Source organism: Chlamydotis macqueenii, chromosome 11, assembly GCF_036417535.1.
Source record: "Chlamydotis macqueenii isolate bChlMac1 chromosome 11, bChlMac1.mat, whole genome shotgun sequence".
Classification (NCBI taxonomy): domain Eukaryota; kingdom Metazoa; phylum Chordata; class Aves; order Otidiformes; family Otididae; genus Chlamydotis; species Chlamydotis macqueenii.
This window is the reverse complement of record NC_141566.1, coordinates 1529375-1597579: the sequence shown is the minus strand read 5'-3', so window position 1 is coordinate 1597579 and position 68205 is coordinate 1529375. Positions and strand designations below refer to the sequence as shown.

The window sequence follows — 68205 nt, the reverse complement described above, 5'->3', positions numbered from 1 at the left end:
CAAATTTTGGAGAAACTTGAGGGCAGAGATGGAACTCTGCAGGCAGTTTTGGGCAGCGGGGAGAGCTGAGCCCGCGTTTGGTGGCCGCACGCCTCACCGGGATGCTCAGGGGGCACCGGGATCGACCGAGGAGCCTCTGCCACGGAAGAGGCTGCAACAGACCAGAGAGCAGCAGCGAGGTCCCCCTCCAGCTTCCCAAATCCCCTCCCGCAGTGGCTTTTAGCCCCGGGGGGAAACACAGACAAGGACAGCCGCCCTCCCGCAACCCCCTCCCCGAGCCCGGCCCAAACCCAGCGGCGGGACCCCCGCCCCCGGCTCCAGGAGCACCTTCCCCGGCACAAGGGACCCCGTTACCTCCGCAGAACGGCCCGGAGATGGGTCCGTACCGGTCAGCACCGGCCCCCGCCGCTCTCCGCGCCGCCGCTCCGCTCTGCGCGCGCGGCCCTGGCGCCGCCATTTTATGGCCGGGAGAGCGGCGAGCGCCCGCCCCCGCCCCGCCTCTCCCCCCGCCTTCCCCCCCGCCCCGGTCACCGCACCGGCCGGGAAGCTCCGTGCCGGGGGTGTGGTGGGGGGGGGCGTCCGGGGAGTGGCCCCTTCCCATCCGGCAAAGCAGAGTTTGGGTTCTAACGGCGGCACCCAGCCGGGAAAAGGCGGCCGGTCCCGGGGGGGGAACAGGGGGGCTGCCCGCCACGCACCCCCGGCCCAGGGGAGAAAGTTAAAATTGGGAGGAAGTGCTTGGAAATTATAGAAGCGAATGACAAAAAATGCCCCCAAACTAAAAAAAAAAAAATAAAATAGGAGAAATAGAAAAAAAAAAAAGGAAGGGGAAATAGGGAATGTTTTTAACATTGTAACTTTTTTAAGCTCAAAATTTAATTTCACCTGCAAATGCTGTATAACTTAAGAGAAAAAGGCGTTGAGATCTTGGAGAGTGAAATTCCTCCTCATCAGACTTGTGTGAAATGATTACAGCCGGGTGTCAGATCTGACCAAAATTCTGGCTGGATGGAGGGAGGGATGGATGATGGATGGATGGGTGGATGGATGGATGGATGGATGGATGGGTGGATGGACAGATGAGTGGATGGATGGACACATGGATGGACGGATGAACGGGTGGATGGACAGATGAGTGGATGGATAGATGGATGATGGATGGACGGGTGGATAGATGATGGATGGATGAATGGACGGATGGATGATGGAGGTTGCTTTGCTCAGCAGGTAGTAAAAACTTCTGTGAAAATGACTTGTGGGCAAGTTTAGTCACCATGAGGCTGTTTGATTGGCAGAGTTGGGTAAGAGTGAAATCCAGTGGAGGCCAGATCCAACGTGACTGCAAACTCATTGAAAAATTCCTGGTGAATTTTCAGCTCTGTCGGGCTACAACTCTAACTCTGGAAGTAACGCTGCTGCCTTCAACAGACCTTCCCGTCTAAGTGAAAATGCACACTGCTTCAGCGCTTCGTCCTCCGCAGTACCAAGACCCAAACTGGTGCAAATATTTTCATGAGCTGAGATGGAAAGCGTCCAGACCACTGCTGACACGTCTTGAGGCAACTTGAAGCGTGCTCTCCAGAGAGATGGAAGTTTGGCACTGTAAAAGCAATAAGGGGGTCTGGAAACTCAGAAGAAGTTGCTAAGAGGTTTTATAAACCAGCTTTTACAAATGTTTCCAAAAAAGAACGAAACAAGAATTTGGGTCCTTCTCTTTTATCAGTCGCAAGAGTGGAACATGATTCATCTGTGTCCTAAGAGAGGGAAGGAACGGGCTTGATGTGTGTTTGTTTGTGTCCACTCTGTTATTACACAGAACGTGGTCTGGTGATTGCAAGGAAGGCGCTGGCATGGCTTCCTGGCTCCTATTTCCAGCTCTCCGTGTTTTCGGAGCTTGGACATCATTCACTTGACCTCGTGGTGCCTTGACCTCCTCATCCACAGACTGGGGGGTCCTGCCCGCTCTGCAGTCACCCTGAGCATTGCTAAAATCCCCATTGCGTGGCTCCAAAACTCTTGGAAAGGTCTCTAAGTGTGTATTTTTAAGGGCTGAAAGGACTCTAAACCGAAAATAAACACAATTTTTTCCATTGCCTAATTTTTTTTTCTCAGCTAAAAAAGAAATAAAAACAATAAATCAGTTATGCGCCCTGCTCTGATGACGATCTTGTGATGCATCATGTTGCAGGGATGTTGTCGCAGAGAACCGACGCTGCTACATCTGCTTGATCGGTTTCTTATCTAGAGATAACAAGGAGAAATGCGCGTTGAGGGAGGGATATTTATTAGAGGAAAAATCCCGTATTTCACCTACGTCAGAAGGGCCCAGCACGCAGAGGTTCAGACTCCACTCTGCCGCTGTTATGGTTCTCAAGTGAGGGCTAAATGCGGGAATCTCTCATCCGTAAACAAAGTGGAGCTACTCCTAAAAAGGCAGCAGAAGCTCTCGGTGCAAGGCTCTTGTGGGGCACCCCTGCCTCGGTCAGAGGGGGTCTCACCCCAGAGTCACCGGTCCTGCGCGGGCTCCTAGGTGCCCGAAAATCAGCAGCAAACCCCCACCGGCATCGCTGAGCCGTACTTTTGTCTCTCTTCCTTCACCTCCCTTCTCCGGGAGCCGCACGGGTCAGGCGGTGGGCACAGACCCCGTGCGCACGTGAGGTTAAATCGAAGTGGCGATCCTTCCCGGCTCTGCCCGCAACGCCCCTCCGCTCTGCCTGCTGAGGACTTGCTGGGTCCAAACGAGCGGCCTGGAAACTCCAGCCGTTGCCAGCTGCTGTAAAAAGTGGTTGATCTGCTTCCGCGCCGTGAGGAGCTCAGGTGGCTTTGCAGCGCTGGGAGCACAGCGCAAGCGGCCGCGTACGTCTAACCCCGCCTGTCCCGGTCCCGTCTGAGACTTCAGGCTGGCATTTCAATAATTTACTTACGCATCTTATCTTTCCCATTTTTAGCAGCATCTGCCAACCTGTGCTACTGTGGTTGTGTCCGTTCTGTGACAGATAGGTTTGGACACGGAAGGAAAAAGGCTGTGCTTAATGGTGCGCTTTAATTGGCTTTTCATTAGGAAAGCTCAGGTGTCTCTGCAGCGAAGTGCAGTTGGAAACCAACAGAAAGATGAGGACTAGGCTGCAAACCCTTCCCAAAGCATGGGAGCTGCTGGGGATCAAGGTTTTGGTTTGGTGTCACCACTACAGGAGGGTTTTTTGGATCCTCTCGAGCAGCGATGAAACCGGCGTCGTCACTACTGACTTCAGGGGTGATGGAAATTCTGTGTCGGAGACGCGTCTCCGTCCTGTGCTGTGTTTGCTAGCCGTCACAGGAACACGCGTATCCACTGATCTCATCTCACCATCTGGAGTCAGGAACTGGTTGGCCACTTTCAAACTGCATCAGAGATGTCGCACGCAGACTTTTCTTCACGACCTCCTTCAAGCTGGTGAATTAAAATCGTGGCGTAGGACCGCAAACACCACTGCGTTTCAGGGGAGCGCTGTCAGAGCAAAGCCCAGCGGGGAAGGATGCTGGAGTGGAGAAAAGAGGGGTCAGGAGCAGCCTGGCCACAGGAGAAGCATCTTCTGAAAAGCACGCCTGAGCAAGCGGGACGCCGGTATGCTAAGCACTGCCAAGGCTTCTCTGCCATCGCTCTGGAGGATTTTGCACCCCCGAGTGAATGCCCCGGACCGAATTCCGCCCTCAGTGACCCGGCCAGTCCCACCTTGTGCTGCAGCAGCAGACACAGCCCTTGCCTTATCGCAGCATCGCTCTCCGGTAGGCGCCTGGGTACCCTCTGCAAAAGCAAACATCCTGCTCGCTGTGTTTCTAGGATGCCAATCGCTTAGACAGCGAGCTGGAAACAACCTGGGCTATAAAACTTCCCGTGTACCCTTAGATTTTCATGCACAGAGGTGCATTTAGCTGCTATCCAGTAAGACCCAAGCTTGCCTCACGCAGCAGAGCGACGTGACGAGAAGAAGAGGACCTCAGGTCTAAACCGAGGTGGATGGCGGGCGGGCTGCGGAGGAACCTCTGTCAGCCGCGTCGCGGACGGTCTGTTCCTCGGGCTGTGCCAGCGCGGTGCCCCGGGGTGGAGATGCCATCTGGCTCGGCGGAGCAGCCAGCTTGAGGACGGTGCTGGTGGAAGCGCGGGGGGATAGGATGCCTGGTTTAAAGCCAGCGTTTTTTGCAAGCCTGACTAGCAGGCTGCTCAGTGCATCCCAGCTTGGGGCTGGGGCTGGGTAAGATGGGGGAACACAGGTTAAACCAAGCTGCTTCCGGCTTAGTCATGTTTCTAGTACTTCTACTCGTGCCAAAGATGAGAAAAAAAAATTCTGTATGCTCAACACGATACGAGGACACCCTTCGAGCCACAAAAGGACAAGAGGAGAATTTCCAGCACAGCTTGGTTTCAGCCTGCGGTGCAGAGGAAGCAGCTCAAGCCCTGATCTTTATTTCCAGAGTAATTTTCTTTTCTATCCCACTACAGTAAATTTTTCAAAGGCACCTATTCCCCAGGCAGCCAAAGTGAGACTGCGTTCATGTGGGGCTGTGTTTCCCATTGCTCAGCAACAACAGATGGCGTCAGATTTTAAGCCCGGCTCTACCTTAGGTCCCAGAGTAGGAGCCTCCTTCCCCAAAGTTTCCACAAATCGACATTTCCCATGATGGCCCAGCCGGCCAGGTGAAGGTTTCCACACTTGGGGAGTGGTGCAAGAGGGACACGAGGTGTAAGTGGAACAGAGCGCAGGACAGGCTGCTGGTGGCTGGTGGGACCCGTTAAACCACACCGCCTTCAAGATGGAAGCCGAGAATAAGGCACCTTTCCGCCAGTATAATTGCAGCAGGGTATATCTTGTATTCACAGAAGCAGTTTGGTTTTTAACGTAGTGAGAGCGGCACAAAAAGCGGGTATTTGCTCTTTTTCCAGGAGTTTTACTGGGCATCACGGTGGGTTTGCTGGGGGAGGCTCTCCTGGCCATGGAACGCAGCTCCGTGAACTCCCACTTTTTTCTGATCCATTTCTGGACACGAGTGCTGAAGCGGCAGCCGAGTTTTTTTTGGTGTTATTTGCAGCTGATGAGGGCTTCGTAAAACCTCGGTCCCGGTTTCCAGCAGCGGCTCGTTTCAAGCAAGGTCGGTGTGATCTGTGCGTTTCAGGAGGACAGGCGCAAGCTCCTCTGGAGCTGGCCCCAGATTTCCTTACCGCTGCTCTGGTGACCACGGGGTTTCCCGGAGGATGCGCAGGAGGAGGATAACGGAGGCCTGGATCCAGCTCCTGCGGTACAACAGAGGGGAATACAGGGGCAGGGAGCAAACCCGCTGAAGTAAAGTGGGCCAGTTCCTCTGTGGTTCCCAGTCGACAGTAAAACTCAATTCTTATATTCCCAGTTTCACCTATGTGGCAAATCTCTCCCTCTCCCCCCTCCTAGATATCATTTAATCTAATTAATCTAAGTATCTGTACAATCTATCAGCAAAAGATATCTTAATAGCTAGCTAAACGTGCTGAACGAATAGACAGTTATTAGTATTCGTTATATTTAGCACCGTCTCGCTGTGCCGGAGCTGTGAAAAAGAGCGGGAGCTCTCTCCCCGTTTATAACTCCGGTTGGATCAAACCCTTATCGCATCTCTGCACGTGCCATACAGAGCTCCGGCCGCTGTGAGATCCGGGCAGGGACACACGCACACAAAAAAAGACAAGAAACGGCTTGAGCGAGCCAGGTTGGTTTTTTTTTCCTTTATTTTCTTCTTTATCCTCCTTTTAAAATTATTCTCGCGGTACCACACAGCCAAAGACAGATGAAAACCTCTCGTCTCCCAGCCTTTCCGCTCCCGTGCTTCAGCCCCTGGACAATGCTTCCTCCTATAGGCTGCTGGGTTAATTTCCAGCATTAATTTTCAGTGTGGAAGGTAACGATGCTGCCTGCAGCGCAGCGCAGCGCGGGCTACCGCCGTCCAGTTGGTGTAACGCCCGAAAGGCCGAGGGAAAGGATAAATCTAACGCAGCTTCGACAGCACGGCCCGTCGTAGCGCAGTTACACCGGCGGTGCGGTGACGGGGAAATAAATAATGGCGGGCAGAGCTTGGCTGGATCCTCCCGGCGGCGGCCTCGGGAGCGGCTGAGCCCCGCTCCGCACTCTCCGGGCGCTGGAGCCGGGCTCCGGGGTGGCTCCGTGGCCCGGGGTCGGCTTCTCGTTTTGCAGCGTTTTGCCTTGAGGGTTGGGGAGGTGGGCAGGGGACGGGTCTGGGCGTGACGGGGACGTTGCATTTGCCGTCCCCTTTGGGAGCGAGACGCACTGTCCCCCGTGAATCCTCCGGACGTGCAGCTCCCCGCTGACAAGAGGGCGAGGATGGGGCCAAGCCACCAGCTTTCCTCTCCGGGGGAGCTGGGCCGCGGAGGAGCTGCGGTTGCTCTCCTGCCCTCCCACCCTGAGCACCGGCAGAGAGCACAGGGGGTGCAAGGGTCACAGCTCTGTCCCCAGGGTGGTTTCCACCTTGAAACCTCACAGCGCGCTTCAAGGGATGAGTCGAGGAGCCTTGTTTTCCAGGGCACAGATCCCCTCTGCAAGCCTGGGTACGGGAGACGGTGAAGAACACAGAGCCTCGCCTCGCCCAAGCCCAATCTCTGTTTTAATTCGCCTTTTCCCACCCAAACACTAACTTACACCCTTAGCGAAATGCCACTAAAGAGCTGTTTTACAAACAGATTTCACTAGAACTGGAAAAAAACCCCAAAGCCATCCACTGAAAACCGGAAAGCGTTTGTTTCCGGCATCTCCTGACTCCTTGCCGTCGTGTTCCCACAGAGAGTGCGGTGACAGCAACGGCCGTGCTCCCGCTGGAACAGGCGACTCGGCCTTTGCTCCCACGTTACCGGCTGGAAGAGCTCAGCTGCCCCACCCTGCCGTGCCATGAGCTTCAATCGTCGCCGGGAGCGATGCCATGGCAAGGCTAGGCAACCCGCACGCTGGCGGCGCTGGGAAAATCCGCTGCAGATAACGGTGACGTTCAACGTTTTCCAGCCAAAAAATGCCAAAGAGTTTTTGAAACACAGGTCAGGAACCTCTCTTATCCTTGCAAACTAGAAAGAGGGGTCACAGACCAAGCGAATTCCCGAAGATCCCATGTGCACCGGCTCAGGAGATGGACACCAAAGCCAGCAGCATCTCTCCTGCATCTGCAACATGCTCGCTCCCCAGCCCCGGCTGGAAAGAATATTTTGTCTTTTTCTTACGACTTCCCTCCTTCTGACCGTGGAAAGTGTAATTCGGGCAGAAGCAGGTTGACACTCTCAAGATTTAAGGGAGTTTGAGGCGCAACACGCTTGATCGCACCCCTCTCCAGAGGAAGGAACGCCTCAGGCGCTGGGCCAAAAGCACCACAGCTATGAAGGCCATAAAACTGTGGCTAAGGAAGCATGAAAAAATGCTGAATGGACGTAAAATCGGAGGCAGGAATTTGAAGCAGCTCACCGTACCCTGCAGCACGCCTGGCTGTAACGTACGGCTTCACCCTTTAGCCGAGGATTCAGAAACGCTGCAGCTCGGCGCTGAGCAGAAGCTGAGATGCGTTGCAGATTTTCCGTGCACAGTCCTTGGTGTGACCCTCGGTAGACCTTGGCTCTTTACGAGTACCTGAGCCTTGGTCACACCCAAACTGCCAGGGGGCCAGCCGTGGGAGGGTGCCAGGTGCTGCTTTTGAGCAGTTCGTCTACTTTGAGCCCAAGTCAGCTTCGCCAGGGAGATGTCCCTCAGAACTGCTGCTCTGGCAAAAAAGTTCTGCTGTCCGTGACTCAGTATTTTCTTGGAAAGTTCCCAGCCACCTCAGAAAATGGACCGGGGCCATCACCTGAGCACAGGACTCTCCTCCTCCCCTCATCCTTTACCCTTCATTGCCTCTTCTCCCACAAAGCTCATCCCTCGCTGCCGATAGAGCCTTGCCACCGCGCCCGACCCACGGCGATGCCGACGGCAGCGACCACATTTAGGCAGCAAGGATGGAGGGGCCATCCCGCTGTGGGGTGACACGGTTTGTGGCCCTCCAGCGCTGCGCGGACCTGCTGTCAGCAAATGGCAGCCCGGCTCCTGTCAAAGCCTAATGCCGGCTTAACAAACAGAAGGTGAACGCTACGGATGAAACGCTGAATATTTCATGCGGATGGTAAGCAATGAAACTCGCTTTCCCATGAAGTAGTTTTAAGGTAGACGTGATCTTTTAGTGCAGCTGCTGTGCAAAAGGAGCGATTGCTCAGCTGGGAAACAGCCTGGGTCACGGCTGGAGTGTTGGCATCGTCTGCTCCACTTCCACGCTCCCGTCCGGCCACGCGAAGAAGAGAAACGGCCATCCCTAAAACACAGCAGGAATAGGAAGGGGTTTTGCAAAAAGGAGCCAGCAGTGAAGGACATGTGTTAGGACATGTCCCTGGGGTCCCACCACTGACCCCTCTGCTGCTGTCATCATTAACGTGGCATCAGGATGGAGCAGGCGTAGCTCCCGGGTCCCTGGGCAGCAGCGCGCAGGATCTGCCCCGAACGCTCCGACTGAAACCTACGAGCGGCCAACAGCTGGGCTCCATGCTTATTCCAGGGATAACGCCAGGGAAAGCGGTTGCAATGTGGCAAAGGAAGGACCAATGCAAACCCGCGTGGGAGGGATGTCCACGTGGAGCTGGGAAGCTGGGCGGTCAGTGGGGCTGGTGCCCTCCGTCACCCAGAAATGGTCCTGAGGGCACCACCCAGCTGGAGGCATCCCAGAATACTCGACCTGCATGGATTAGAAGTGGGGTTTTAATGGCAGGAAAAACCTCAGGTGCTGTCGTGGTCCCTTAAAGCACAGTTGTGCCTTGGCCCATCCTGCCGTCACCAAAAACCCCTGGAGAAGCCTGGGTGCGTGGTCCCCACCGCGTCCCCAGCTGAGCTCCAGTTTAAGCTCCCGGGTGCAATGCCTCTCAGGCGCGATGCTCTCCGGAGCGTGTTTTGCTCCCTTAGTGTTACACTCATTCATGTAAGGTTAAGAACTGGCTGGTTTTTCCTGCCGAAGACAGCTGCCACAACGTGGGGAAGATGACGCGGGCTTGCAGACCGATGATGGAAGCATCCTTGAGGCAGAAGCTGCCCGGAGAAACAGAAAGTTCAGCTTTAAATCCTGCTTGTTTGCAACAGCGCGTGGAAAGGGCATTCTGGCTCTCATTTTGCTGGATGCAGAGCGAGTTGAGCACACGATTGCCCCGTAATCGCCATTCCCTTGGATCGACTCGGTGTATTGTTTGTGTTAACTCGAGGGGAAAGAAAAAAAGAAAAAGAAAAATGAGTCCATAAACTAAAGACGGGCGTGTTTGTCCTGCTGCCAGCGGCAATCTATAGCAGTGATACAGCGCTCCGTGCTGGAGATAAATCAGGAGGAGAGAGAAGACAGCGAGGGCTTGCAGGGAAATAAGGCCCAGGAGCTAACAGGGATGCTGCGAGGGCTGGGAGCAGGCAGAGCCTTCTGGCGTCTCCTCTAGCGGGATCTCCACCACGGCTGGCTCTCCGCAAGCATCCCCGAAAAACACGCACGGCCAGGGAGGATGGGGATGTGCAGCCCTTTCACCCTTCAATGACTTGAGGGTCCACTCAAGAACCCACCGGGGTCTGCTCGCACGGAAAGGTGAAGGTCCCTTTGGCAGCCCCCTGAGCATCCGGGATGGGGCCAGGGCTGATCCGCCGGGCAGCCCAGGGGATTGGCCTCATCCAGGACAGAAGTTCCCAAATTCCGCAGCTTCCCCGCATCCCTGTGTGTGTTTCCTTTCTGGCTGCTAAGCAAGAAACCTGGAGAAATCGAAAATCATCTCCTGGAAACGTTCCAGGCCAGGCTGGCCGGGGCTCTGAGCAACCTGATCCGGCTGGAGATGTCCCTGCTCCTTGCAGGGGGTTGGGCTGGGTGGGCTTGAACGCTCCCTTCCCACCCAAACCGTTCCATGATTCTATGATTCTAACACGGGGCACAAAACACCTCCCCATGACAAACCAGTGCCTCGCTTGGCCTGATGTACTTTCTCTGTCGGCAGCAAACGCTGGGTGCTGTACTACCGCCGCGGTGCTCGACTTCCCCGCGCCAGCCCAGTCCGTCCATAGACGTGATCTTCCAGGGAAGAGCCTGCCCACGCCCAGCGCACGGCCGCGGTCCCAGCCCTCCTGGGTTACCTTGAGGGATGCTCGGACCGGGTTTTGTAAACCGTGAGACGTCTCTTGGTGTCTTTCAACGCTTCGCCTCTTCCTTCGCAGAGTGGCCTTTTGTTCCCAAGCCGCAGGGCTGAGTGCTGCTGCCACATCGACCGACAAATAACGTCCGGAGATTTTACGGGATACAGAACAGAACAAATGGCCTCTCCTAAAATATTTTCTTTCTTTCATAAATCTTGATTATGCTGCTATATCCCTTCTAGACACATGAAACTGCTCTGAACCCAGCTAAAAATGCTGGTTTGGCGGTTTCTGGTTTTTTTTTTTTTTTTTTCCTTTAATCCCACATGTCATTCCTCTGTGGGAAAGGGCAAAGCTGCTCCAGGCACACGGGACGTTTGCAGGGCCAGCCCAGGGCAGAGCAGCTGGCTCTGCTTTTCTGGGTCCGGACACCCACGTCGAGCAGTGCCTGCGGCCAACTCCGTCATCTCAGGGAGCGGAGACGGAGAAAGAGGAGACACGGCCGTGCCTCACGCCTCGTCTCTTCCGATGCCGGATGGAGAGAGAAGCTAGTTCATGACCTGATTTCCTATTGCTAGCTGGCTGCAGGCTATTACTCGGCGGCGTGTTGCAGTCTGCAAGGAGGCCACCATGAGTGTGGGCCTCCTTACAGTCCCGGTCCTCATCCCGTGTCTGGAGAGATCAGCAGAAAGACGTGGAAGAGTCACAGGGTTCGTCAGCTGGAGAACGCCAGATGAAGTCAATGGCAGCCTTTGTGCTGACCCCAGTTTGGGCTCTTGGAGCAACGTTCTCTCTCAGAGCTTTCTGCAGCGTGGTTTCACCCAGCAGAGCCTGGGAGAGGTCGTTTCTCACTCTTTCTATTTGTTTTACCGGTTTCACCCCAGAAAACGGAGAGAAGGCATTCCCGGATGCGGAACGCAGCCTATGGCCAGCTGGGCACAGCTGTGAATGGGGAGGGAAGGGGGGCGAGGTCAGCCTTCTCCTTGATCCGGCTCCAGCACGCTGCCCACGTTTACCCTGGTGCTCAGGAAGGCAAACAGAGCTGGAGACAAGCAGCCACCTTGATTTACCAGGGAGATACGAGCGTGTGAGCGGAGCAAGAGAGGGTCTTCATGAAAAATGAAAGAAGAGCAGGCGGGTGGAAAAAGCAGTGAAGATGAAACTCCGTGAGTTATCTGGGGCATGTAAGAAAGCCATCAGCCCAGCAAAAATGTGAGAAGAGAGCATGGGAGGTGAAACCAGTGGGGGGAAAACAAGGCGCAATGTTTTATTAATCACACTGGTTTATGTTTAAACAGCCTCGTCCTACTAAGAAGATGGATGGACGCACGCACGCCTGTCTGTACGATGTAGTCACCGCAGGTTGGGGGTCTTCTTGCATCTGCCTTGCCCTGTCACCGTTATCTCAGCCTTGGCTTACTGGGGAAAATCCCAGTTTGCCCGTCCTAAAACATTCCCCGTTCTTCTGTGGCGTAACTGGGCTCCAGCCACCCCTCCCGGTACGGGGCAGCAGCCGTGCGCCGAGTGGGTGCATCCCACGCTGCCGCTGCTGCAAGGCAAAGGGGATTTTTTTTTCCTCTGGATGCAGCAAGGAGGCTGAAGAAAATCCACGGCAGGAGCAAGGAGAAGGATTGGGACCCTCTGTCCACGCGTATCTGGCCATGGAATGGTCCAGAGCAGGTCCTTCTGAGAAGTTGCCTGGTTTTTTTTTAGGGGCAATGGCAGGAGCGGTCCATGAAAGATGGAAATGGTCAGGTGCTCTGGGAACGCAGGCTGCTTAAGCACCAAAAATAAGATTTGACATCGAATGATGACTACAAGTCCCTGCAGCAGAAAATTAAACAGCTTCAATTCTCTGCCGTGCCCTGTGGCAAAACCAGCTTTCTGCTCTCTGTGTGGGAAGGAGGAGAAAAGCAAACCACGGCAGATGCTAACCTCGGCCGGGGAACGGCAGTCGACACGCAAACCGCTCATGGTTCTCATTGCTCCGGCCTGAACGCTAAAATAATCAAGTTATTGCCGCATTTGGGATTGGATGGGAAAATCAATGCAAGGCACGCCGTATTTCCACACTTGTATTTCCCTTTTCTTCATTATCTCATTTGTACATGTAATTCCCTAATTTCCCTTGGCGTGGCAGCTGTTAAAAACACGCCTGGATTTTTAGAAGTAATTCATTAGGGTGACGAGCTCGTGGCGACTGAGATGGGTCGGCCGTTTGCATCACTCCTTCAGCTGCTCCGTCCTGTTCGCTGATGCTTTTTCAGGGTCCGCGTGGTATTTTTTCTTCCCCAGCCTTCAGAAAGCCAGCTGTCCCCTCCGCTGGGAAGAAAAGCTTTGGTTCCTCTGTGAGGCTCACAGGACACGATCCCGGGGAGCGACCTACCTGGGCGCCGGCGCCTGAGCCCCCGGTGCGACAGAGGAGCTTCCCGCCAGCAGACGAGCCAGAAATCCTACAGTAACGCCTGCTTTCCTGTTTTATCCCGGAATCTGGCTTTTAGCCAAGCAGGATGGTCTTAAAAAACGGGGAATCGGGGCTCGTGTGCCAGGCTGGCGTTGAGGATGGGTGATTCCCCTGACGCCAGGGAGGTGTTTCCCCCCATGCCCTCCCCGTAACGCCCATGAACAACAATGAAGGCATGCACAGCTGCCTGGAAGAGAAGAAAGCCTGCTCGGTGAGCGAGGAGAGGTTGAGAAGGCCGAGTTTATGGAAATAACGTGAAAACTGGAACGGAAGCCCTGGCGCAGCATCTTTACAGTCGTGCGGTAAACGACACTGCGTTAATGCAGCCCTGCTGCGCGGCGCGGTCGTATTTTTTTTCTCTTCCGTGACGCTTACTCCAGCTAATCTTCCCTCCAGAGCGCACATACTGTCCTCGAAGCTCTCCAATTAAATCAGCTGTTTTTCCATTGGCTTGGAGTCTCCACTGTCACATGCTGGAGAAGGAGAAGTGACCGTAGCTCTCTGTGGGCCGTGACTCGCGATGTCCCCGTACCCCTCAACGGTGGGTAGATGAACAGGTCAGTTAAACCAGTGCCGCTTCCCAGTGACTGTTGCTTTTTAAGCCCTGGTTTTGCCAGTTTAGATTCACGCCGAGGCAGAGAAGCACGGCAGGGGTCTACATCAATGATGTCAAAACACGTAAGCTGGTGTGGAGGTTTGGGATGGAGCTTCTCAGTGAACGACTGGGAGTGTTCAACGGGAACAGGGCACTCCAGGGCTGCAAAACCTGATTCTGAAACTGAAGGCAACAAGCAGGCTGCACCAGAGGTGGGTCTGTCTTGCCTTCCTCCTGGCTAAGGTCACCCTGAGGGACTCAGCTCCTGGCACCAGCTGAAAGCCGGATTGCCTTGGTGACCCTTCAACGGTGTCAATGGTTCACACCCCAGGTACCTTCAAGAGTGAGATTTGTGCACTGGCCCAGCTCCTGAAGCCCAGGCTGACGCCCGCGTGAGCTGGGACCAGAGCATTACCTCCTCGGGTTATGGCTGTGAAACTTCCAGAGATCAGGCAAACACAGAGCTCTCATTTCCCTGAAAATATTTCCACCAAAAGAGCGTATCAGGCTTTCACCCAGCTGAGAACCACAAAGGATGGAGAGAAGAACCAACCCTTCCTTCTGGGCCATGAGAACGATCCTCATGGATCCCACGGCACGAGGCTTCCTTTCTGCCTGAAGCTAAATTATACATCACAATTACACACCTTGCTTAACGAGGCCACGCACTGTGCTGTGAGCATCCTGCCCAGCCTCTGAATCTCTTGCAGGTCTCTGAGAGCCTTTGTTGAAGGAGGAGGGGAGGAAGACGGCACCCGAGTGGAGGTGGAACCTCACTTTTTCTGCTTTTACTCAAAATCGGCTCACCCCGAGCCGCTTCGAGGCCCTGCGTTGCTCGCGCCTGCACCTGCAGCGATTTCCTGTCCCGACCCCGTGCCGGTGGCCTGCGGGCTTCGCTCGGGTTCTTCTGGCTTCCTGTTTTTCTCTGAAAGCTTTCGTTTTACCAGCAACCTCTTTCCTGCTCTAGGGCTTCTCGCGGCTGAAGTCCCGCAGCCTGTCCCTGGCGAGGCGCGGCTGGTAAAGTCTTTGAACGCTCTTCCTCTCGCCAACGCTTTCTCCCCCGCTGCCCGGACGGGCGACGTGCGCCGCTGTCCACATTTTGGGAAGGTTTCACCGAGATCTTGAAGTCTTTCACGTCGTGTGTAGAGAACGGGGGCCTTTCCGTCACCTTCCTGGGAAGCGTTGTGCTTTCCGCGTTAGCTCGTCGGGGAGCGGTGAGCCCTCTATTGCTTTGGCTTTCAACCATTTTCCTGCGGCTCTTGCTCAAACGCTATCAGAAGAAACTGAGGGAGCTCGAAAGCCACAGCGGCGCGGGTGGCGGGGTCCATGTCCCACCTGCCTCCGGAGGGGAACGCCGGGAGGGAAACCGGGATAATTTGCTGAGGGACTGCGTCCAAAGGGATGCTCTGGTGACAGGATCATTTTAGCAGCAAATTTTTCTCTTTTTTTTTTCTTGGTCACAGCCATGGTAGAGGAAAGTTGAAATCCTTGCGGTCGTGATTTCCAGCTCGTTACTGACTGGAGCTGCTGGAGGCTTCACTTGTTTCAGCTCGGTAAATTTCAACAACAATGACTTTCTCTTAGGAAACATTCAGAGCGTGTTTTCTAAATATTATTATTTTCCTACAGCCTGTATGTTTATTTATCCCTAATTCTTACCCAAATATTTGCGTTAAATGTAACCTTTCGGTTGCTGCTGCTTCGCTTGTCCCCTCACCCCCCGGCTGCCATCTCCTGCCGACAGTGCCAGGTTTGGCGTCCCGTGGGAATACACTTTCGTGGGTCTCAGGCCTGGCTGGGAAGTTGTGTGAGAACTTCCCGTGAAGAATATCAAAAATTTTAAAAATAGCCGTTTAAAAATGAGCAGGACCCTCCGGTGTCCGAGCCCCGTGGTGCTCTGAGCACAGCCAGGACACATCCTCTCAATTTGGTGGCTTTCTCGTGGCACTTTCCTCGTGGGGGCCGTGCTCCTCTTGCAAAACGCCCTGAGACGCGGCGATGGCTTTAAGCTGGATGCTGCCATTCCCTCAGATGAGTTTTCGCCGTGCGCATCGTGGCCTTTCTTGGGCCGTGGAGAAGCACGTTCAGCTACGTAAGCAGAACGAGGGGGAGAAGCAGGGCTTTATTTCCACTTAGACTGTGAAACCAAAAAATGAGCGGCGGGCTGGAGAAGCCGGAGGTGAGCGCACAGGCATTTCCGTGATGGGCTTGCTCGCAGCACGGAGACAGCAGGAAGGGCTCAACCCCAGTAACAGAGACCACACCTGGGCTTCCCTTTCCCTCTGCTTTACCCCTTTCTCCTTTCAGGTTAATTAGCTAATTAGTTAATTAGCTCCCTTGGAGCCAGGGAAGCTCGAAAAAGTGGGACAGCAGGGCTCTTCTTGGGGGTTTAGGAGCTGTTGGGTCTTCATATTGTTCTGCTGAGTCAGCAAGCGTGTGAAACCCCGGAGCACATGGATGCGCTGCGTCAGCGGCTTTGCCTCTGCTGCCGGTGGGTCTGAGCCCCGGGGACCGAGGCGGGGGGCTGGGGAAGGCAAGCCAGCTGTTTTGGGGAAACATCTGCCCTGGCCTGCATGGCTGCAGAAGACAGAGGGGAAGCGGGGATGGGGAAGCAGTGATGGCCCAAGGCCCCTCTTCTCCTGCTGTTTCTCCAAAAATGAATCTTTTATGGGACTGAGGAGGGATTTTTTTTTTTTTGGAGCTAAGTGCTGAAACGGTGTGGGCCAACAAAAATAATCAGGCTTGTGACTGCTAACCTGTTTCGCCTGCCCGTGGACGTGGTCCTATTGCTCAAGACTCTGAGCTGGAACCAAAGAGGACGGGTTTTTTTGAGGAAATGAGGAAAGTTTTATGGTGGCCTTATTGGGCTGGAGGCGCTGGCGTGTCCTGCTCGCTCTGGGCAGGAGTTCGGACCAGCTGATTGTAAAAGGCCCTTCTGGCCTCAAGTCCGCAGCAGTTACTCGTGGCGTCTGCAAGATGACGGAGACGCAATCCGTGCGGCGGTAGCGTGCGCTCCTGGTGTGCCGGGAGCTCGCGTGCGGACGGTCTCTCCAGCCTGTTTGTGTTTCCCAGGAGGCGCTGGGCAGCCTGCGGCAAGGGCGAGCGTTGGCGGGAGGCACGGGCGGCTACCCCGTGCTGCCGTGTTTGGGCATCGCCATGGCTTCGCTTTGGAGCTCACTGGAAAGAGATGTCTTCAACCCGCAGAAGAAGAGGCTGCTGGAAACTGTTCGCGTCTGGAAGACGGGGAAGAAGAAGAAGACGTCCGTTCTCTGTGTTGTGGGTGAGAACCTGGGAGCTGGGTTGAGTCGCAAAGCTGGGGAGGTTTCTTGCAGCTCTGGTCAGAGAGTTCGGTCCTAATTTTGGAAAAGATACAGGAGCAGTTTTTGGAATGCTCTATTTTAAGATTAAGTGAAGGAAACCTTCATCCAAAGATGGGAGCTGTGCTGCATCAGCGTCGTACATCAAGAACTGGCCACGAAAGCACCAGTTCCCACTTCAGCTGGCTGGGCAGAGCTGGGCTCTGCAGGATTGCTCCCTCCACCAGTGTAAGATAATTTTTTTTACCGTGTGCATCAAATCTGTCATTAGAGGTCAGCAACAAGCCGCGCTAAGGCAATGCAGCGTTACAGCCCCATTCCGTCTCTCCATAGTTCCGGTGTGCCCAGCCGCTCCAGGAGCGCGGAGCTATTTGATTAGGATCCAAAGGTGCAAGCGCTTTGGGAAATTTTCCATCTCCTTTGGTCGATGCTTTTCTAGTTGCTCCATCACTCCTGAGAAGCTGTTAGCATAGATTTTTTTTTTAAACAAACTTACAGGGGAGAGACTTTCCTGCCAATGAGCTGCCAGACAGCGTAGTCACCCACAGCAGGGTTAATTTCTGACAGCCTTCGCCGTTTTTTTTTTGACCTTAACGACACGCTTCAACTCCTTCTGTAGTCAATGGAGGGCAGGAGGAATATCTCCAAGGGATGATGTAGCCACCCTATGAGTAGCACCTAAATGACATGAGTTACTCCAGGAACGGTCCATGTCATCTTTCTGGAGATACCGAGATCTAAATTGTAAGAGCCAGAACGATGCACAGTGAGCCCTCCCAGATGAGCCGGAGGTGGTTGTAAGCTAATTGGCACTGGAGTTGATTTTTGATGGGCATGCTAGTGTGGGTGTCAGTCAAACAATGCTTTTGGACCCCACTGTGGGGCCAGCGCTATGGTACGCAACTGTCACAAAGCCTCTCGCACCAGGCCGCCCTGTTCCCGTCACGTTTGGAGCTTGCTGAAATGCTACCTGTGCCTCGCGCAGAGCATGCAGTGGTTTAAAACTCATTGAAATTATCGGGAATCCCTCTGTAGGCTTCAAAGTGCTCTGGATTAGACCCCGGAGAGCAGGTCCCATATGTAAATAATCCATAAAGATTAAAATCAGTAGAAACCCCGTAGCATCTCTCCATACAGCCACGAAGCAAACCAGTGTCCGTGTGTCCGTCTGTACCTGTCCGCTCACACTGAACTGCTGTGTACTGGGCTAACAATAATATTGTGGCTGGTCTTGTTTTTTTTTCCTGTCTCCCATCCTCAGTGGACACCTTTAGGCCAGTGCAGCCGTTTCTGGTGAAGGTCAAGGTAGACCGAGGAGAGCAGTACAAGATAGCCTACAGGTGGCCTTTGGCAGAGCTGAAGCTGGTAGACGGCAAGACTCTCCATCAGGTAGGATGGGCTTTCCTTCTCTGGCAAAGGGTGGAACTGGTCACGGGGGACAGGTGTGAATATGAATCTAGAGACCCATAGCAGGATCCAGGTCCTCTGGAGCTCAGCCCGTACGTTTAGATGTTGTGAAGAGCACCAAGGCGGGGGTGTGTGCGATTTCTAATGCAGGACTGAAGCAGCATGGATGACACTGCTTCTGGGGAAACAAGCACCATTGAAACATTGAAAAGCCCTCTTTCTTCCCTCAAATCTATTTCCTAGAGTACGGTGAGCAGAGGTCCCTCCCTGGATGGTTCCTCCATCCTACATCAGTGCTTTTGGGCTTCTCGTTGCCCTCGTCTCTTCCAGGGAGATGCCTGTGCCCGGGATGCTGAGGCTGGAGTGATTTCCTCCCTCCTGAGCCATCCCACCCTAAGCTGGGAAACGTCAGGCTGGCCAAATACCTGAGCAGGGTGAGCAGTGAGTGGGCCACCGCTGCATGGACACAGCTTCCTTCAAAACCAGACGGCAAACTCCCAATCCTCGGGCAGAGGAGTTCCTGAAGCTCTTTGCCACAGCCCGCAGCATGGGCAGTGAGCACTGCTCTCGCCAGGTCTCCAGCACTTGGGGAACACGTTGTCAGGCCCATCTGCTGACCCACGTTGACAAAGCTTCTTGACAGACGTTTGCACAGGGTATTTAAAGGTTAAATGGGGGCATCTACTGCGAGAAAGATTGCAGAGAGCTGGAGTCGGCATCAGTCTGTGCTTTTAGGGTGACATTAAGGTTTTTGGGAAAAAAAGCACGGACAAGATATTTCCTTTCTGCTGCTGGGGCTGGCAGAGTGTCGTTAAAGTTGTTGTAATTAGGTTTTTTATTAATGTGAATGTTCCAGTGGCTTTGGCAAGGTGCCTGGTTTTTTACCAGCAGAGACATAAATGAGAAACAGAACAGCTTTCCCTTCAACCAGGACAAGAAAAGTACATCTGCAGAGCGTCTCTGAACGGAAAATCACAATTGCAGCTTGCAGGACGTCTTGATCCTGTGGGCAGAACTCAGCTGGTGTCTCATTGTCTTACATTTTCCTGTACACAAGGAAATAGACGCTTTTGTCCTGCTCTCTTCTAGAAGATAAGCCTGGCTCCACCAAGTCTTCTAAACTGCTTTGGCTCCTGAGGAGTTAGGATTAGAAGATGCCTCCAGGATTTTCAGTCCTTCTCCCCTCATTTCGCATCCCAATGAGATAAACCGATCGCACTCTGTCTTAAAGCAGTGGTGTATTTTTTGAACCCCCCTCCTACTGGGAGGCAAATAGAGGACCTGGTGGTCCCAATGGCTGAAGCCTTCTTGCGGCTCTCCCAGCCCATTCTCCTGCCCACGCCGTCCCCGTTTGCCGTTGTGCCGTGGCTGTCCTTTAGGTCAGAGAGCTCTTCTCCTGTGCAGAAGTGTTTTTAGATTGCAGTCACCTCCCCTATCAACCTTCCTTCCGGCAGGCGAAGCAGACCGCCCGCTTCGTCTCCTCTTCTGTGTTGACTCTTCTCTTCCTTTCATCAGGCCTGGAACCCTCTTTCTTGCCTTTTCCAGGCTGAATCCATCTTTCTGGAACGCTGGCAGCCAGAATTGTCCGTATCATTCCTAAAACGGGAGGTATTCACCGGCTGCAGCTGCTGCGCAAGGTCCCCAGGCAGAGGGGAGGCTGCAGCTAGGCCACGTTGACATCTCGCAGGGTCCCACCACGGAGCGTAAACGGCGCGCACCGTAAATTCCTCCCGCAGGCATCACCGCTCCGTGTTGCAGGGGCTGCTGCCGAGCCACCGAAGGAATGTGGGGGCATGAATGTGTTGCTTCAAGGTGTTTGGAAAGCCACCCTTGAAGCGTCATAGGACTGCGTCAATCCTCATAAACTCTATGTCTGTTATGATGATTGGTATCCATAATTATAAGCGTGGCTTCTAAGTTCTCCAGAAGATGAGGCCAGGCTGTGCCGCGGAGCCAACGAGATGGTGCAGGCAGGAGTTTCTTTCCGTGGGATGTTCCTGCTTCAGCAACCTCCCTTATTCTCTCTGCCTGCATGGCAAAAACTAAGTCTCCTGTGGCTGGAGATCCCCCTCCACGAGACCACATCCTTTGCGTGTAGACGTAGAGATATTGACACTTGCATGGATAAAACCAACGTGGGGAAATGCCAAGGGTGCTTTTTTTTTCCCAGTGGATGCTCCTGTTATCCCAGCTGGCGTTCCCCTGCCAGGGAATGGGGCCGCGGGGAGATGCCGGGTGAAGCACGCGTGATACCACAGCGCTTCTGGACTGAGCTTGTGGAAGCCTGTTTCTGGGTTTCCTCTGTGCGTTCCCAGTTCTTGAGCAAAGAGCGGTTTGAGATGTCCGGTTGGATGAGGGGAACATCTGCAGTGGGAGGCAGAGGGGGTGCTGGGCTTACCCCAAATGCTTAACTCCAGTGGATTTGAGCTTTCTCATTCAGCTCATCGTTAGGCTGCAGCGCTTGCTGTCAGGGATGCTGTAGGTGCCAACGCTACGAATAAGTTCGGAAACCCATTAGAGGAAATCGGGGACAGCGGGTCCTTCAAGGGCTGTTAAGCACAGCGCTGCGAGTACAACCTCCGGCTCGGCGAGCTGCTGGATCCCGGGCTGCCGGAGGCTGGCAGGGGATCCTGAAGGCACTATAACCCTGGACTTGCCCTGTGAATGCTGCTTCTCCCCAGCATCTGCCACCGGCCACTGTCAAAATTCATCGGCATTCATCCACCCCTCCAAAACCTGCAGTAAAAGGCGAGGGATTTACATAATCTGCAAAGGCATCAGCGTGCTAGATCAGGACACTGGGGCTGGTCTGACCCACTGTGGGTGTCCTGGTGTCCCCTTTCTAGGGCCAGAATTGCTGTGCATCCTTTTATTTTCAGTGCTTTTGTCACGCCGATGGTTATCTGCCGAGTGCCACGCACATACCTCTCAAATCCCACCCGGGTGCTCTGGGTGTATCTCCCTCCATCCCTCCTTCAGCCTGGGAGTGTTTTTCCTCCCGGTGCACAAGGTGTTTCCACACCATCGGTGCCTGCCATTAAAATGCGCCGCAGACCTGCGCGGGGCGCGTGTGGTGCGGCGAGCAGCATCTAATTGGTGTGCTAATTAACTCCTGACATCTAGGCCAGCCTGGATTTCGACCTGCAGTTCGACAAGGTTTACAAGTGGACCGCCAGCAGCTTTGACGAGAAGAAAAACTTCATCAGATGCTTGTGGAAGCTGAACCACCGCTTCCTCGCCAGCTCTATCACGTTTGTGAACGTCCCCTCCTGTGCAGCAGAAGGTAATTGGTTTCCTTGTCAAGTGCAGAGTGGTTTGGGTTCTTGGTGTCATCGCTATCATCACTTTAGGTGAATAAATTTCAAAGAACGTGGCTGATGGGAGAGTCTGAGGTGGGCAGCAGTGAGAGGGAAGCGGGAGGATCCATGTTTTGTGCATGCACATCTTTCTTTGCTCCAATGCTGTGACCTTATTCCAGCTGACCAGCAGACCGAGACCACTGGACTTGTGTGACGTGGCCTCAGTGGGACCCTTGGGGCTAGTATTAGCAGGACTAATTAACTGACATACCCAGCTGACTTTGGCCATCTCCACATCTCCTCCTGCCCGCGCAGGCAGACAAAGGTCCCAAGAAGACAGGAAGGACACCACAGCGACGGAGAGCCAGGAGGAGCTGAGCGCGTACCAGGAGATGACACCAAAGGAAGCTGCGGACGTGTTGAAGCTGATGGAGGAGTACGAGCCCCTAGTGAACAACTCCATGGCCTTTGCGGAGCAGCTGAACAATCGTCTCCACGTGCTGGATGAGGTAAAGGGGCCTTTAGGCATCGGCTTGAGTGGTGTCTCTCCAACGAACACGGCGACTGACCAGCTCGGGGCAGAGGAAGCCCACTGTCAGTTTTGCAAAGGAGTAGAACAAAATGGCAGCGTGGACCCAGCTGCACGCGGATGTGCAGCTGCGAGGGACTCTAATTTCTGGGGCAGCACAGGGACGGGTAAGGCTCTGACGGTGGATGGGACTGGGGAGCTCCGGGATCTCCTCCGCATCGTGCAGAATGTCTCTGTCCCACGCCGTGTGAATTAGGACCATCATTGCCAAGACCACCAGTGCAGGAGAAATTTGTCTTGAGGTGTTGCCTCTGGCCATTACTGCTAGGTCTACAAGCTGTGCCTCCAGCCACGTCAGCAGCGATCTTGAGCAATCTCACAGCCTTAACCTCGTCTGGAAATGATTTGCAGGAACAGTCCCAAGGGGAAAACATGGTGACGATGCTCACACCACGTGTCTTCTCCTCCCTGTCTGCATGGGGCCGGGTGTCCCCCGGGGAGGGTTAGCCTGCCAGGCGCTGTGGGGCACCGAGAGCTCCCCAGGCTCCGGCCAAATCCACGGCCAGGTCTCCAGCTTGTGGCATGCTCCAGCGTGGCCACCAGCAAGTAGGACATGCAGAAGCATTGGGGATGGGTCCTGCCACGTTGCCAGGAGGGCTATCACAGATACATCCAGAATTCCTGGTATTTCTGGTGTGGTCATTTTTTTTTTTTAACTTGAGCACAAGGACATTTTTTACCCTGGGAAGGGGAGAATAGAGAAAAGCTGGGTAGGAAGGATAAAGGCTGCTGAGTAGGGAGGGAGGGGATGGAGGGGCTGATGAAGAGCAGAAAGGGTGGTCTGACAGACAGGGATGCCTGGGAGAAAAGGAAAGGGCCAACAACGATCCCTACAGAAGGAAAAGCAGCAGCTAGGGAGGAAGAAAAGAGGGGAAAAAAGGAACAGAGCCGGAAGGAGATAAAAAGTAAAAGATAAACGGTAGAAGAAAGGGCAAGGGAGAAGGCACACATTATGTACTGTGTTAGAGTTGCTGTATTTTATTGCATTTCTGCAGAGCAGAACTCGTTTCTTTGAGTGCTGGAGCCAAATGATGAGATTGATGCTTCGAGCTTTTGCCTTATGCTGATATATCTGCTGCTAGGGGTTGGGCAGGTAACTGAGGAGGAAAGGGAAAAAAGATAAGTCAGAGGAAAGATCCTAAAACATAGGAGACACCACAAACCCTAAATCCAGCCTCCCGTAGCTCCAGTATGTGCCGTATTCCCGATTTGTATTTGTGTGGGACTTCCTACACCTGGAAAGGCAGCGGTGGAACCGGAAGCCCAGGCTCCCGCCGGCCGCTCCTGCGTGCCCTGGGCGCGTCGTGCTGGCACTCCGTGACTCCGTGTCCCAGCTGTAAAACGCCCACGAGAGTCACTAATAAATCCCTGTTAGGTTCTTTGGGACGGAAGACGCTGTCGAATACATTATTTCAATGCCTGCTAATGGATAAATGGCACTTACTGCTAATAGAAATTAATTAATGAGTTGTTTCCATTACCAAGGTTTAATCTCCGATATTAACACTGGCACGTCAGACTGGCGCGTGCATATGTTTAAACGTTTTTCCCCACATCCCAGGGATAACACCTTGTCCGGCCATTCTCCGGAGAGCCCTTTCTGCCGGCCGTTGCCCTGCCAATGCCGCCGGTGATGCTTTGCTCCCGGCAAACCCGCGTGGGTCTGTTAAGCCCTAATAAGACGATCTGAAGGCGCGGCGGTGACAGGCTCGCGGGAGATTTATGGCTGTAATTTAGGAACATTTAATAACATGCAAAGCTGCAGATGGAGCCGGTGGCCGGGGTACCCAGCGTGCGGCTGGGAAGCAGCAGCGGGGAATCGGGGCTGTTTGCTCCCTCCCAGGTCCCTCGCGCGCGCAGGGGGGTTGGGTGTGTACTTACTGCGCTTTCAGACGCGTTCCTAATTCGGAGCACAGGTCCCGTCCAAGCCACAGTAACCTGACTCGGCTCCACAAGACTTTGCTTCTCGTCCTTCTGTCGTTTCCCACGAGCGGGGCGTACCGCGGGGTGCAGATGCTTCTGTTGTTCTTCTTCATTTGACGAAAAAGACGTCAGATAACTGAAATATCAGGAAAGGTAGACTTCTTTAAACGCTTCATTAACGGAGAGCAAAATAGCAGCCTGGAGGCCTCGTGCCCCCCAGGCCCGTGTCTATCGATTGTTTTCTTCGCTATCCCGCGCGGTACCCAGGCCCTGGCACCGACACAATTAACGTTTGGAAGCAGTTCGTCTCTAGCAGAGCTTGGCAGCGGCGATTAACACGCCGGTGTATCTCCACCGCCCGGCAGAACAAATGCCTCAGACCTCCCTGGGCAAATTGTGGCTTCGGCTGCCGTACCAAAGACATATACGTGTGCACGTCTCCTGCATGATTTAACGGTTTATTAATTGCACTGCCGGAGCGGCTCAGCCGGGTAACACCTTGGCAGCAGCGGCAACGCCCAGAGCTGTGCCAGACACGCTTGGTGTGGCCATGGTCTGCATAAATGGGTTAGAGCCAGAGAGAAACGGCCGGTGCCTCAGATACGGCGGGATGGACCGGCAGGTCCTCAGGGGACTCCACCAGTTGTGGGGACCGGGGGTTGGAGGCTCCGTGCAGTGTCCACTTGGGACTTTTTGAGTGCACAGAGGGAAAAGCGGGGTGCGGAAGGCAGCAGGGCTTGGCACCCTCTCCAAACCTGCCAAGACGGTGTTCTGCTCACGGTTGGCTTTGCCTGGCGACTCCGCAGTAACCTCTTTGCAGATGGAAGTCCTCTGAGCATGCGCCTTGCTCAAGGAAGGGTTTTGTTCTGCCCTGGCACTTGGGGCTCGAGGATGGTTGCTGATGTAGAGTTTGGCCAAACACAAAGGCAAGACATTGACCTTGTACAGGTAGTGATGAGGGACTGCTGCAATTACAACAGCATCCTGCACGTTGTAATGACGGGGTCTCTCCTTTGGGAGGGTGACGGTCAGGATATTTGACTCCCTGCTGCAGTGCTGAAGCCCTCTCTTTCTCCATTTTGCAGGCCAACCTTAGAGCCATTATCTCTTCTGAGAAGCAGGTGACACAGCTGATGAGCTCCATTGATGAGGCCCTGGCAGAGGTGACCAGAGTGGAGGAGACCTTGCAGATCTACGACGAGTTGCTGGGAAGCGTGAAGCAGCAGATGGACCACATCCACCAGGAAAACTCCTTGCTACATCGTATCGTTTCCAACAAGACAAGGCTGATGGACGAGATCCTCTTCCTCACGGTACGTGGGTTTGCAAAGACGTAACTCTTCAGCTTGTTGAATCTGTTAGAAAAATCTTTCCGTGAGCCTCAAACACCCTTGAAGGTAACTTAACTGTTAAGTCCGTGTCCGCCGCCAGCTGTGGGCTTTGTACACCTCGGTCTGTCTCAGCATCTGCTGTGGAGCAAGGAGCTTTCCTCTACTGTACCCCACAGCCGCAGAGATGCCGGCGCAGGGGACGGCACAGCTGGTGGAAAGACGCTTGATGAGCTCTGGGAATACGGGAAAGCAAATTATTTATGAAGATAACACACCAGCACTTGGCTGTTCCAGGGCAGCAGCCTTCCGGGTGGGATGAGAAGGGACGAGACGCTGGACACGCTCGTACCTGTTCTTTTCTGGCTTTGTTTTCAGACCCACCTCGACCTCAGCAGGGACCACTGTGACGCCTTGAGCCGGGCGGACCTTTCCAGCCCCAGCGGAGTGAAAGCCTGCGTTGCTGCGGCAGAGGCTTTGTCTGCCTGCATGAACATCCAGATACAGCCCGGTGAGTGGAGAGCCAGGGACTTCTGTCTGCAGACAGCAGCACCATTCCGTGATCTCCAGCCTCTGCAGCCACCCGCCACTGCAGAAGCCGGAGGGGCTCTTCCCAGGAATTAGCTCACACGTTTGCTGTGCAAAATAGAAAAGAAATAGAAGGCAGGAATGGGAACAGGCATCCCGGAGAGTCGGTGGATGCCCCATCCCTGGAAACATTCCAGGCCAGGTTGGCCGGGGCTCTGAGCAACCTGATCCGGTTGGAGATGTTCCTGCTCCTGGCAGGGGGGTTGGACTGGGTGGGCTTTGAAGTGTTTACCCCAGAATTTACTCCTTGAAGACCTGTCTCCTTTGCTGGTGTGCTGAGCTATGTTGGTCTGCAGCCATGACAGCTCATGCTGCTCCGTACCGCAATATTCTCTCTTTTTTTTTTTTTTCCTCAAGGTTACCGGAAGCTGCAGTCTGTGGCCGAGCAGCTGATCATGTTTGAAACACTCAAGCAGAACTTTGAAAACTCTCTCATCAGTCACATCACGAGCATCTTCGAGCTGCAGGTGGGCTTCGCTCTTCACGCGGCAGCTCAAAATCTGGGGAGACTTGAATATTCTGGTAAAACAGCACCGGGGGTGCAGGGGATGCCACCGCAAGAGGATTCTCCATAAGTGTCTCCTCAAAGAGGTCTTCTCACATCCCCCCACCCTGCCATTGCCCCCCAGCCCCCTGGTTGGTTTTGCAGCCACGCAGAAGAAATCCAGCACAATTCTGTGTCTATCAGGCTGCCAGGTTCCCTCCCATGACGGTCATTGATCCTCTGGTTGTGTTAAAAAGTGCTTAGGCCTGCAGATTTTTGTTTTCGATTGTCTTGTTTCACTCTGAGGGTGACGGTGGCTGTTTGTTTGTTTGTAACATAAAATCCCAGGATAAATGCCAATCCCTTGATCCCTTAACATTTTCAAGTGCTCATCTTGCGATTTAAAAGATACGGTGGACAATACCTCTGTGGGCAGAAATTGGAAAGGAAAACGTTACTTTTCCAGATTTCATTTTATGAAGTGAAAAGGAGCGACTCCCAGATCTTTAGCGTTATTTCCTTAAATCTTTAGCATTTACTTTCAAGCCTTGCCTCTGGGAAGGAACGTAACTGGCAGGGAACGGGGAGGGAACTGTGGGACCTCCATCCTTGGAGATTTTCACACCTTGACTGGACGCATCCCTGAGCAAGCTGCTCCCCTGGACCTGCTCTGAACCTTCCCATGTCCCATCCCACCTCCACGGCTCCGAGTCTGTGGGTACGGTGTCCCAGCACTGCCAGACGGGCTGCATCAACTGCGCAGCATCCTTCCCTCCATTGTATCCCAGCCCTGTGAGGAACGCCCACATTCCAGTGCCTGGAGGAACAGTTTCCAGCGTGCTCCTGAACAACGAGCTTTTCTTCTCTGTCTTCTCCTGACCACTGTACTCAGCTGGAGCACCCAGAGCAATTACAAAGCAGTTATTTTACAGAGCTTTTCAAGGCTATGGTTTGTTTGACTGACTCTGCCGTTTCTGTTGCTTTAGGGTAACGCTCAGGTCCCTGCTCTTGCTCAGCCCTTCAACAAGCTCTCTGCACCAAGCCATCGACTCCACCACGAGGAACTGGTGCCCTACACCCCACTCATGGCCTGGTTGAGGAACGCCAGCCCAGTTCTGTTCTGTGATCTCCTCAAGGTAAGGCCGAAATCCTGAACAAATATTGCAAACCGTCCACCAGGAATGGATTAGTTGAATGGGTTAATTTGTGAGGAGAGCCTCAGATCACCAAACCCACGCTGCCCACAAACTTCCAGCACTTGGCCCTGCTAGGAGAACGTCTGGCCAACCTGGCCACATGGCATTGGACCAGTGTGCCTGGCAGAACGCAGTCTGGGACACGCTGGCAGACTGTGTGCTGAAGGAAAAGGTTTGAAATGCTAAAAATTGGGGTTTTCTGGCTTTCATCTGACCATTTTGCTACTGTATGAGAGAGATAAACATTAAATGAATGTGGTTGATCTTGTATTTTATGCAACACTGCCTTATTTAAAGGGTTCTACGGGACAGGCATCTTAAAGTCCTTGGCTTCTTCTGTTAATTGGGACATTAAGTAACTGAGACAGTTCTTTTTATATCACTGAGGCTTGCTTTCCAATCTTCATGCTGGCTTTTGCCTTTCCAAAGGTCTTACGCACCAAAACCAACAGGTTTGTTTCAGCTGCCATCTTCTGACTTCTGTTTTAAGCCATGAAACGGGCACTGTCCATGAGATACACTGGGAATTTCTGCGTCTGTCTTGTCTTTCCAGGTCTATGCCCAGAACCTCAGCCGACTTTATGACCGGGAAATCAAAGCCCTTTTTGAACAAGCCAAAGTCATCTTGTTAGGAAGAAGAAAAGGAAGTGAGTGATTTGCAAAATGACTTTTGTGCTGCTGAGCAGTGATTTATTTGCAAGTAGGGAATACAGCAATCATAGAATGGTTTGGGTTGGAAGGGACCTTAAAAACCAACCAGTTCCAAGCCCTGGGCAGGGACACCTTGCACCAGACCAGGTCGCTCACAGCCCCGTCCAACCCGGCCTTGAATGCTTCCAGGGATGGGGCAGCCAGAGCTTCTCTGGGCAGTCACTCTCTCACAGGTGTCCTCCCCAGATTTTGTGCCAGGAATTTAGTTTCTCCTCCATGAGCCAACAGCAGGTGACAACACCAACTCTGCTTTACACCAGGCCGTGTTTGTGCAAGCCTTGGCTCTGTCTGTTGTCCAGTTTTGTTTAGCTGCTTCTCAGAGCAGTGGGTTTTGCGTGCCTTCCCTTTGCTGGACTCACAAGTGATGCACAGGTGGCTGAGATCATATCCTGGGGACCCATAAGAGAGGGGGACATGGGACTGGTCCATCTTTCCTGCAAGCAGAGCTGGTCACAGCCTCCTCAGAGGCTCTTTTCCCTGCAAAGAGACGGCACCAAGCCTGTCCCTGAGGACACGAGTGTATTCATAGCAATATTTGTGAGAGCAGGATGACTTCATAAGCGAGCTGGCTGTGTTGTCCCAAGGTGATCATTTCAACCAAAATCGCTGCATCTGACTCAAAATATTCCAGTCAGGTGTTTCTGAAGATAAAAAGAGAAACTGATCTGTCTCCTCAGGAAGTTTGATTGCACACAAGTCACTTTTTCCTCCAGCAAAACAAAGCACTGTGATGGAAAGTTCCATGTCAGCTTGGCCCTGCTTGAATGTCAAAACCCTCTTTGTGTGGTGTGTTTAGTCTATCAGCGGACTAGCTCGGCTTCTTCCAGCTCTGCACCTACTCCATCACTTCTGTCCAGACCCCAGAGCCAAAGGACAAAGCCCGGGGAAGGAAACGGGGCCGGTGGCTGAAGGATGCTGGCGAAGGGCTCTGCCTCCCTGCGGCTGCTGTGCCCCATGGCAGCAACCGTACCAGTAGACCATGTCCAGCTGACAAAACTGCCCTGGTATTTGCCCATCTTTTGTCTTCTGGGGTGAAATCCACGCCATTCTCCTGGGGCACAAGGGACTGGTAGGGAGCCTAGGCCATGGGCAGCTGGAAGGAGCCACCCTGAGTGTCACCAGGCTGCAGGATCAAACTGTCACACATGATTTCCACTCCTGTAGCCCTCCAGGGCCCTTTCCCTCTGTTTGGGACTTGACCATAAAGGGAAAAGCCAATATCTGTCAATTACAGTCCAGCCTGGGCCAACAGCAGCAGACCGCAACACCCAGATGTCAGCAGCCACGCCCAAAGAGAGGGGCGCAGGAGCACTTCTCAACTCCTGTTTTTGGGTCTGCATCGCAGCCGTATCTCAACGTACCCACCACCCCTGCCAGCTCCTCCCTGCCCAGTGCCAGTTCCACGGGAAGGACCCTCACCCACACGTACCAGGAAAACTAGGGACCTCAAGGCCACAGGACCAAACCAGGATGGGAACGCTGGAGGGGTACAGGTTCCTGCGACAGAGCACGAGTCCTGAAAAGAAAGAAGGAAAAATTTCACCTAAATAGTCTTTCCATTGGAAAGAAGAGGGGAAAAGGAAAAACAGCTGGCCTTTTCCTCCCCGCTACTTATAATTTGCAAAAATTTGTCCCCTTTGAAGGAAGAAAGAGACAGTAGAAGCTCAGATACTAATCTTTTTAATTAAAAAGTTCCTTTTGGAAGTTTTGCTAGACATGGAGAAAGCTAACACCTGCAGGAAATATTTTTATAGTCACCAGAAAGTTATTTTTCCATGCCAGGATGATTTGCCAAACGATGGAGCAGAGAAAGAGAAAAATGGGGATCAAAGTGTCCCTGCTAGTTCCAGCAGAAAAAGTAGTGCTGGAACTACTCTTATTAAAAGGGTAAAAAGTGATTAAAAGGGTAAAAAAAATAAAGTTGTGTAGGGAAAGCCTCTCCTTGTAATTTAAAAACAAGGTAACAGGCAATTAAATCAAAGGGACATGCTGAAGTGTGGCCATGGCAAATTATTGTGTGTTCCACCGTTAACTCGTGTAGTTGCTGCTGCGAGCTGATGCTGGAGGACTCAGGAAAGCCTAGAGCAAGGAGATAGCAGGCAAATAAAGTGAGGCAGTAACAATAATCCCAGGATAATACAGATACAGACTCCCTGAAAAAGGATGACACTTCATGAGAAGATGCAGTGCCTGGAGAAAGCTCTCCCCGGGACGGCTGTCAGAGCAAATCCACACCAGGACAGCGCATCGGGACCCCCCAGTTCATGGGGCTCCAAGTCCCACTTGCCTTTGCCATCCCTGTGCTGCCACACCGCCGGAGCTTTGTCCTCAGGGATGTCCAGCACCACCCACTCTGCTTGGAAGAGAGAAACACACTTTCTCACTTAAAAATAGGAATTCCTGAGAAGAGACAATGAACACACTGGCAGCAAGCCCGGGGAATTAGCGGTGGGCAAACGAACTCCGATCCGTGGTTTGTAAGACAAAAGCACCTGCTTGTTGCTGGTGTTGCTCCCGTGGCCGGGATGGGATGAGCTGAGCTTTGCCTGTGCTGGCACCGGGCTTCACTCCCTGGGGCGAGCAGAGGTCTGGGAGAGGTTGGAAGGCTGAGGATGCTCAGCCAATCATTAAAGGTGAATAATACTGGGAATTTTTTTTTTAAGTTGTATCCAGGGAGCTTCTGCCAGCTGCAGAAACTCACCTTCCCTTGGGCTTGTGGTGCTTCCAACAAAAATTCACCCACTGCCCCTAGAGACCCTGTGGACAAAGCAGGAAGCAGAGCATCACCCCTCTTTGGCTCAGCATCACCCCAGAACTGCATGCAGGTGTCCTTCTGCAGAAGGAGCTTGGCAGCAGCAGACAAAGCGAGCACAGCCTCTGCCAGGGACCGTCAGAGGCTCCTGCTGGAATATTTTCCGCAAAGTCAGTCAATCACTGGCTGTTTTGCAGGGAAGGTTTGGCTTTGATGAAGTTCTGCGGGAGCCTCATCCAAGGTCTTTCCTGACGTTTCACCGGCTCAGCCGCTCCTCGGGGTGAGCCGCTGCGCAGATGGAAGCCCAGGATGCCGGAGAGCATCCCTCATCCCTGCTGCAGCATCCCAGGCTGGCTCTCTCTCTCTCCGTGCCTCTTTCTCTCTACCGATTACCCTGGCAGAGAATTTTTAGGGTTGATTCCCTGCTCCCATAAAGGATTACTTCTGTCGATCTCTTCTAAAAGTACCACCTGACGATTTATTGCCTTGTCCCAGTATTATGAGAGAGTACAGAAAGCAAACCCCAAGCTGTTTATAATTAATTGTGAGCCAATTAAGTCTTTTCTCCTCATTTTCCCATTCCCTTTTCCACATTAAGATTTACAAGCTTGTAAAATTCTTTCCTGTTCGCTGCAGGGAGGTATTTTTTCCTGGTTTTGCCACTTCCCAGTCAGTGAAATTCTCATTGCCCATTGCATGAGGGTAGGAAAAAAAAAGATTGAGGCAGCTTATTTTTCCTCTGTGGTTTTAGCCTGGCTGAGGTCACAAGCAGGGCTGTCTGTCATCTCTCAGCCCTGCTCAGCATGTGGGGCATCCAACAAATCCTCTCCAAAGGTAAAAGCCCTGCAGGCAGTGGCTCCAGTAAGGAGATTTCAGATGCTGTGAGAAATGCAGAGCTGGCCCGACTCACCTGGGCCCCTGGAGTCGGTGGAGTCATACCAATTTTCAGAATTAATTAGAAAATAATAAAATGTTTCTCCACTCATTTCTTGCAGTGAGTATAATAGCATTTTTTTTTAATGCACACTTCAAATAATTTTTTTCAACTTTTCCACTTAATCCAGGCACCCAGTGGAAAGAGTGTGGTTAAAAGCTGCTGATGTTTGAAAAGTATATTAACCCAGGTGAATATTTATAAACTTTAAAGGACAGTTTTAAAAAATCCAGCCCTTCCCCCTGCCTGGATGTTATTTTATGGCAGTTTACCATCAAAACTAAGCAACAAACATTTTCCCTGAAACACTGGCAGGCATTTCTGCCACTTTATGCTCTTGCCACCTAGGATTTTTCACTCCCCGGTCCTCGAGAGTTAGTGTTAAGCACTAAATAGCAAAGGCATAAGCATCACAGGGATTTTTTTTTTTAAAAAAAAAAAGTAATGAAAGAGAGAAGCAGGTGAGAAGGCAGATTAGAAAAAGTGAGCAAAACCTGCATCCCCCGTACATGTGAACCTGAGAGGAAAAGGCCAATTCACACATAAGAGCAGACACAGAGACATTGAAATTTGTTAAAGTGAAGTCAAAGGAGCTGGAGAGGCCAAGAGGGATGGAGATGTCTGACCACCTACCAACACACTGCACAGGTCTTCAGGAAAGCTTGGAGAAGCCGGTGGCAATGGGGAGCTGGCAGCAGACTCGATGGAGCCTCTCTGGGAGCAGAGAAGGCCAGGAGGATGCACCGGACAAAGGCAACGTCATTGAGGTGAGGAGCTGAGGTTTCCTAAAGGTTCCACATGTCCCATGTGTCCACAACCCATCCCATGGTCCTTTCTCTGGTGCTGTGTTCCTGGAGCAGAAGCAGGGATGTTCAGCACTGCCAACCTGGGCTAGGTGGCACTTCAGGTGGACATGGACATCTTCTCCCATCTCCTCAGCATGTGCTAGAAGGGTTTTCTAACACGCCCAATGGTCTCTAAGCAGATATTGGAGCAGGTGCTGCGAGAGCTGCAACCCCTCTGCACCATGGAGCAGCAGTTCGTTGAGGAATTCTTCCAGCTGAGCCAGGACCCTGCAGACCCACAGGTGCTGGAGGTGAGTGTGGGGACTATGTCCTCCCCAGTCACACTAGCCAGTCCTCACCCCAGCCTGATACAAGCCTTGGCAGGGACAGTAGGGTGGCTGCTTACCTCTGTCAGATACCCGAGCTCTTGTCCTCTGGGAAATAGTGGTGTCAGCAGTGGGGAAGGTTAAGACCTCCTGGTGACAGAGGAGAATTTAAACTTAATTGATAGCTTCAAGCAAAAGCATTAAATACAGCACCCCAAAATGAGGCAGAAGAAGTGAACCCCAAATCTCAAGTTTTCCTCTCTGAGGAAGGGCGGACATCATAATTTCCATCCTGTTCTTTCTTTCAGGCATCTGCCGCTAAGGGAGGAGAGAGCATGGCATCTCCAGAGGACCCTCCTTGCACCAAGCCCTGGAGCCAGTACGTGGGTGATGAGATACAGCTCTGCCCAGGGCATGGGATGGAGTGTCCTACAGGAACTGCCCAAGGAACTGATGGAGGGATTTCCTTCCTCCCCCCTCCCCCCCAACCATCTTGAGGTCAACTAAGTGGTCTCAGGTTTGCATCCTGGATGGCAAAAAAACCCAAACAAACAAAACCCTCCCCGCCCAAAACCAGGAGGCATCGTAGCTGGCCATGCAGGGGGGCTAAGGAAAGCCTACCAGTTCTACCTCTGCCCAGCACAGTGACTCTGCTTCAGGGTGGACCAGAAAGCTGGATTTGTGTTTCATGGAAAACCCTATGTTTTGACCCTTTTTCTTTCCTTATTAGCAATGTCAAAGTGAAAATTACTATGGAACAGAAATCTTACCAAAAAAGTCAGCATAAAAACACAGAAATTGTGTTTGGCTGGCAAAACAGGACGTTAACATCCTCCCACAAACAGAGATGGTGAAGAGCTGAAGGATGACCCAAGCATGAGCAGGCTCTATTGCGATACAGAAGGCTTTGGCTCTTCCTTTAGCTTTGCCCTTGCCTCCACAGCTGGCCAGAGGGCCAGTGCCCCTTCCCATTTAATTCCTTACTTTTTTTTTCTCCAAAAGACTAGCAGAACCTACAATCCAGCTGCTGAGTGAGATCTTCAGTTGCCTGGAACCAGAGCTGAAAGCATTTCTAGAAGTCTGCAATAAGGTCCACCCATTCAGCTGCTTGCAGGTCCTGGTTACTTTGAGTGACTCCGTCTTCAAGATGTGGGGGTCTTCATCAGCTCTCCCCTCGTCCTTCCTCAACACTGTCCTGGGCAACATGCTGCTCCTGGCCAAGAGCAGCTTCAACAAATGCATTGTGAGTGTCAGTAGGAGTAAGCCCAAGTAGACCTGAACGATGTTTGACCTCCTCCATAACCTTCCAATATTGTTTTCATTGAAAGCAGCACAGGTTTAGACCAGCAGAGATCTGGCTCTTTGGTTTTGGGAGGACTGGACCCTCACTGCATCAACAATTGTCTGTGTGAGGGAGGTGGGACACAAACAGCAGGACATGTCCCAAGACCAGGCAGCAGGGAGGGCAGGGTGGGGAGGTCCAAAGCCCATCAGAATCAGCCAAGGAACCTCATCCTGAGTCCACTGAGGTCAAGTGAAGCCAGATGTTGACATCAACTGTGTTTGTCGTCTCCAGCCTCAAACAAGGAAGCTCACACAGATATTGTGAACTGAGACAGTGGTACCCACAACCAGTTACTTCGCTTGTTTTCTGGCTTATGCCTTAGTGCGCCTTAAGACAAGGCTGGGGCCAGCCAGATCTAAGAGTACCGTATCTTGTCTGTTGTTGCCAGGGGACCTTGTGCAAAGAGATTGAGGAGGTGAAGGTGCCCAGCAAGATGAAAGGCGGGATCCTGCCCTCCGTGAGCCGCTTTGAGGAGTTTGTGAACTTCTCAGAGGAGGTCTTCAGGACAGCTCGGCGGAGAGGGGAGCTGGACAAAGCACATCTCAGGCTGGCTGGCAGTGTCTTCAGCAGCAGTGAGTACAAAGGCTGGTGGCTGGCAGCATCAGTTAGGCAAATCAGTCTTGCTCTTCACTGAGCAAGAGCCTGGGAGCATCAAATTTGGAGAGTATGGGATACCCGGTCCGCAGTGTCTGCCACACCAGGATGGCCCCAGCTGGGACAGGGCTGAGACGTTTCTTGGGAGCAGCAAGAGCCAAAGAGCAACTTCACCCCAAAACACAAAGGTGTATTGGTAGGGAGAGAGTAGTTGGGAGAGCACAGCGGGTGGTTTCCAGTAGGTCTTTGTGTTAAAGAGCTGAACAACCTGTGATGATGCTTACCTCAGCTCTTGGTTAAACTCTCCACTGGTGACCAAAGCCTGACAGCATCTGCATTCTCATTTCCCTCCTGATCCAGCATGCAGGGTGTTCTCTCCACACCTGATTTGTTCCTCTCTTTTAAGTCAATAGTCTGTCCTCAGCAAGCCTGAAGGTGAACACGGATATGGTCATGATGGAAAATTTCCACCACGTTCACTGCTTCCTGTGCCAAAAGAAGATCCAGTGCCTGGAGGGCACAAAGAAAGAAGCCAAGCAGAGGTGTAGCGAGCACATGGAGAAATACATCACCCAGTACCTGGGGCAGCCCCTGGAGAAGCTCAATGTGAGTACAGGACAAACAGACCCTTGCCTGGGTCTCAAAGGGCAACCACACTTTGTAATTTTGTGAATTAACAGGTGTTTAAATCACCCCTCCACAAATCCAGTCTGGGATTACACTAGTGTGTTGCCACTCCCCTGCCCTGCTCAGACCCCACTCTGGGTTGCGTGCCTGCGCCTGGCAGATGCTGGGTTTTGATTTTTACGGCTGCCTGGACTAATAAGTCCAAGACAGCTTCATGCTTCCCAGGCAGCTGCTTTGTGAACTGAGCTGGGAGCATCTGGCTTCACTAACTCAAACCGGCATCCCCCTTCCTCCCAGAGACGATGGCTGCTCCTGAGACCTCTCCTCACTCTACTCCTTCTCTCTGGCCTAAAATGCCTCACAGATGGAGATCAGCTTGAATTATTTATAGGGCATGTTACTTTCAATTTGTTTCCAGTCTCTGCTGATGAGCATCTCGTAGGTTTGACTGGAAGATCAGCTCAGTGTCTCATGCAGCCCTGCTATGTTAGTGGCTTCAAATCCTTCGTCTGTGAGGGAAAACTAGAATTTCATTGCTCACAACAAAGCAAAACAAGTTACACACGAGTACTTGGCTTGCACTCTGCTCAGGGATTCCCAGAGTCCTTCTCCAGCAGACCACATAGCTCTTCAGGTTTCAGCACCATTCACTAACATCAAGAGAAGTTGCAGAGGGGTCTAAATAATGCAGGAGCCCATCTCTTCTTTTAAAGACAGCTGATACACTTAGGAACATCTTTCCCTCTGAAAATGCTTAGGATTTAGGGTATTTCTCCACAGCCAAACCACAGTGGAAGAGACAGCAAACAGATTATTGGGCTGTATGAAGAGGAGGGCAGACAGCAGGTTGAAAGAAGTGGTTGTTCCCTTTTTCAGCCTTCATTAGACCAGATGTGGAACACCATGTCCAGCTGTGGAAGAGCTAGATATGGATGTCACTTCCCCCTCTGAGAAGAGGTGTTGCTGAACCAGGGCAAGGCCACTGAAAGGCCACCAGCATGGTGAGGAGGGGCTGAAGGAGCTGGATTTGGTCAGCCCAGAGAAGAAAATTTCAGGGGTACTTAGGAATCACTTTCCCTAGAAGATTACTGAGGTGCACAGCAGGATGATGAGAGACAAGTCAGAAAACCTAAAAAAGAAAGTTCCAGCTGGATAGAAGGAAAATATTACTATAAGGATAATAAAGCATTGAAACAGTTTGTCCAGAGAGGTTGCACAGTCTCTATCCTTGAAGGTTTTCAAGACCTACCTTCAGAAATGCCTCAAGTACCCTCATTTGAATTCAATGTTGAAGCTGCTTTGAGCAGGAGGTTGAACCAGAGACCTTCCAGCCAGACTGATTCCATGTCTGAAAAACTCATGTACAAAAAAAAATATGTATTTGTCAGCACTGAGCTTTCTGTGGAGCTAAGCTGCTCCTGGTACTTTAACGAAAGCCAGCTGGGGTCTGTGTCTTTTGGGGTTGGCATTGCCCTGGGCTCTTCAGCAATGGCCATGCTTGCAGTGCTCCTTCTGAAACCCCTCCCTACAGAACAGCCTTTCCTGCTTTCATGCAACAGCCTGAACTGAGAAAACTTAAGTTTCGCTTTATGCTTCTGCAGATTCTGAGATCCCCCAACCCACCTCCAGCTCACCATGAAACACCAAGGAACATGAGTGATTTTCCCAGCAGGCCCATTGCTCCATGGTGCTGCAACCCTTAGAGATGCTGCCTGCTGAGCAGGGAGGGAAGAGAACTGATGAAATTCCCTTTCCTGGAGGACAAACAATCTCCAATACTTCATTTCCACTTAATTGGAGATGGGAAGGGAGCTGAAGGAAGTGGCCAGGTTTCAGCCCTGATGCAGGAGTCCACCTTAGGGCTGCTCTTCAGCAAATGTCTCCTTGCCTTTCCAGACCTTCTTTGAAGGGGTCAAAGCCCGCCTGGCTCAAGGGGTGAAAGAAGAGGAGGTCAGCTTCCAGCTGGCCTACAGCAAGCAAGAGCTGAGAAAGGTGATTGAGAAATACCCTGGCAAGGAAGTAAAGAGAGCCCTTGAGACCCTCTACAGGAAAATCCACAAGTATCTCTCCCCAGAGGAAAACCTTTTGCCGGTAATGGGAGCATGGTGTGGGTGTAAGGGCACAATGTTCTCCAGGGTTCAGGACTGCAAAGCATGTATCGCGGTCACGGGCTGATGGTAGGAGCCAACAGTCTGTTTTTCCCCAGGTGGTGTGGCATGCTATGGAGCAGGAGTTCCTACATCAGTACCAAGAGTTTGAGGACCTGATCCAACGCTGCTACGTGGGGTCAGGGATCACCATGGACTTTACCATGGAGGACTTGCTGAGCTACTTCAACTCCATCACTCGGTCCAACCTGTAGAGGCAACCCTCTCTGGAAGTCTGCTGGGAGCAGCTCAGGAACCCTTGTCCACAGCTATGCCTTTAAGCAGCTGACCTCCAAACCCTTCCTAAATTCAATATACAGGGGTCTCATTCTGACCTTAGTGCCAGAACACCTGACTTATTGGTCTTAAGCTAGCTCTCCCTTGGGGAAGTGGAGTTCTCAGACCCAAACCACAGCTTCCCTGCTCCAAGAAACCACTATGCAGCCAGTAAAAAACTGACCCAAACCTCAGATTTCCATCAAAGTGAGTGCTGGTGCTGTGCCTCTTCAGCAGAGCACGTCCCAGCACAGCTGAACAGCGAGAGGCATCTTCACCCCAGGAACTCTCTTTATCTGGTCACAGGTTTCACAGTGAACCTGTGCTAGAACAAGAGGGTTCCAACACACTGAGACACCTGGGTGGGTGCAGGTCTTCAGTAGAGACAAAGTGCAACGTATTAAACAAAAAGCAATAAAACTTAGTATAAGAAACTATTTACTCACATGGAAACTGCAGCAGAGCAAGTGCTATAGCTGTAGAGGAGCCAAACTGGTTTCTCAGGGAGTTGCCTGTTCTTACCTCATTTTCCCATGAAGCATCCTCCAACAACATCACAACTCACTAGCGTATTTTTGTTGTTGAAAACATGGCCTCTGTATCTTCTGATGATAATCACAGGGCTAACATGCTGTCCATTATTACCTTCTTTTTAAAAAATTGAAGATCCTGAACTCTTTGCTGCATAACAGCCAGGTCCATAGCAATGACACAGGGTCACCTCAAGGATGAGAACATCAGTCTATAAGCTAAACTCCAGAGCAGCAGGGTCACTGACCAGGTAGAGGCACATCTGAGGACAGGCTAGGGACCAGCACCCCTACACCAACCCTCAGACATGGACTGAAGGCCCTGAGAAGAGCTTAAATATGCTTCAGGGCCCGTGGGTGTGGGTGGAAGCTCCCAGGTGAGGATGGTCAGGGCTATTAAGGCCAAAGAATGGCCTCAGAGCCCTGTCAGGAGTCAATGGTCCTGCTACTAACACCTGTGGGAACCACTTTGGGAGTTTTTGTAAAGAGAAGATATTAGGATGTTTCACAAGAAAATTTTTCCCACTCCCAAGTGGCAGCTTGGGAGATCCACCTGCCACTTGTTCCTCTGTCTGCCAGCCGCACTGTGTAGCTTTTTTGGGAAAAAAACCCAAAAGATGTACAAAAAGGATACAGGCACTGCACTCTCTCCCACAGCTACCCACAGATGTCCTTTCCCTTGACCTGAAGCAAAAAAAAACCCAACCCTTTTCAGGTGTTCCCATGTATCAGAAATTTTGGTTTTGTTTGGGGTGCTGCTGTACACAGAGAAGCGTGGGCAGCTTGGGTGGAAAAGGTCTCAGCAGAACGATTTTACGGCAGAATGTCCTGTACCTTGAACCCCTTGCCCAGCAGCTTTTCGCAGCCTGAGCCACTCGCTCCTTCGGAGCCAACTGCCCAGAGAGCTTCAGACCTTTCAAAAACTCCAGCTGATTTTTTACAGACTTGGGTGTTGCAGAGGAAGAAAAAAAAAACCCTTCCTCGGGCCATGGAGAACCCCCTTGGACATGCCTGTTTGCAGGAAAGGGTGGCCAAAAAGGTGCCCAAAGCCGGGCTCATCACCCCCAAGCTGAGCACCAAGCTCAACTCTGCGCTTTGATATAGCGCGTTGACACATCTTGACCCTGCAAAGGGAAAGAGAGGTGCCTAAAATATCCCGACTCTTCCTCTGGGACTTTTCAAGCAGCTCTATGCAGTTGGACTTTGAGGTCCTTCAGGTCAAGGTACGCCTCTGCAGGGAGCGGTGCTCAGAGCTCCCGTCCCTCACCTCCTTACTTTTCCCCTCCCATTCTCCTGTGACGTGGCTCGGCTGCGGGCAGGAGGAAGACGATTGTTGTAAGGGAACCGTCTGGCACCGGCTGGCCCAGTTCTTCGTCCTCTCTCGCAGGTACTCGGCCCGTTTTTGCGGTCCCGTTTCCTGGAGGTTGTTGGCTGAGGGGAGGGTTGGATCCGGGAGGTTTGCTGGGCAGGTGAGGCTGCAGGCTGTGACATGAAGGCCCTGTAACTTCTCCTATTTTTTTTTTTTCAATTTTTAATCACTTTCTACTCAGGAAAACTTCTTAGTTTAGTGTTGAGAGGGTTGATTTGGAGGGAAGGATCACACACATGGCCCATCCTTGGTGTGCATGGGTGCACGGGGAGCTCAGCATCTTGGTGACATCAGCCCACGGCCGGGTCACCCAGCTTGTCCTGCAGCCCTGGCCCCAGCCTGGGGCTCTGACATACTCAGGTCCCACCAGAGCAAAGCTGGGGTCTGAAGCCCTTTCAGGAAGGAGAATTTATTACTTCTGTACTTGTGCCACCTGCAGGACAAAAGAAAACCGGTCTAATCTCCAGTCACCGTTCAGTTCACAGCTGCCTGGACCGTTTCCCTGAGCAGCTGGATGCTCCTAACCTTCATCTCCTGTGGTTTTGCATGCTAGTTCCCAGCCCTGAGATGTCCTGGAAGGAGAAGGGTATGACTTCACCCCCATGTTTCATCCAGCACCTGGACCACCTGGTGTTGACTGTGAAGAGCATTGAGGACACTGTGGCCTTTTATTCCAAAGTCCTGGGCATGGAGGTGGTGACTTTCAAGGTAAGACAGGGGGCAGGCTCACCTCGGGTCAACGGAGCTGGAAGTGCAGTGCTGGGCCAGTGGCTGGTCCTTGCAGATCTCTGACAGGGTCTCTGGGGCATCTCCATGGAGTGGGGATGGTAGGACCAGCACAAGCTGCAGACCATCAGGCTCTGAGCTTCAACAGAGTCAAGCTGAGTCAGAGGGAAGTCCAGACCATGTTCTAAGACTGAAGGAGGAGAACCCTCAAATCCACACATCCTCTAAAGACAGGCTCTTGTTTTGGTATTTCCATTGGCAAAGAGAGGAAAAGGCGGTGAACATTTTCAGAATGGCCCCAACACATCTCCTGCCCAAGCTCCAGGCCACTTGGCCTATTTTGGGTGTACCCACTACGCCTTTTTAATTTCCAAGGTTATGTCCCTCTCTCCTGCCCCATCACTCACCCCCCAAGGCTACCCTGAGCCTCAGATTGTTCTTCAGGCGGGCACAGAGGGCAGGTCAGTGTCCTGCGCGTCCGTGGGGTCTCAGGACTCAGCTGCCATAGGAACCTGCAGAAGTCTCCTTGACAGCCTGCAAAGAAGAGATGCCCAAACCCCCTTCCTCACCCCCTTCCCATCGCCTCGTCTTTGTTCCCATGGCAGCGTCAGCCTGTGCGTTATTTGTGCGGCTGCACCACAGGCAGGATGGAGAGTGCCCAAAATGGAAAACGTAGGTCATTATGGTTTGGAAGTAGCTGCATGTGGCCGTAGGGCTTTCTTGGGTCACTGCACATTTCCAGGGATGTCATGCGATCCTTGCAGGGGCCAGTTCTTGTTTTGGGTTGCCACAGTAAGAGCCCAGAGTTGGCAGGACTACAGCCAGGTCCTCAGGACTTTTAGGACTGCGCAGGTGAGTGGGTGCTGAAGGCTTCCAGCCCAGTAAGTCTCATTGCGCTTTGATTCTTCTCTTTGGGGACAGGGAAATCGCAAAGCTTTACGTTTTGGCAACCAGAAGTTTAACTTACACGAGGCTGGGAAGGAGTTTGAACCCAAGGCTCGGTGCCCAGTCCCTGGCTCTGCAGATATCTGCCTTATCACCCAGGTGCCCTTGGACCAGCTGCTGGATCATCTGAAGGTGAGGAAGGTGCAGAGCGTGCACAGGGCATGAAGCCAGGGCCTCCCAAGCGAGGCTTTCAGGGCCTGAGTCCTGAGGAATGTCAGAAGTGTCTCATCCAACAGCTCGTGTTTTCAAGGCTGGGGGAGAAGAGCGCACAACGCCCTGATAAGGCCACCTTAAGCACTAAACCCTGCCCTTATGTGTCTTCCCAGGCCTGTGGGGTGATCATTGAAGAAGGGCCTGTGGCCAGAACCGGTGCCGTGGGCCCAATAACATCCGTCTACTTCCGAGACCCCGATGAGAACCTGATCGAGGTTTCCAGGTACAGCCCAGAGGTGACTGCAGTCAGTGGAGGGGAGCCCTGACCACAACCCATGCTTTGTCCATGTCCCAGCAGGAGAATGGATGCAGAGGCCAGGCTTTTGATGACCAGTTTCAGGTCCAAGCTTTTTTTTTGCAAACCTAGGACAAATCTCGAATCCCAGCCATAAAGTAAGGGCTGCATGAACCTTCAGAGCTTTCCCAGGGCAGCCTGCTCAGCTCTCACTCCTGGGTGTGAATCCTACTTTTAAAATCACCATCAATGAAGACTTCATGACCTTCTGGGAAGATTTGCCCTGCTGCTGCTGTGTTACTCGTATTGGGACATTTTTCCTAATGTCTGACACCCCTTTTACTGTGGTTGAAGCCCCTCATTTCTACACTGTCCTCCATGAACACAAAGAACCTGTCATTCCTTACCTCTTAATAATCACTTTTATGCAGCTGAAGATTTCTGTCTCCCTTCTTCTCCGTCTTCCTGCTTGGCTTGACTCAGTCTGGCTGGCACCGGCAGCTCTCACACCAAGCCAGTGTCTGGCCTGCACATCCCAGCCACCAAGGGAAGGATGCAACCTTGTGCTGCACCTGGGAGGGATTTGCTCCTCCTTTCCTTCCCCACGCACGACACATTCCTGTGGGCTGTTTGGCTCAGGCATTCATTTCTGGAACAACAGCCTCCTTGCAAAACTTGACCTCCTCCACGGCGACATGTCCTGAGCTTGGGAGAGCCTCTGGACCAGGGAGAGCAAGGCCAACGCTCTTGCCTTCCTCTGTCCAGAAAAGGCATCGTGAGTCACTCCAGGAGCTCTGTCATGGAGCTACCTGCATGGCACGAAGGGAGGAAGGTCTGTCAGCAGAGCTGGGGTGAGGGTCCACCACAGCAGAGCCCACTCCGACTCACTGATGGCTCTCAGTTACTTGTGGGATTGTCCTGACCTTTCTTCTTTCTGTAACTATTTAAAAAACAATTCTTCAATTATTTAAAAAGGATAAAACAATAAAGAAGGACTGGGGGGTTTTCAGGGAGAGCAGTTCCCTGGCTGGCCATGCTGTGGTAGCAACATTGTCATCACGGAAACAGTGCCGGATGGCAGAGAGGGCTCTTCTGAACTCTACAGTCAAAATCCTCTCTAGAAATGAAATAATCAGTGTTTTTTTTTTTTCTGCTGGCATTTCGCAAGAAATCCAGAATTCTCCATGGCACGAAAAAGAAATGCAAAGCCCTACAAAATTCAGCATGTGAGATTGTCAAAAGCTGGTGCCGGCAGCGGCCGGTGACAGCTGCTTTCAGCTCGCGTTTGTGGGAACTAAGAACACGAGCTGCCATGGGAGAGAGCCAGGGGCACCTCGTAACCTTCACCTGGTGAACGGAGCCCTGGGAAGGGACCCATGGAGGGGACCGAATGGAGGGGACCCATGGAGGGACCCCACGAGCGGAGTCGCGTCCCGAGCGGCGGCTGCTCTCCAAGGTGCTGAGCGCCCGCGGCAGGGCCCGGCCCTCCCACGGGTGGGTCCTGCCCACGAGTGGGAGAGGGCTGACAGCGGCATCCTGCTCCCACCAGCCCTACCCCAGCTTTTTCCCCTCTCTCTGATGGCCAGGGCTTCCTTCTCCCCAGCCAAGTGTGGATGCCAGCGGATCCCTAGGGATTTCTGGCGTGGGATTGTAGTTATTGATGGATTGCTAACACAGATCCTGCCCAGCTCAGTGCTGCAAGTGTCCCTTCCTTCACTGAGCTCACTACCATAAATATGTTGGTGGAGAAATGTTTCCTTTTCTTAATTTTAAGTGTAATTTATCTTGGAGCAGCAACAGGAAGGAGGACAATGGCTCTCTTCTTATTCAGCCCGAGAGGAGAAGGTAGGGACTTTCGTGGCACCATATTAATTGCTAAATTCCCCCAGTGACACACAAGCTGGTCTATAATTTTCACAGGCCATTTTTTTTTCCCTTGGCTTACCTTGCCAAGGGTTTCAGCCTCCTAATGAGTTCAGGATATGAAACATTTGCAATTGAAACTGGAAATAACGAGTGAGACACTTTCCTGGGCAGGGATACTGAAGGCGTTTCCAGGGTCCTAGGGTTTTAGAGGAAATAACATGAATGAAAACAATCTCAGGTATGCCTTCAGCTCCTAGATGCTCTGGAAAAACCACTTTCTGCTTCAACTGATAAGGGGCCCAACAAAAGGCAAGCTGGACCCTACCAGCCTTCCTGTGCTTTCCCTTCCTCATTTTACACATTGTCTGCTGAAAGGTGCCAGGATTGCATCTGATGGGACAGCCAGATGAGGTTTCAAAGGACTTCTGGATCTTGGGAGAAAAAAATGTAGCCTGAAACCCAACAGAAAAGTTATTTTTTTCTGGTCCAGCACCAACAAGTAAGAGGCACTAGCTCCCTCCTCTTCTGCTCAGCTTCACTGCTACCTGGCAGCGGTGCAGCGTGGTGCAGCAGGCACGGAAATGAGAACATTGGAACAAATGATCAGATTAAAACAAAAAACCTGATGGTCTACATAATGCAGCATTAAATCTCTAAGCAGAAAATTAATTTACTTCAGTTCTTTATTCAGAAAGATTCAGTGTGCATATGCCAGACAGTTCAAGAGAGCGGGTAACAGGTGGGCAAACACTTTTGCTCTGGCTGGGAAGTTCTCTGCATTGACCACGGCCAGCAAGTGAAAAAGGACCTGGCCCACATTCCTTCCTCCCTGTCTAGTCCCACCTCGGCCCCCCTTGCAGAAGGCAACCCTCACTTCTCTAACAGATTCTGTACCTGTATCACAATCATGTTAGAAACAAGTCCTTCAGATCAGCCATCACAGTATTCGTTTAACAGACAGGAATATTGCATAGCTCTCCATCTCATTCTTCAGAAAGGATGCAGGGCAAGAAAGCCTGTCAGCGAGTGGCTACTCAGGAGCACAAGTACCGATTTCACCCCAGCTGGAAAGAACTGAGTCTCAGGAAGCTTTCCCTCCTTTCACAGGAGAGAAACAGGAGTTTCCCAATGTCAGTCACAGCGGGTATGTGCCCAAGTCACCACCCAGAGATGCCCACCTCTGCGCAAGCTGTAGAGACCACCTCTGGTGAGCCGGGTGCCCGGGCGACCCGCGCAAAGCCCGGAGGGAAGACGTGGCCCAGCCCTAGGATTGGCAGGGATCGCCTCGCAGGAAGCGTAGGACTGATGTAGGGTTCCTCACCTACCCGTTGCCTTTCATTCTGAAAAGACATACAGGTTTTCAGGGTCCTTGAACCGTCCCTTGTAGAGAGAGAAGTGACAAACATTTCCCAAGCACTGAAGAAATTGGAGGCTTTTACTGGAAAAGAAAAAAAAACAAAGTCCCTCTCTGCCCAAGAGTTTTTTGCAGGCAGGGCTGTTTACAGTACCTGATAGATTTTTCATCTGGCCAGCATGACTAACTAGCCATGATCCAAAAAGTGCCCAGAAGAGCGCTAAGAAAAGCACACATTTTGCTGTTGAACCTCCTCTTCTTCCCAGAGTCAGCAGTTAGGCATTCTGTACAGAAATAACTCTGAACGCAGCTTTAAAAATGTCTAGACACAGTTCCTTCAGGGGAACCGGCTTCCAGATGATGCCGCAGGATTTTCACAGGATTTTTTTTTTTTTTTTGTATTTGTAATGGCCTTTCTGCTACTCAGTGTCAACTGCGGGTTGAAATTTAGTCTGTGTACTAATTACTGACACAGCCACACCTCCTGCCTCGTGGGCTCCTTTGGTATTAAAGCGCCTACTTTGACTTCAAGGGGTGGGAACTTGCCTGTCATTGGAAATGAACAGTAAAGCACCAACGAAGAAAGGAGTTAGGTTTTCACCAGGACAAGTCCCTTACTAAAAAAAAAAAAGCCAACCCACTTGCTGTTCCCTCACAGGCTGCAGGCCAGCTGGGAACTGTCTGACAGATTCTCCAGGTTGTCCACCATAGTGATGATGGTTTCTATTTTTTCTTCTGGAAGCACATGAGAGGCATTGGATCTAAACTTCTTCAGGAGCGATTCAGTGCTCAGAGGCTTCCTCCAGTGCCCATAGAAAGTGTCACATTTGCCCGTCAGGATGTCCCCACTGTGCAGGAGCAGCGCCACCTCTCCGTACATCTTGTCAAAGTTGGCCACGTTATCTTCAGGGTGCTCCACCACCACTTTGTCCAGCAGCTCCCTCAGCTCCTGCCGGTGGATGCTGCTCTCTGCGAAGGAGCCGAGGCCGACTTCACCGTCCAACAGGGCAGTGCAGGCATTGAACTGGAAGGAGTGTCTGGCCTGGTGTTCAGAGCTGGGGAAAGGCCGATTGATGTACTTTGACACCGGGATCTTCAGCACAATGGTGCGGATCAAAGAGGGAGAGAAGGACCCTGCGTAGTTGATGAAGAGGTTCCGGACAGATAAGGCGGCGTCCACCACCCAGTGCATCCCCAGGTGGGCTGGGAACCGCTTGAATGCAATATCCTGCTTCTCCAAGAGGAACTCATGATGGTCACTCGGTGTGGACAGTGGTTTGGGCTGATAGACGCTGTAGAAAGCACTGAATCCAGAGCAACCAGGGATGTCGTCCAGAACCAAGGGGTTAGCCTCCATCCCCCGAGCGGCCAGCAGCGCTGCTTCGAAGCCCAGGCGAGCAGCATTTCCGATGTGCAATGGCTTGGCCTGGGTGGCGGCGTTTGCCATGGGTGCCCCTGCAAGTGACGCGGCAATGCCCAAAGCGTGCGAGCACTGGGCCGTGCTGAGGGAGAGCAGTTTGGCAGTGGCCGCAGCACTGCCCAAGGTACCGACCACCGAGGGAGGGTGGAACCTAAAGGGGAAATTGCAGATATGAGCATCCCTGCCTGCTTGGCACCGAGCACCTCACCAGCTGGACCTGCCCAACTCAAAATTTAGCCATCCGAAAACTAAGTGTCTACTTGAAACTTCGTTGAAGAAAACAGACTGAGCTCAGCATCTCCAGAAAGCAATTTTTAATTTTCCCTAAGAATAAGTGGCTTGGCTTGTGCCCATATAGCCAAACTTTCTCCCCCCAAAGGAACAAGGTGGCCTCATCCAATGTGCCCAGGGATTGCAGGTCATGGGAGGGACCAGGGACCACGCCCACAATTAAGCTGTCTGCGTGGCTGTGGGCCGCGGCCCATCTTCCTGTGCTCTTGCCCTGGCTGGTTTAGATGACGACACCGCAGACTCAGCGGTAGTCCTCCTGATGGTTATTTTTGAGGCAAGATCACCGGAGGTCACCAAACACTCATCAGCTCCGGCAGAACTGGCATTCGGCTCTCAGTAGGGCTTTACCCTGATCCTGAGTTCACCTGGACTTGAACTGATGTTTGAAACTCTGAGTAGGAGGTTAACAGGGCCACCAACCCTCTTCCTGCTCGGTGAGGAAAAGGAGGTTTACCTTTTGGGAATGTCGTGAGCCTCGGTGGAGAAATGCATGAGCCTTCCCTGCACTTCCAGGCCCACGTTAAATGCCAGCAGGAAATCCTTGCCGTTGGGTTTGGTGCTTGGAGGTAGCATCTGGGAAGCTGCCAGAAGAGCTGGCAGCACGGCCCCTGACGGGTGGGTAGCAGGGTGCCAGGTGTCGTCAAAGTCCATGGAGTGAGTCTGCCGGAGAAACGGAGATAAGGACACGCTGGTGTGGAGGGGCTGGAAGCTGAGGGGTCCTTGCTGATAGTGCAGAGGCTACGCCTATAACAACACCCACCCAGTCACCCCGCGGTCCCCACGGGGGCTGTTTGGCCCTTCTAAAAGCCGTGTGCAAGACTGCAGAGGAGCCCATGACTTCTTGTCCCCCGTTACCCCTCCCAGTCACCAGTCTGCTTGCTGTGGTACTGGCTAGTGTCTTAGAAGGCACCACAAAGCAGAGCTTCTCCTGGAAGAGCCTGCCTTACCGCAACTCCGTTGGTGAACGCAGCCAGCGTTGGGGAGAGCTTCACGCCTGGCTTGCCGTAGACGGAGCTCACGGCAACGGAAGAGTACAGCTCCTGTGAAAGGGAGGGAAATTCAGGTGAGGAGGGTGAGCGAGACAGTGATGGTGTGACGCCATAACATCCCTCTACCGCAAGGCGAATGTCCTACGTCAGACATGAAGTAAGGCTGTGGTGGTTACGTCAGGGTGGGGACCACAGAAACACACGAAAACACGAGGATGCTCCTACCCGGCAGTACTGCAGAGCGAGATCGAACACTTGCGTGGTGCTGCCCACGAGGCCAACGCCAATGCTGTCGAGGATCATCCTCTTGCTTCTGTGACGGACGACCTTGGACAAGTGCTCGGGTCGGACTGCATGGATGAAGGAGGCAAAGCTGCTGGTCACGGTCTCCTCTGGAGCGCTCCTGGCCACCACTGCAGCACCAAGAGAGAGGGGAGGGGGTAAGAACACATGTGGGACATGTGCTGATGGCTCACAGGTCTTCACCCTCTGGTCTCACTGAATTTATTGAAGGGCAGAGGCAGAAGGAGAGTGCGGGATCTGCCCAGCATGTCCCTCGGGTCACACGGCTGCGTACAGCCCTAGAGACCTGGGAGGTGATGTACACCTTCCCTGTGCTGTCCCAGGCTGTGAGCCTCCCCTGGAAATGCCATGCGGATCCAAAGTCACCTCTTGTGTCTTCAGGCCCTTGGCGGAGTCCAGGAGAGGAGCACCACGGCTCCACGCTCACTCTGTAGACAGTAGAGATACGCTCCTGGAGAGGGGACCAGAGGATTCAGCCTCTGCTTAAAACGAAGATTGAACCAGAAGATCTCCTGAGCTCGGCGTCTGAAGGGAAGTTTTCTCTGAAAACACCCTTGCTGGTACACAAGAAGCAAGACATGGAGCTTCCCAAGGCAACATTGGTGCCGGTATTTATGACTTGTAAGGGGCAGACAGCATGAACTACTGACTTCTGCATTTGAAAGTCACCATTTCCAAAGCTTTGGAGGTGCTACAATTCTGTGGAAGACATCCAATTTGGGACTGTTTGCTTTTAAACTTCAGTGACAAATTGCATTTTTTGATGAATTTATAATTCATAGAATTACAGTTATTATGACCCATTATCATTGATAATATTATTCGGCAGGGCACATGAGAGCAGAAAAATGATAAAATTCAATATACGTGACATTTGTGTGACTGCAGATCCACGTACGCACACGTGGGCGGTATGTACACACACGCACAGGCATGAAAGACAGCATTGATGGCCAAATGAAGCCAATCCAATGAAAAAGTCAAGATGAGTGAAGCAAGAAATTAAAAATACTTCGCTTCAACATCTTACAGGAAACCTCGCCAAGATCAGCAGGTACAAATGACAGCTTATTTTTTTTAACCAGAAAATATCCCAATTAAAGGAATGACCATTCCCTGATTTCGCTAGCCTGTATTCACGCTGAAATGTCACGCCTGCCGGCTCACCGTTTGCCTGCAACCCGTTCGGACTCCCCTAGAGCCTGGGAGCAAAAGCTGCTTGGAAACACAGCTGAGAATGTCACTGCTGTGACTCACCGAAACAAACCCCAGCCCTCGCAGCGGCCCTACGAAATATATCGCTGTCGGAATCCCTAACGCTCAGCAGTTTGGAAACCTGCTGACAGAAAAAAAAAAAAATAATAATAATAAAAAAAAATGTGTGTACCCTGGGAGCATCTCCAGCGCGGAGGAACGGAGGCACCAACGCCCTCCAGGAGAAGGAAAGGGTGAAGTCAGCCCGGGCTGGAGAGGCTGGAGGAAAATCTGCTCCCTGAGCCCCGCACCCATAAAATCACGATCGCTTCCTTCCCGTCAGCAAACGCTCTTTGGCACTTCAGCAGGCAGCGATATTTTTTAACCCCTCGGTTAAAGGCGTTCAATGACGCCGGTGTTTTTCCTCCTTCTGTGGCAGCTGTGCTGCAGAACTTGATTAAAAACAGTAAAAAAGGGCTCTGTCTAGCAAACCTGTCCAAGAGCAAAGAGATCTGTGTGGGTTGTTATTATTTCTCTTCTTCCCAAGCGCTCACTCAGTAACACGCTTTGTATTTTCGGCATTAATAACGCATTTCTAAACGAGTTAATAGACAAATTTACAACAGAGTGGCTACGCAGCAAGTTCTGCCCGATTTGTCTGCGAAGTGGGAGAGCAGGCGGGCTGCGAGACGCGGGCAGCCACCCGCGGGGCGTTTCCAGCCCGAACAGCACGATCAGGCGCGGTAACGGAGCAACGACAGACGGCGGCGGAGTTCGGGACGTGAGCAACCCGACCACAGCCGCAGCTGAAATAGCCTAGGTTGGCGGTCCGGGGGTACGAACTGGGAAAGCCTGGTTCTCAACCAGTTAAAGTTTCTGCTGCAGCGCAGAACCAGCAATCAACATTTTTTTTACCACTCATCACTTTTCCCCCTGTTCTTCAGCGACCGAGGGCACCCACCGCAGGACCCCCCAACCACGCTTTGCCCTCCAAGAACCCGAGCGGTTTATCTCCGCGCGCTTCGCCCAGCGCTTCGTTTTTTTTTAAGTAATGACATGATAATTTAGTGATGCTCTGTAAAAAAAGGGCAGGGAACGCCGTTCTGCAGAGGGATACGAACCGTGAGCAGCAGTTTTGTGAACTTGCCGGGAGCTTGCCAAGAGCTTCTGGGATTTCTGGAGGAAAGGGAGAAAAAGAGCGTTTGTCACCTGAGCTCCTTGAACCTTTTCAGAGCCATTTTACTGGTTGTGCCTCTAACACGGCATCGCAAGGCACTCGCAGATCAAACGAGCGGATAAGGCTAACTACATATTTATAAGAGGGGAAAAAAAAAAAAAGCATATTTTCCAAAGCTCAGCCCAGCCGAGGTGCCAAGAACAGCCAGGGAAATAAAGCAGCACAGTGGAAGGGGCAGCGCAGCCGTGTCATTCCTACCATGAAATCCTCGTACGGCAGCAAGCGGGACCGGCTCAGAGTGGACGTCAGGGAAAAAAAAAAAAAAAAAGAAAAAAACCACCCAGCCTGTCCCAACAACACCACCCCCCACCACCACCACGGCACTGGGCAAAACACCTTGGGGAGGCAGAAAAGGAGCAGATCAGTAAAAAAATAAAGCGCCTGTGAAAACCATTGGAATTTTATCAGCGCTGGGGCCAGTTCCCACTGAATGTCACGACAATTTCGACCGGTTGTGCGACCGCCCGGAAAAACGCCACGACCTCCTTAAAGCGAAAAAGGAAAGGTGAGAGACGCAGAGGCGTTGTCCCCGAAGCCGCAGTTACCTGTAAGGTCAGGTAGAGCATGCTGGTGGCTGCTACGGCGGCGCGGTCGCCGGCTCCGCACTGCTCTGTCCCGGGGATGGGAGAGGTGGCTGAAAGGTGCTTTGGTGTCAGGGTTTATATATGCTTCTGAAAGGCAATTTGCTTTTTGTTTTTTTTTTTGTTTTGTTTTTTTTTTTTTCTGCAACTGAATTTCAAGTGTGATGACATCAGCCTCCGGGGACCAAGAGGGTGCGGGGAATAGATGAGGAGGGGTGGTTTTTTTCTCTGCCTAACAGAAGGGAAACCCTCCCCAGTTTCAGGAAATAAATAATAATAAAAAAAAAAGATTTAGGACAATAACTGACAAAGTTCAAGGAAACTCCTCTCTCCAAAATGCCACAGGTGCCAATGTGTGAAGCAACCGGCCCCAGGCTCCTCCTACGGAGCAGGACTATAAAACTGGTCCTCACCAGGAAATGAGAGGGACACGAGCATCCTCCCAGTGAGCCGAAGTGCCACCACACCAGGTAATCCAAGCTGCAGAGGGAGAAGGTGGTTTTTCTCTGATGCTTTTCTTGACTCCATTCAGTGTTTTCTCAGTTGGCTGAACCTTTCCGTAGCTCTCCTCCTTCTAAATACTCAGAATTTATAAACCTGCCTGCCACGTGCTGCCAGGTCATTGAAACGTTAGCGCGGACCTGGGCGCTGTAGCTGCCAGGAGACCTCGCGGCCCTTCGCTCCCAAGGGAATGCCGGGGCTTTGGGGGGAACGCCACGGCTTTGCTTCAGCCAGCAGTGAAACCCGGGGACGTTTGACACGCCGCGGATTATTTTGTGCAGGATAACAGCCTGGCGTACATCTTGCGTTTAAAACCAGCCTCAATCTTCTGCTCCATGCTGGGCACACCCTTGATCACTGCAATCATAGCAAAGCATCTCTGGGCTCTTTTCCACCAAGGAGAGCCAGGGCTGTGATATTTATTCTAGCTGGGTCGCGTTCTCATGCGCTGCTGATCTTGCTGGGTGCTTATCCAAAACCAAAGAACTGCATTTCATCTCTTGGCCTGTTTATCTTGAGAGACAGGGCATTTTCTCAGAGCTGTATAAATGTTTGCTATCATTAATGAGGTGGGATGGAAAACTAATCGCAGAATGCAACCGGGAAAAAGTGTCTCAAAATTTAACATTTTGGTGGTTTTGTGCGTGTCCCACGGATGCTAAGCCTTGCTGCAGCCTTCCGTGGAGAAAATGTCCACGCACCAGTGCATTCCCGTTACTATCGCCAAAGTGAGGAGGCGTGGGCAGCAGAAGTCAGCGCAAAGCAGACGCGCGCAGTGGTGCCTGCAAAGCCCGGGTCTGACAGCGAGGTGGAAAGGGGGTGCAGGGGGGAATTCCTTCTTCTGGAAGGGGTGAAGGGAGATTACTGAGAGCCAGGTGGCAAGGGAAGGAAGCGGCACCGGGAGGCTGCAGCCCCGCCGGCACGCTGGCCACGCGGGCACGGCTCGGAGGTCAGGGGGAGGGAAGACCTCCGAGCCACTTCTGCAAGCCCCAGGCTGAGGAACGTCAGGGGCGAGCAGGAAAAGGAAAGGCAGTGGAGGAGGCTGGGTGAGGGAGGGGACGGCTCTGGCTTTGCCCTCGCTGCTCCACGGATTCGTGCAAGGGAGGGAGCGGCCCGGGCTGCCCCGTCCGTTGGGTAGAGCCAGCTCTCTGAAGGCCTGCCAGTGCCACAGGTGCCTCCTCACTGCAGGGAGGTCTCCATCCTCGCAGTGGCTGTGCTGGCCGGTACCCAGTGCGTACGCAGAGATGCTAACCCCCCCACAGGACCTCCCATTTTCTCCTCTGCCCCCACGCCACCCTGCATTGCCTACCCAAAGAGCCACCTTGCACCAGTCCCAGTCGAGGGTGCCCATCTCACAGGCTTCGGTGCAAAGGAAAGGATCTGGTGGGGATATCTCTCCTTGCTGTGTTGTGCGGCGTGGGGGGCAGAGGTGCCATCTGATCAGTTTTCTGTAGTGCATGCAGGGAAACAGGTCCTTACGGACTGCCAGAGGCAGCAGCAACGAGGGGTTTTATCACAGGGAGGCTCCTTCATCCTCCTCCTTTTCCATACCTCGGTCTAAATCCTCTCACACCCGTTTCCTCTACACCTCCTTACCCCGGCACGGCACATTCTGGTGTTTCCTTTCCCCCTTCTCAGATGTCCTGTGAAGGATCGCACCGCCCTGTTAGTTGTGTCTCTCCATCCTTCACACAACAAAGCTGTACACTGCAGGCTCTGCGGCCGCTAGCGTGGCTCGTTACGCAGGAACCACCACCAAAGAGAGCCTTGGCAAATGGAAAACCACTCTGGCCAGCCAAGCAGTCCCCTGGCCAGCCCATCTTCCTCCAGAAAACCCATCTCCTCCTCCTCCAGAGACCGACTCAGAACAGGGGCTCGTTGCAGCATGCCTAGAAAGCCACTGTCCGAGCTGCTTCAAAGAGAAACATCTGGAGGAACTTAACGTGGCCCGCCTCCAAGTACAACCATTTAAACCATACCACTTATTTATATCCGCATCATTAAAAAAAATGACGCCACGGGCAGCTGCTCAGCTCTTCCTAAGGGTGCATCCTTTCTCAGCACCTCCTCCAAGTCAGTTCATACGGATGCTTGGTGTTAAAAGAGAGCGTTCCTCCCGCAGAGCCGCGGTTGGGTGCATCTCTCCTTCTGAACCCCAAAACCCCAACCTTCAGCACAACCCAACAACTGAAGGAATTAACTGTCCCCCAAGGTTCACTTGAAACATTTCCACATTAAATGAGAGCTGCAGCTGCTGAATCAGTTCAGAGCTGTTAGGAGTCAATTTGTCCTTCATTTTTTTTTTGTGAAAATTACATCCTTTAGCACAAATGGAGAGAAGGAAAACATGGGGAGTTTAGTAGAACAAGGGAGTCCAGAGGCCACTGACTTTTGCAAAACGTATGTGTCTTCCCATGAACGCTGTGTGTTTAAGAGCAGACACTGGGATCTAGGTTCATTAATGTCCACAAAACCATTTCTTCTTTGCGTGGTGCTCCTTCACCCCTCCTCACTCCCCCTATCCATCGCAGTGCCACACGCTTGCCTTCCTGTCCAAAACACTGTTTGGAATGGCTGGGAGCAGAATACATCACTGTCTCCTGTTCCAACTCCTTTAGGTCATACAACGTTCTAAAAATACTGAAATAAAAAGGACATGGCTGTTTTGTTTTCATCTTTGTTTCCTAACAAAAACCTCCAGAGAGCAAACTCACGCTCACGGTACCCGGAGGAGTGGAAACGCGGGGGCTGCCGGCAAACAGACACGTTAATGGCAGAAGTATGAAGGGTTTGAAAACAAACCGTTTAGTCACCGGGGTTTCAAGAAAGGGATGGAGCTGGAAAATTCCATCTGGAAGGGAGACGGTGTCTGTGCGCACCGTGCCTGCCTGTTTGTCTGTAACAGTGGATAAGAAATGTCCTGGAGTGGCTCAAAAATACCTTGTGGGTTCTGTCTGAATGTTTGTTGGTTTGTGTTGGGCTATTCATTCCTCTCCATCTCCAGTGGCCTGGAGAAGAGGGGGCAGGAGCCATCACCACCACCTGCAGCGCTTTGGGGCACCGAAATGTGTTTTTGCCAGAAATCCTGGTAGCCTAAATAGGGTTGTGTGTGTTTTTTCTGGATAGGACTCCGGAAAGTAGGCACCTAAAGTTTTGCTTTGAATCGAGCCTTTGTCTGGAGCCACGAGCGGGGAGGCACCATGGAAACACCTGAGCCTGTCACCAGTTTCTCCCTCCTCACAGCAGGGGCACGGCTCTGAAGGCTGGCCCAGTGCCCGAGCCAAAGCAGCGCTGGTCTAGACGCCGACGACGGTGAGGTTGTGGGGGTGACCGCCGACACTCTTGTTTTGTCTGGAAGGAAGGGCCATGGCGAGCGCGGCGGGTTTCGCGGCCGTCTTCTACAGCGAGCCGGCGGCGCTGGGGCTCCTCGCGAACGTGGTCAGCGCCTTCCTCCTCTGCCTGCAGAACTTCGCCGTGGTGCACACCAGCCTCCGGCCGCAGGGAGCAGAGGACATCCTTGCAGGTGGGTGATGCAGCTGGTGGGGGATACTGGGGCTGCTGGTTGGAGGTGAACTTTCCCTGAGAGCGCCCAGCAGGACAGACCCTTTGAGAGTCATGCCCCATGGGCCAATGGACAGCATTGGTGGGATGGGCAGGGAAACATGGACATTCTCCAGAGTACAGAAGGTCTGTGCGGTCCCAAGGACAGCTGCTCCTCCTTCCCCAGAAATTGCCAGGAATCTGGTCCAAACCTTTCATGCGCCATTCCCCTGCCTTCGTAGGCCCAAACCGCTCCCGGACCTTCCCACCGTGCTGAGCATACCAAGGGGCTCAGTGGCCACACACCAAAGCTCAGCCCAGAGATTTTTCATAAAGGTGGGAAGAGAGGGGAAGATGGAAGCTTCTTCACAAGAAGCTGTGGGACCTGCAGTGGGGCATCTCCCAGAGCTTGGGGATGCAGCACTGCTTCCTGCAACCCAAGCTTTTTCATGGCTTGCTTCCTACCTGTCCTCTTCGTGTGTCTCTCAGGTGTCCATCTCATCCTGATTGGAGGCTTTGTCCAGCTCCTGGCAGGATTTCTCGCCTTCCGGAAGTATGACCACCTGGGAGGTGCAGCCTTTCTCACCTTCTCTGCTCTGTGGAGCAGCTACGGAGCTACACGCATCATCACAGCCGCTTACCCCTCCGTGCAGAACATAACGCTGACCTCGGGGAATGCCAGCCACCTTCTGCCCGCTGGCACAGCCCACCTCTCTGGCAGTCAAAGTGCGGTGGCTGGGCTGGTGGCCTACATTGCCATTTCCTTTATCCTCTCCTTCTGCTCAGCCACGGTGAACTACATCATGCCCTTCATATTCGGGGCCATCGCACTTGCCCTGGTGTTTGAAGCAGTGGCGCTCTTTGGCCAGTGGGCCCTGATAGTGTCAGGTGTCATCGAGCTCATCATCGTCTTGTGCGGGCTGTACGGAGCGGTGGCTCTCCTGTTCAAGGGCATCACGCAAAGGTACGTCCTTCCAGGCTTTGGGAATCCCCTCTTCAATGTCTTGCTGCTGGGGTCTGCACAGAAAAGCTCTTCCAAGGCCATAGGGGAAGAAAAGAAAAAGAATACGAAGTATGCCGAGCCAATGGCCCTAGGCAACATCTGCGATACCATCTCTCCCTTTTTATTTGCCTTTTATTTCTTTGGGTACATGAAGGACTTCTGTGTTGGAGCAGCGTGGATATCCATCATCTCCAGCTGCCAGCTGCTGTCCAGCTTCTACAGTTATCTGAGAGGTGACGTCTACTACACCACCAAGTTTGGTGCCCACAGCCTCTACTGGCTGACGATGGCTTGGGAAGAGTTTACGCTCACTGCCTTCCTCGGGCGGTCTGAGGCTCAGGAAAGCAGGCTGGGAATGTTTGGAGGGTGGTTCTTCTTGGCTGTTGCCTGCATGCTCTTTCTGATGTCAACCCACAAAGACACCCTGGAGATGCTGCTAAATGCCTCATTCGTCATCCTGACGACCGCCGCCATCCATCAGATCCCATTGCCAGCTGCTCACATCTTCCTGGGGGTGGCCTGCAGCCTCTGCACTGCTCTCTCCATGTACGCTACTTTCGCCAGCCTCATCAATTCCATCGGGGAGAAGGCTCTGATTCCAATTGGTGCCCAGGCTATGTCCAACTCAGCTCTTCAAACCACGCTGATGGCTGTCAAAACCTGCTTCACAAGGGCCAAGAACCTCCCCAGTGGCACCAGCGCTGAAGTGCCAGACGCCTTGTTCTACATCTGCAATGGCCTGGCCGCGGCCTCTGCCATCCAGGGCAGCCTCAGTGACCCCAGCAGACAGCAGCTCTCCATACCCTCCGTGCTCATCCCAGGAGCCGTGATGCAGCTGTACATCTGCAGGATCCAGGTTCAAGGAGGGAGGAGGTTTGGTTGCGTTCTGCCATTCTGCTACGCTGCCTTCTGGGGAGCATGGACCTGGCTCCGGTTTGCAGGTAACGCAAGGTCGGGATTATTATATTGCTTACTCAAAAAAAAGAAGCCCAACCCACCCAGGATGTTTTTGGGAAGTTTCAGATTGCTTTATCCAACATAATTCCTTCTCCCAAGGGGTTCAATGACACCAGGTTTACCAATATTCGTCCTTGGAAAAAGGCAAAGACCAAACATCCCAGCTTGTACTCACCTCATCAATTGCCGTTGCCGCGGTCACTTGGTGCTCTTACAGCTATGGGAGCCTAAGTTGCGTCTTCCACTCCAACAGACACCAAGATTTCCCTGCTGAACCACTGTGAGACAGCGCTCAGACTGTCTCTGGGCTGCTATCTCAGAATAACAGCTCAGGAGATGCTTTTGAGGCAGTGGAAGACTCCAGGTTCTGGATTTATCCTTTAGGAACCTGGAGCAACTCCTCTTGGCTGGTCATGGCCATGAAAGGAGATCTCAGAGTGATGAGCCTGGGCTTTTAAAAGCCTTGTTTAGCCCCAGGTGGGCTCCATGTTCATATAGCCTCGTGCCAGGCCCCATTAAAATGAGCACCTGTGCAGAAAGTTAAAGCTATTTCTCAAGAGGCATGGCAAGAAGCTGTCAATGTTCTCACCCAAGCCCTGTTTATTACCAGCTGGAGCTAAAATCATCAGCTCTCTTGGCTATCCTTCCCCAGTTCTTCAGTCAATGCCTCACAGGCAGAAGCAATGGCATTTGGTGTGGTAGATGTTCTTTACAGCGGTCACCATCAGTTGGTTTGAAGGGTCATAATTCCAACCACAGATGGGTCATTCTGTTACGCCGCACTTAATGGTTTCCTCACAACCAAATCTGCCTCTCCCATTTCAGGCCACTTGCTGAACATCGGTCCGGGAAACAGCGAAGGATTCACTGCTGGTTGTGTTGCCTTTTTGGTGCTCAATGCTTTCTTGATTATTTTAGGTAAGTGCTAGCACCACATGCGATTGTTTGTTGAGGGGTATCTGGAGCCAGATCATTAATCCCATCTGTGGTCACTCTGTGGTGGAGATGACAAGCGAGGGAGTCTCGGCTCTCTCTGTCAAGATTAAGCAAGAACTGAAATGTTTTGCCCACAGCCTGTAACAGAAGCTGAGCTGGGCTTAGAAGAAACATTCATAAGGGAAGGGAAGAACATTTCAAAGAAAACAAAAGGTTCAAATAAGGTGAAAGTGTTAGACCGACTGGGCCACTGGCAGATCTCCACAGTCACCCTCCAGCCCAGCTGCTGTAAATCAGAACCTTTTTGGCTGCCTGAGAAGTGTTTTCCATGTGAGCACAGTGTTCTGGCAGAGTCAGGGTTTGGCAGCTCGTCTCGTGAAAGCTGAGGACTGAACAAACCACGGCCATACCCCTCTGTTCCCTCATGAGCGGGGAAGTCACATCACGGACTGTTCCGTTTTACCAAATAAGATTAAGTTGATTTATGAAGTCTTCCACTGTTTCACACACATTTTTATGGACCATTCTCCAGTGTGAGTCCCTCTTGTTTCTGTTTCTTTTCACAGCTTCCTCTTTCAACGTGCTGCTTCTCTTCGTGACCCTTGCAATGGAGCTCTTGACCATTTGTTTTCTGCTCTTCACGTTGGAGAACCTCCCTTTGCCTTTTGAAAGTGAGTTTTAGGTGAACTTGGTCCTCAAACCTTCACCCACAGAGCCTGGCAAGGGGGTCCCTGGTTGGGGAGCAATGTTCTGCACAAGCCCAATATGGGAAAAAACAAGTAGAAGAGTTTTTCTTCTTTCCCTACAAGACTGGTGTGTGTGCAAGCTACAGATGTTGAGCCTTCAGGCTCCACGACTGGAGGAGGAAACCTTTCCTTTTATCACCTCCAGGTCCATTTAGGACTGCACACTTAGGTGTGGCTGATACTGCTGCATCAAGACAACCTCCTGAGGTTCCGCACGGTCCTGCTTTCTAGCAGATGTTCAGTGATGTGAGGTTTGGGATGAACTAAACATGCCACCACTGTGCATGGCTGTAGTTCCCTTGAAGCTTTGGCTTTGCAGCAAGTGAGAATTTAATCTGTAATTACATAGAGTGCTTTAGCAAGATGCTTTGTAGAAGCTTTTCCACCAGGAGAAAAAAAACCCTCAAACCAATAAAAGCCGTATGGCAAAAGATGCACAGGTAGGCAATCTCGGTAATTCCTTGAACTTTTAGACCCACAAATATGCTGGACCGCAAACGTTGCATGACAGGAAAGACTGAAGTAAGTTTGCAACGCTGGGAAGTCATGAGGCACATAAGAAAATAAAACTTTGTCATCCCCCTTCTTGCCTTTGACTCTCTGGGGTCTTTTTTCCAGTTACGATGCTAAGCATCCTCAGCTTCATCTGCTTCTACGGAGCAACAGCGTCACTTGCAAACAGCATGTTTGGGAAGGATCTCATGATGATGGGACCCCCTCTGCTCACAGTAAGAGACTTTTTGCATGATGGTGTAGCTTCCCTGGTCAGGAGGGATGTCCTGGGGTCTCCGGTCTCTCCTGGGGGAGCTGAGACTTCCACTGAACGTCCTTCCTTCAAAGCCTTAGTGCCATTGTAAATCCCGGTCACAGCATTTTTGAAAGGAGCTGTGAGGTGAAAATAAGCTCTCGTCCATTATGAATAACATGTATGGAAACTTGGAGATGGGGCAGGGACATTTACAAAACTCCTACCTCTGAAATGCCCATCTCCATCATCCTGTGGAATTAGCCATCTCCAAGCCAAGAACTGTTGACAGACTCAAGTTTTACAGCCCAGAACCTTGGGGGCAGGGAAGGAGGGAGTTGAAAGTTTCCCGAAGCGGACAGCATGAGCTCCCCACCGGATCTGTTTAAGCTTTAAACTTTTTCCTAGCGCCTTGTATGTCTGAGCAAGGCAGTTCCACCTAACTGGGCTGATTGATCTCACAGCTCTGATTCCTGCCGCAGAGACACATTTTTGGTAAATCAGCGTTTCTAACCACGGGGACTCATGAGAAAGCACTTGAAACTTGATCTCACTCAAATTCCTCTGGATTTAAGATTCCCGAGCAGTTTCCTTAGGTCACTTTGGACAGCAGTTATTTCTCCAGGGAGCAGTCACTGTGCTGGGTGGGATTCATCTTCTGTAATTTTAGGCATCTGCAGTTCAAACGTCTGCCCCTGAGCTAGGCTCCTTGACTTTCTTTATTACTGGGACAGAACAGATCACTTCTGCCTTGTGATTCATCTCACCTCTTTGGGTAAAGCATCCCTAGAAGTGCTGCCTCTGCCCTGTGACTATCAAGGGAGCACAGCCCAGTGAGACACTTGCATTTGGGTGGACTGAATCCTACCCTGTGCTTCACATGTTGGCTTATTCCCACTATGATTGTTTTGTTACCTCCTGATTATTGCCAGGTTGAGAGCTCCAAGAAGGACACCGAAGATTCTCCACCCTGCATCTGCCCCAAGTCCCACTGCACGAGCGGCTTGAGGACCATCGCTGACTTGCTGAACACGGGGGCGGTGTGTGGGGTCCCGACGGACACCGTGTACGCTTTGGCAGCCTCCTGCAAACACCCTCAAGCCATTGAGAAGGTCTACAGAATCAAGGTGTGAATGCAAGGCTGTCGTCTTGTTCCGTGGATCCTGCTTAGGTCCCGTAGATTAGTTATGTATGGCAGCAGAAACGGGAGCCCCTTGTTTCACGTTGTCCCAAGACTGGGAATTTGACCACGGATAGAGTTTAGGAGCAGCCACACCAAAACCTCATGGACTGTTTTCTGAGCCGAGCAACCTGGGGTGAAGCACCCTCTGCTCCGGGCGTGGGGCACCAGGAATTAGACAGCTACGTCCTGCTTCGCTGGGGCGGGGGGCCAAAGCACAAACCCAAACTGGAACAGCCCCAGCGCTCGTCACAAGTGGGTCCACCCCTGTATTTGTCCTCCCCGCCTTACGAAGTGCTGAATCAGAATCCCGGGTCTCAGTTTCCCCAGACTTTTGGAGACACTCAGCGCTGGACTCAGACCCCAAGTTTGCACCTTCAATACAACTTTTGCAGCCTGGCCCCGTCTGTTCTCCATGAGGCAATTTCCTGGCTAGCCTGGAGAAATAAGCATAACAGACGATCTCAGCTGGCACTTAGCGTGAACATCGGCAACAAAGGCAGTCTTTTCTGTCCTGCTTTGGTGCCAAGCCTAACCTTCCCTGCCGATGAGATAATATAAACAGAATGTAAATACATGCCCAGTTCCTGAGTCACTTGGCCCCTCTGAAACTGATGTCAGCTGGGGACTGAAATGACACCGCTTTGTGAGCTCTTTTTATTTTCCCCTCCACATCATTGCTCGTTTCACGGCAAGCTTATTTCAAAGCACCGGAGAGCTGAAGAAGCGGTCACGTAAATGTTGGGTTGGTTTCCAGGGATTAGGCTCTCCTTCCGTTATCCTGTCGTGAATGGGTGGGTTTGACCTTGACTTACACCAGCATAAGTTAGAAGAAAATCGGGCCCCAGGTCTTTAAGATGTTAAAAGCACCAATAATGAGCAGAGCATCGCCGCTCCTGCGTTGGTTGTGCCTAAAGCGGGGGATTTGGATGCATCGCACCAAGATCCCAAGAGCAGATGTCTACTCTCTCTTCTTCAGTCCCCTCAGCCCCTGGGAAGCACACAAACCAGGGTTCCAGTGGGCTTCGATCTTCCCAACGCAAGCTTTCTCTCTTCATCTATTCTTTCCCCTCCTCTCTTCCTGTTTTGTTGTTTTTTTTTGCAGGACAGGCCTCAAGAGAAGCCCATCTGCATCTTTATTTCAAACCTGGACCAGTTGCGAGCAGCTTCTCCCCCCATCAGCCCGCTGCTGTGGGAATTCATGGAAAATGTTTACCCTGGTGGTGTCGGCTGCATTGTCAAGAAAGGAGAGTGGCTGAAGAAGTTAGGTGAGATCAACAGGACAGCCCTTCTGTCCCTCTTTTGTCTTTTCAAGGCAGCAGGTCTGCAATCCACATACCCCTTTGGATGTCAGTGGGGACAGACTCTGTTCGTTTTATCCCGAGAAATCCTCTCTGGGGCTCTTACATGCCTTGGTAAATGTTTAGCAGAGGGTGTTAAAGAGCTGGAATGACTCATGAAGAGTGTGAGCCAGCATGATGGTTTCCTTAACCCAGTCAGACTGGAAGGAAGGGAGGCTCTCCAGCCTGGGAGGGTCACCTCTCGCAAGCCCATAGCTGTTCGCTAGGAATTGAGCAACCCTTGGGTGGAACATCAAAGACAGACAAGAGGTCCTGGGGCGGAAGGGGTTCTCATGGGCATCCCTTCCCATCTACTCTTGCGTTCTACCGAATGGACAACGCCAAAACTCTGTGAGCAGCGGTATGATTCACACTCAAACCTGGATTCTGGGAATCAATGAAAACATTAAAGACTGAAGAAACAGTAGGGGTTACGCATGCTTCAGAGGCAGGGGTATGGGAGGGCAGGCAACGGCCAGAAGGAGTTAGGTTCTGTGATAAAGGTGGATCCTGCATCCATGAAGGCAGCTATGCTGAGCTCCTGCCATTGGTCTTTTCCTTTTGCCTCTCCAACATCCTCTGTCCTTCAAGGGGTTGGAGCAGGGTACACCAGAGTGGGAACGCAAGACAGTATCATGATCAGAGTGCCAGACCTGACTGTCCTGGTGCACCTCATCGACATGACGGGACCCTTGGCAATCACATCGGCTAATCCCAGCGGAGAGGTTGACAGCACGCACCACGACATGGTCATCTCGTGAGTACCCTGTTCACCAGCACTCCTATCGCAGTGCAAACCCCTTCTCAGGTGGGTGGCCAGCACGTTTAGGTGGTGTACCAATTGTGACTTGATGCCCTGTGTGGAGGGGAACTTCAGCACAACGTGATATGAAGCACTGTGTAGAGTTGCTGGTTTTTTTTTTTCCCACAGGCGTCTTGGCCATAAGCTGGAGGGTGTTCTCTGTGACGGAGAATCTGATGAGGTGGTGGCATCCACTGTGGTCAACTGCACAAAGATTGATGAAAGTGAGTGTGAGAACCTCCCTTCCTACGGCAGCTATAGCATTTTCCTAGGACGTTTCCATTCCTTTCAACGGTATCAATCTGACACCACAGTGTGCTCCAAGAGTAACAGTTCCTGAGCGCCTGGACATTTGCAAACATGTTGATGAAGAGGAACAAATGAAAGATGTCCTTGGTGGACCTCTGTGTTGACAGAGAACAAGGCAGTGAGGAGAAACATGACTGGGCAAGGAAAATCTGCCTTACAAGAGCAAAAATGCTTCAAGTGGGAGGGTGGATGCTTCTGAAAGGAAGGGTGTGTGCTCCTGGTAGACCACCAGAATGAAGGTGTTACAGGAGCTCCACAGTGATGTAACAGCACAAGCTGAGGGTGTCAACCCAGCTGGATCTGGGTTGACATTTGAGTGGGATTCTCTAGTGGAAAACTAAACTCTTGGACAAAGTGTGAGGTCGGGGTTGGTAGGTGTGTTTGCTTTCTGACAAAGTTTCCGGCCCTCTTGCTACACAACTTTATTATTAGGATGTCCTGAGCATCTGGATGGTTTTACCGGTCCAAGGTGTTCCTTTATATCCCCATCCCTTTCTTTCACCCCTTGGGATTATCCTAACCTTTTCATTCCTCCTCCGGGAAGGTGGCATCACAATCGTGAGAGAAGGCTGCATACCAGCGGGCAAGGTGATGCAGATATTTGAAAGAGCGAAGAGCAGGGTGGTCTGAAACCGAAGGGAACCTTCCCTGCGCGAAGGAACAGCGCCTGCTGTCACTGAGAGACGTGAGGCATCCCGTGCCTGGCTGGAGCAGGCGGCCCTGAGACAGCCATACCTTCTCTAACCACCCAGCACTCGCCTCCTCGGGAAACAGCAGCGCTTCCCCACCCAGCGTCTCTCCCGGGAGCTTTCTGCGGCTATTTATTGTTTATCTCCAATAAGTGCCTGAAACCGCCGGGAGACCTGCCCGCGGAGCGCCAGCGGGATCCGGAGCTGATGCTCTGGTGCAGGAATTCCCAGAGTCCTGTGTTTCCTGAGTGCCTTGAACTGTGAATGTCCCGCCTGCATGTGTATCCCCTTTCACCACACTCAGATCTGTGTATTTTAAACTGCTAAAATCCACTAAATAAATCCTTTTTTTGGAACATACGGAAAGGGCTTTGAGTTTCATTTGCATCCGCCTGAGCTATTCGTCCTCCAAAAATTCCAAGGCCCCGTGGCTAAACGCCGGAGGAAGGAATAAATATTGGAAGGCACAATCCTGACAGAGGGCTTGCAGCAAATAACTCCCCCCCCCCTCCATCTCTGGCATCTTCACAGCCATTCCCAGTCCTGGGCTGGACTTGGGGCGTGCGGCTCCTCGCGGCACACGGAGGCGGATGGGGGTCCGTGGCCACACTGGGAGCTGCAGAGGGTCGGCGGCCTCGGGAGCCGTCCCCACGTCGGTCCCATGGCGTGGAGGGGAGGAGGTTTTCTGCCAAGAGCAGAGAACGGCACTTTGCTCGCCCCCAAAGCAAACAAGAGCCGGGGCGAGTTGAGGACGAGGGGAATTCGTTCTTAATAAAGCCAAACCTCAGCCAGGGAAACAATGAGTTAGGGCCCAAAGGCAAGAGACTGCTTCAAACCACGGGGATGCGCGCTGCCGATTCGGAGGTTTTCCGTAATGTTTTTTCCTGTACCGGAGGCAGCGTCCAAGCGGCAGATCTCTGCCATTTCCTGACGCTCGTTCCTTCTCCTTCCTCCTGCTCTGGGCAGGGAGGTCGCTCCCTCGGCACGGCCCCAGTGCCACCTCCCAGTACCCAAGGGACAAGCCCCTTCTTCCCTCCTCTTCTTCCTCGCCGTTGTTTGGGACCATCTTTCTCTCCTGCTCGTGGACTTCTCCCTCAAGTCACGTTCCCCCTCCCTGCTCGCCCAGCACCGCTCCAAGTCCTGAGCAGCCAAACCTGGGAGCTCTCGGGGCTGGATTCCTCCCACGCTCCATCGCTAACATGTAAACAGCAAGTCCAGTTTTAGCCGTGCTCCGCTTGCTTTGGCGCTGGGCTTGTTGTCCACCCCGTCCTCCACGAGGCACAGCCTGCTATTGAGCCTGCGCTCGGGAGTCACCGTCAACAGCAGCTTTCACCCTGGCTCCAGGGTCGGATGTTGTTCCGTTTAAGCAGCTCTCCAAACTCCATTTAAAAGCCCTTGGCAGCCGTTCCGCGGGTCTGAACACAGACTCCCCTTCACCCCGCGGCCTCCTGACCCTGCAAACCCGCTTTTGCAGCCTCCCCTCCCCGTCACCGTTCGCTCCGCTCGGGCTCCGCCAGGTATTCCCAGCCTCCTGTGGTTTCCCAGCCCGTGCCAGCATCTCCGAGTGGAATTCAGCCAGGCTCTCCTCCCTGCGCGCACTTTATGGCGCACACTGGGCCCTTCTCTCGCTCACAAGCGAGTATTCTGCCTCGCCGGGCCATCAAACGGGGTGGCACCTGTAAGACCAGAGCCCCTGTTCCTCCCTGGAGGTTAAAATCAGCTCCGTAACGGGACAGCCCGTTCCTGTATCCTCTGCACGAGCTAAGCTGAGGAGCAGCTCTCCATCGTTGTGGAGATTTCTGGGCGAGTTTTCAAATAGCATCATCCTCTCTGGACCAGACCCAGAAAGGTGCAGAGCGAAGCCATCGATAAGCCAGTGCGGTAAAATCCTGTCCCTTCACCGGGACAGAGTTCCCCGCAGTTCCCGTGCTCCCAGTAGATCTGCACCCCAGCTGCGGATGCTGCCATAGAATATTCAGTTGAAATGGACGGATGAATGAATGAGGCAACCTCGTCGGACAAAGAAGAGGAGGCCAACGCCGGGCTGCCGGCGCCGCGCGAGGAGCCGTTAACCTCCCGCGAGTCCCAGCCAATAAAGCAGTTATTCAATGAACGCGTTCAAGTGCCAGCTGAGGTCCACCACCATCCAGGAAAGGCTTAACGTTAAGCACGCGGTGAAGTCCCACAACACGGGGCTTCTCTCATGTTTTAACACTTGAAAAACTACTCGACCTTTCCAAGCAAATGAGGGTTTTTAAATACTGGCCATAAACTGCTGGAATGAAAGAAAAAGCAGAAGGTCCCTTCTCGTCTCGCGGGTCTGCGTTCGACCGTCTCCGTGTCGGTGGCACGGGACATTTCAGCTCAAGGGAAGGATGCGGAGTTCACCAAACGGCCCAGGATTTGGTAAATCAAGGCAAGTTTTGGCCTGGCTGGAAGAGTTACCCATGGGGGCTGCGGGCTCCTGGGATGTTGCAGAGGGAGCATTTTGGAAGCAGTAGCAGCTCTGGCAGGTAAATCAAGACTGGGCTTGAGGAAAGCGCTTGAGAGCATTGTGGTGACTGGAAAATCAGAGGTTAAAATGGAAACGATTTCTATGAGCTATAGACAAATCTAGAATTTACGTTACAAACGGAGCGAGATAAGAAGATTACAGGAGCCTCTTGCTTCAGATGACGGCTTCAGGGACAGCCGTGAACGGTGTTTCCTTCCACAACGTGCTTGTGCGAAGAATTACCTAACGGCAGAGCACAACGGAACCAATAACCACCTGTACTTACGGGCGGGGTGAGAGCCAGGGATGTAAAGATAGGGACGTTTTTATGCATTAATTGGGTTTTTTTATGGTTTACAGAATGAGAAAGTAAACAAACGATGTTATAGAATTAAAAAAAAATTTACACCATATTCTGGTCTTCTTGCCTTGACGCTCACTGTCTCGTAAGCCTTCTCCTGAGTCATGAGGAATTGCAGGAGAGGTGTTTGCGCTGTGCCTATTTTCTAACGTCAGGTGTGGCGTGGTAAAAAGAAAATTGGTGGTTTTGTTCGACACAATAAACCGCACAATCATTTTCATCTTCTGCCAGTTGGTGCTGGGAAAAGGCATTGCATCACTCTTTGTTGCAAATAAGGAAATAAATAAGATTTCTCCGTGTTATCTTAGTGCTGCTAAATAGAGTGGAATATTTCCTCTACGAAACCTGCTTGGGTAAACCCCTGTTATATTATTATCGCGACAAAGCCTTTTTGTTAAAACAATGTGAATTACAGTATCTTACAATAACATTACATTTTTGCTCTTTCAGCTGAGATTTATCACGATTCTCCTCTTGACAAGCAAACCTATTGTTCCATAACCCCCGGTGATGTTGGTCAGAAACGCCCAACCGCGTGTGCAAGACCATGGGAACAGAGGAACTGTAAAACGTAAACCGATTGGAGACGTGTCTGGCCTGGGAGCTTGTGCCCGGCAGGTATCCCCGACAAATGCCAAGGAAAAGTCTCGATTTTCCAAGGTGGTCACCAATGTCTGCCTCCAAGAAGGCTTTTTTAGTTGTATTCCCAGTAGCAGCAACTCCCAATCCTGAGCACGTGTGATGAGATCCTGCCCAACGCACTAGCAGTTGCCATCGGATCTCCAGGGATCCTTGGTGGTTTTGGTCTGTGCATCACACTGTCAATTTTGCCACTTTAGCCCAAAATAAGGCGGAATTCATCACTGGGCTCTGAACAGTTATCGTGACACGTTAACCTGGAAGATGGCTCAGCCACCAGCCCCCACATGAGCGAGCAGCACTGTGTCGAGACTCCACAAACACAATGGGTCTCTGTTTCCCGCGAACTCGGCGCGAGAAGGGTGGGACCTGGAGCGACATCTGCGTGGTCGCGTACCCACAATTCTTCCCAGGGACTCAAAGCAAACTCCCCAGGTCCAGATCGCCCCTGCCAGCTATTTCTGCAAGGCTGGAGGGAAACAAACACCCCTCCTTAGATCAACAACGGGAGCCTTCAATTCCTTTATTCAAGCTCTCCAAACACAGCGTCCTTTCATCGGGGCTGCTGCTCATGTTTAACGCCTCTTGCCATGTTTTCCGTTACGAGATGCTGTACATTGCTGGAGGCTCGTTTCCAAATGGGTTGCAATCAGCAACTGGGCCGTTGGTTTCTAACAGGGCGAGGGGTAAAAGATGTAAACCACGTCATATTTGTCCCTAAATCTCTCCTGCGGATGGGCTCCTTCATTTTGCCCTCCTTCTCATCCTCGTGTTTGCTCAGAAGTGAGCTGGGCTGCAATTAAATTATTTTCAAGGGTGAGGCACCAGCTCTGGCAGAGAGAGCAGCC

The 68205-nt window shown here is 52.3% G+C and overlaps 4 protein-coding genes across 4 annotated transcripts; 3 read left to right on the top strand and 1 right to left on the bottom strand.

Annotated features, from left to right (window-relative positions):
- Positions 1–16390: 16390 nt before the first annotated feature.
- LOC104487085 (exocyst complex component 1) lies at positions 16391–37933 on the top strand. Its single transcript, XM_010129950.2, has 17 exons — positions 16391–16514; positions 17813–17940; positions 21082–21241; positions 21573–21766; positions 24855–25082; positions 25476–25608; positions 26043–26152; positions 27156–27305; positions 27919–28012; positions 32411–32529; positions 32748–32858; positions 33182–33252; positions 33876–34116; positions 34607–34790; positions 35219–35418; positions 37336–37530; positions 37646–37933. The coding sequence occupies exons 1-17, from the start codon at positions 16391–16393 to the stop codon at positions 37799–37801; spliced, it is 2598 nt and encodes an 865-aa protein (XP_010128252.2). The 3' UTR covers positions 37802–37933.
- A 1375-nt stretch (positions 37934–39308) lies between these two features.
- On the top strand, positions 39309–42316 carry GLOD5 (glyoxalase domain containing 5). Its single transcript, XM_086756525.1, has 4 exons — positions 39309–39779; positions 40315–40469; positions 41409–41564; positions 41759–42316. Exons 2-4 carry the CDS (start codon positions 40329–40331, stop codon positions 41909–41911), a joined length of 450 nt encoding a protein of 149 aa, XP_086612651.1. The 5' UTR covers positions 39309–39779; positions 40315–40328; the 3' UTR covers positions 41912–42316.
- Positions 42317–45605: 3289 nt separating this feature from the next.
- On the bottom strand, positions 45606–51126 carry LOC104487083 (cis-aconitate decarboxylase). The gene is made up of 6 exons (XM_010129948.2): positions 51080–51126; positions 50419–50473; positions 48026–48213; positions 47759–47851; positions 47266–47471; positions 45606–46671 (listed from the first exon to the last, which is right to left on the bottom strand). The coding sequence occupies exons 1-6, from the start codon at positions 51098–51100 to the stop codon at positions 45753–45755; spliced, it is 1482 nt and encodes a 493-aa protein (XP_010128250.2). The 5' UTR covers positions 51101–51126; the 3' UTR covers positions 45606–45752.
- A 420-nt stretch (positions 51127–51546) lies between these two features.
- Positions 51547–64223, top strand: LOC147599347 (uncharacterized). Its single transcript, XM_086756428.1, has 11 exons — positions 51547–51585; positions 54975–55139; positions 55646–57100; positions 57942–58034; positions 58619–58723; positions 59417–59526; positions 60476–60670; positions 61829–61991; positions 62655–62820; positions 62995–63089; positions 63719–64223. The coding sequence occupies exons 2-11, from the start codon at positions 54983–54985 to the stop codon at positions 63802–63804; spliced, it is 2625 nt and encodes an 874-aa protein (XP_086612554.1). The 5' UTR covers positions 51547–51585; positions 54975–54982; the 3' UTR covers positions 63805–64223.
- Positions 64224–68205: the final 3982 nt, after the last annotated feature.

Excerpts from the sequence above, each read along its gene's own strand:
- LOC104487085 (XM_010129950.2), top strand. The coding sequence starts at position 16,391 with ATGGCTTCGCTTTGGAGCTCACTGGAAAGAGATGTCTTCAACCCGCAG. Across the intron at positions 17,941-21,081 it reads ACGGCAAGACTCTCCATCAG|GCCAGCCTGGATTTCGACCT; the intron begins GTAGGATGGGCT and ends CCTGACATCTAG. Across the intron at positions 28,013-32,410 it reads GTTAGGAAGAAGAAAAGGAA|GTCTTCAGGAAAGCTTGGAG; the intron begins GTGAGTGATTTG and ends CACACTGCACAG.
- GLOD5 (XM_086756525.1), top strand. The coding sequence starts at position 40,329 with ATGTCCTGGAAGGAGAAGGGTATGACTTCACCCCCATGTTTCATCCAG. Across the intron at positions 40,470-41,408 it reads TGGAGGTGGTGACTTTCAAG|GGAAATCGCAAAGCTTTACG; the intron begins GTAAGACAGGGG and ends CTTTGGGGACAG. Across the intron at positions 41,565-41,758 it reads AGCTGCTGGATCATCTGAAG|GCCTGTGGGGTGATCATTGA; the intron begins GTGAGGAAGGTG and ends GTGTCTTCCCAG.
- LOC104487083 (XM_010129948.2), bottom strand. The coding sequence starts at position 51,100 with ATGCTCTACCTGACCTTACAG. Across the intron at positions 48,214-50,418 it reads TCACAAAACTGCTGCTCACG|TGGTGGCCAGGAGCGCTCCA; the intron begins GTTCGTATCCCT and ends TTGGTGCTGCAG. Across the intron at positions 47,472-47,758 it reads CGTTCACCAACGGAGTTGCG|ACTCACTCCATGGACTTTGA; the intron begins GTAAGGCAGGCT and ends TTTCTCCGGCAG.
- LOC147599347 (XM_086756428.1), top strand. The coding sequence starts at position 54,983 with ATGGCGAGCGCGGCGGGTTTCGCGGCCGTCTTCTACAGCGAGCCGGCG. Across the intron at positions 58,724-59,416 it reads CCTCCCTTTGCCTTTTGAAA|TTACGATGCTAAGCATCCTC; the intron begins GTGAGTTTTAGG and ends TCTTTTTTCCAG. Across the intron at positions 60,671-61,828 it reads AGAAGGTCTACAGAATCAAG|GACAGGCCTCAAGAGAAGCC; the intron begins GTGTGAATGCAA and ends TTTTTTTTGCAG.